The following is a 72,089-nucleotide window of genomic DNA, read 5'->3' as shown; positions in this document are numbered from 1 at the left end:
ACATCCAAAGCAATTCTGCACATTTTGTACAAGGATGCAAAGTGAACTTGTATTGTCTGGTCAAATGGGATCTCGCTGCATATTAGGTTACTTTATGTTCCTATATTGTTGAGCTTCTCATTAATATTTCTGTAAGATGGCATGGAAATCCTCTGCATTGTTTAAGGAAGCCCCTTGATACACAGGGGTCTGCTACTTAATTATAAATGCAAAAAATACATGCAGCAGTCTCTATGTCTTGGTCTCATTCTGGTTCTCTATGCATCTCTATCTGTATCTGTGTACCTACATGTGTCCTCTTGTTCTTGTTTATCGCTCTTTGTCTCTGGCCGAATCTGACTGTGTCTTGCCTTTCTGTCCGTATGTCTGTGTACGTTTGTGTGTCTGCATGTCTGTGTCCTATCCTGGTCTGTCCCAGTCTTGTCTGTGCGTAATTGTGCCTCAGCTGAGCTCAATGCTCTGACCCAGTCCCTTAAAAATAAGACTGATTAACAGATACACTGACTGCTTGTGTCTTTTCCTATACCTGGACCGGACCAGCCTAAAGCCTTCGATGATATACCCGACAGAAGGTGGATGTAGACTTCAATCACACTCTCCAGGCCCTCTTCCACTTGGTAATAACCATGAGCTATAGGTCCACTGTCTTTAGCCCAAGTATCCCATCCTGACACAGCCTCCTCCTCGGCTGCAGCGTGTCATAGATTCCCTCTCAAGTGGGATTTAGATTTCGCTGCTGCTCCCAAATCCTGGTCTCCCTTTCCGTCTCTCTCCTTCTGTCGGGTGAAAATGTATCCGGGGGGGCTTACTCAGGCGAGGGGATCACGGGGGCCTGGAGGCAGGAGCATGGTGCCTGGGGTAGAAATAATAACTAAATGATCTAGTAAAAGCTATTAATATAAAAACTATTTTCCCCCTTACTGTAAACAAATACACTGTATTTGCTCCGCATGCACACAGCCACTGACACACTACAGGTTACTTTCAAGACAATACAGTTTATGGTAAATCGATCATTTAAATACTCTTGCTATCCTGAATTTTATTCCTGCTATAACACTGACAATTTACTCAATGGTGATAGTTAAACTACACTATCTTTGGGTTACCATATAGCCAGTATTTAACAGACTTTTCAGTCCTTTAATCTCCGTCCAGCTGGATCTAAAAATGTCTGAGATTTGCCTTGATCTTTTTCCAACACTACAGTTCCCGGGTGCCTGTTTAACCCTTCCACTCCTGCAACGCTACCATTCCATCATGTATGAATGATGATGTTTAAGGTGATAGTGTTCACTGATGTCATGGTTTTATGAACAACTATTGGTTATTAATAAATGACTTACGTCTGTAAAGACTTCAACAACCAATAAGGAACGTTTTATTTAGCTGGGGTGTTAACAGTTTACAAAAGGAAAAGATAGGTTGAGATGAGATGAGATTTTTTGAGGTCATAACACTTAGCTCCAGCCCCCCCACTGCCACTCCCACCTTTTGAAGTGTCCTCTTTATTGGAAGTTCAGGTTTGGTAACCCTAGCAAGCTCTGGTTTTCTCAACTAATTGTCAGTGAAGCAGAAACTTTAGCTAATGGGTTAAAATGGGCTTCTTAAAGATGCATTCCAGTGATTTTGGGGGGGTTGTGTACCCATTCTGTCCAATGAGGCATATTCTTTATTTTTGCACATTAAGGGGACCCTATTTTGTTCACTAATACCATTCCCTCTTGCACTGAACAAATGCTCAGGGATGGACTCATTTCCCCCTTATGGCCCCCGCAATTTTCAAAATTCTCGAATTGCCCCTGGTGAGATGCCTGCTGCAGAACGTGCTTAATGTATAGACCCTCCAAGGACGGTAGCTGTTTGGGCCAGGCAAAACCCGGACTGGCACCACGCTGACTGACCAGGAATCACAAGGAAATCGAAGTAGGTAATGTCCCTTGACAGAAGTAGTTATTATTGTGCAAATTGAAATAATAATGTCTCATCCTATATTATTATTATTATTATTATTATTATTATTATTATTATTATTATTATTTCTTGGCAGACGCCCTTATCCAGGGCGACTTACAAAATGTATCTTTTCAGGTTGCGTATCTGGGAGTGGCCACCAGAAGGAAAACCCCAACAATCAATAATTAAATAATCAAGTGATTAAGGCCAGTCATGCCCTGCTCGTGACACTACCTCCCGTGGCACATATTCACAGACTATTTTAATTGTAAAGCACAACCATCTGTGTACCTCCTGTCTCACTCACTCACTTATATGCCGTGTCTTGCAAACGTGTTTAGACCGTTCCTATGCTGTCCCATTTTGTGAAGTTACAAAATTCATAAACATTATTGTATCCAACACTTTAATGCTCAAACTGAAGACATAAGAGTAAGATAAGGCCTACAATACAGGCTAGTTTTTGTGAAGTGTTCTGGATATTGTTGACTGATTCACATTTTTTTCATTTATCTCAGCCATTGAACTCTGTAGTTCTTTCAAAGCTGTCTTTACCCTCAAAGTTACATCCCTCACCAGTTTCCTCCTTGCCCAGCTGCTCAGTTTAAAGGGATGGTCTGATCTAGACAGTGGCTAGGTGGTACAATGCACCTTCCATTTCTTGATGATTTAAAATTATTTTATCCCTGACTTGCCTTGCCTTTATGGTTGAGACTTAAAATTTACTTCCTGACTGAGGAACCTCACAGAGACAGGGGTTTGTATTCTGACATCATGAGAACTACAATTTGCACACAGACAGATGCCAATAACTAATTATGTGGCTTCTTATGGCCATCTAAATTAATTTAGAATACTTAGAATAATTAGAATACTTGTGCAATCCTGATTTATTTTTATATGAAGTCTCTACTTATTTCTGTTTTTGCTTTGAATGTGTGGAGAAGACTGTGTATATAACACACATTAATGCCTACTTCATAGTGTTCTGACTGCAAGCTTTAAAGCCACAAAATGTGAATATTGTGAGAGGGTCTGAATACTTTTGTAAGGCAGAGCATAAACTATTAACTAAATGTTTCAAATGAAAGATCTGAGTACGTTTATTTCTCTCTCACCCACTCCCTCTCCCTGAAACACACCCCTCTGCACCTCACTTAGACCTCCCCCACTTTCTCTCTCCCTTCTCCTGTCCGTTGTGGTTTGTGCCATACCATTTTGTATGATAAAGGTATGTCACCGGGTCTACAGCTGGAGATGGCACCCGTGCACTAATGAGCCGACTACGGCACGCCTAGTACTTAATGAGGAGGGACCTCAAACACCATCTAAATGTACGCTCTCCACATGCAGCTTCGACACACTTTACACTTTACCCTGTTGTCTGTGTGCCGGGCATGTGAACAGAATTTATTGATGACAGTATTCACTTTCAGAGGCAAGGCAAGGATACTCTATGAATGGTATAGATATATCCAGGGAGAACCAAATTATGATTCTATTCTAAACAGCCTTAAATTCACTGGGCTCTGAAATTAAATATAAAAACTGTTCCTAAAAGATCAAAGTTATGGCTGCTCTATCTAATCCTAAAAACTACAAAAGCATCCCCCTAATCCTAATACAAACTCCCCCTCCTAAATTCTCAAAAGAACAGAAAAATAAAATAATAGCACTGTCCTGAACAGAATTTGCTTATCTCCCAGAAGCTGCGCTCCGTGGTCTTCCTCCTCTTTACCAGCATGGCCTCCAGGGCCGGTCGCTGGATACAGCCAGGCACAGGCAAGGCAGTGTCCTTCACTTGTGCTGTCTGCGCCCCTTGCCTTGACTGACTGTATTCTCCTCAGGGGAGCCACTGCACCACTGGACCCACACCACCACATAAGGGAAGGCTGGAAGACAAACCACACCAGGTAGGTGTATAGAATGTGCCTTTGTTGGAATATAGTATAATATTATAATGTCTTTATAAGAGGAGAGATGGGGTTGCTATGCTGGGGAGAAGATACCAGAGACCTCAGCAACAGACTGGAAATGTATAAAAAGTTATGTTTTGCTACATTTCACATCATCTCAGTTCTCATTTCTTGTTTTTATCACAGGTCTATGTAAACAAGAGTGATTGCCAAATAAGCCAGTATAATCAACTTTCCACAGTCTTCTGTTCTAGGGATCCTTCCAATGCAATTATGCCATTTCAGTCCTTCAAAGAACTCCCGTGCTCAGGTCCAGCGTCCCCTCTCTGGAGCTAGTGCTTGTGCTCGTGCTCGGGCTTGTGCTTGCAATCAGAGGTCAAATCTCCTTTGTCCTGCTCCAGCCCTCTTTTTATAGGGCTAAACCTCTCTCGGAGTGTCGGGGAGCAGGTGCGTTAACAGGCAGAGCGTGGGGAGCAGGTGATGTTCAAAGGAAAATATACAAGTGAACAATTAAATAATTATTGAAACACAGAGTAAAATAAAATGCACACCTTAATGATAATCGGCAATAATGATACAAATGAAAATAACACAAGTGAATGAGCCAAAAAGAATAGCAATGAATAGTCAATACAAGCAATTAAGTAAAAAAGTGATTAAGTGAGCCTCACTGTTCATTGTTTCATAAATTAGCCTGATAAGACAGAACTCAAATAAAGTCCTCTCTGTAGGTCTTTCACTCTATCTCTCTGTATGTTTATCTGTTCACTCCTCTCTCTGGAGCTCTATTTGTTTTTCTCTCTATCGCACTCCTTTCTATCTATTCAGCTCCATCTCTCTGTCTGGCACATGCAAAGCAATTTTACTTATTTAATGCAAGGGTCCAAAGAGATCAAGTATTGTCTGGTCAAATGGGATCTTTCTGCATATTAAGCTACTTTATTAATGTATGTAAATAATGTGATATATTGTTGCCCTGGATAAGAAATATAATAATATTAATAATAAAAGAGAGTGAGACAGAGAGAGGGAGTGAGAGAGACCATAAAAGGGAGAGAGTGAGATTTGGAGTGGAGTGGGAATAACTAAGGACAGGAACATGCACAGGAGGCAATATTAATACCCTCGCCCGTGAGTGAGACCCACAGAGAGAGACAGATGGAAGGAGGGAGGGGCTGTCAAACAGAGAGAGAGGCAGGACAAGTCTTTTCTTCCCTCTGACTCCACTATAATAACCCTGTGTTGGTTCCCACTCTACAGAATACTGACACCAGATACAGCCGTACGGCCAGATACAGACCCGAAGACAACACAGCAATGGTGAGTATTGACAGAGCCACTGAATCAACAAGCCATCTGGTTATAACACTATTAGTAGTCTTGATATTATTATTGTTATCATCATTAGTATTGGTAGTATTGTAATAGTATTAGTAATGATAATATTGTATCATTAATATTAAGAAAATACAAATATACACACATACATGTGTAATATCAAAATAACTATTAAAACTATTCTGGGGCTACATGCAAGACTTTATCAAGATTTAATTATTGTTGGATTATGTGGTTGGCTACAAACCAATTAAACAATTATGTAAACTTAAATAAAGCTCAGTTTATTACACACATATACAGTACATAATAATAAGCAGATGAATTCTATTAGAAACTCAAAGCTACAGCTATACCGTTTTCTTGCATATCAGATACACTAATTAAAATTGAAATCTGTAAAAATAATGTTAAAGTGTATGAATGTGTGAATGTTTCATTTTATCAACACTTAATAAAATACATACACCGATCAGCCATAACATTATGACCACTGACAGGTGAAGTGAATAACACTGATAATCTCGTTATCATGGCACCTGTCAGTTGGTGGGATATATTAGGCAGCAAGTGAACATTTTGTCCTCAAAGTTGATGTGTTAGTAGCAGGAAAAATGGGCAATCGTAAGGATCTGAGCAACTTTGACGAGGTCCAAATTGTGTTGGCTACACGACTGGGTCAGAGCATCTCCAAAACTGCAGCTCTTTTGGGGTGTTTCCCAAATCCAATCGAGCATCTGTGAGATGTGCTGGACAAACAAGTCCGATCCATGGAGGCCCCACCTCGCAGCTTACAGGATCTGCTGCTAACGTCTTGGTGCCAGATACCACAGCACACCTTCAGAGGTCTAGTGGAGTCCATGCCTCGATGGGTCAGGGCTCTTTTGGCAGCAAAAGGGGGACCTACACAATATTAGGCAGGTGGTCATAATGTTATGGCTGATTGGTGTAAATATAAACGAATCACTTCGCTTAGAAGGCAAGAATCCTGTACCAATATTTATTGTCTTGAATGTTTTACATTGAGCGCAATGGTAGTGACTGAATTAAGCTTGTACAGTTTAACGTGTGATTAGTATTTCATTATGACGCAACAAATCGGCTAAATCCTGTAATGCAATACCCAAGTATTTTGGGAATTTTAATGTATGTAATGGTTTGTATTAATTAATTAAAGCTTTTTGCACTCTCATTGTGTCTGCTTTTTATCAATTACTAAAAATATTCATATCGATTTCAAGATCAATATAGTGCTGGAGTCCAATCCATATGATTAAAAAAACAGAATAGATTCCAGAATTGATTATTCTGAGATGAATTACTGGCATGAATTTCAATGTATATATGACCCCATTCAGCACAGAGTTGTCAGGGGTTCTCTCTCATACAAAGGGGGGTCCCCGGGTCTATGAAAGAGAACCATTGTTCTAAGGTAAATATTAACACATTTCAGAGAGGTTTATTTGCATTTGTCAGGAATTACTTTCACTTAAAACATACTTTTTCTTCTGTAATATATATAAAAAGCAAATATTTTTACCATATATTACATTAATTTTTTGGTTGCATATTGGTGTAATTGTATTATTTTTTCTATAATTGTCCATTCTCTCACCTCCAGAGATTTGCTTTGTGTGTTGTTTTGCTGTGCCTGGGGGGGCGGAGCTTTGCGCAGGATGATCAGGCGCCAGAGGATGTGGCTGAGAAAGAGGAGGATCAGGACAAGGCAGATGGAGGAGAGGTTACTGAAGCAGGGGCGGGGGATGGAGTGGACCCCACTGCCCTTTCTAAAATTGTTGCTCAGTTGAGAAGGTGAGTGGGGGATGGAGAGGGAGAGAGAAACTAAAAGCGAGGGAGGGATAGAAAGAGACAGTGTGTGACAGGAGTGGCAATGTGAGGAACGTAAGAGGAAGGGAGGGGGAGAGAGGAGAAGAGAAGCAGAGGGAGAAATGGAGGGAGTGGGGGAGAGAGGGCAAAATAGAAAGCTAAAAGAATAGGTCACCATCCCTGATCCCATCTCCCCATGGATTGTTGTTCACCTTCACCTTAATCATCCCATTTCAGCCATCTTTCTACACACCCAGTTACACCTGCCCTTGCCATCATTATATATTCCTATCCTTTCCCAGACATCCTTGCAAAGTCTTGATTACTCCTTTGTATCAAATCCAAGCTTCATCAACTCGTGGCTGCGCTCTGTCTGACATCACTTGCACCTCATTGAAAAATGTCTTCCTAAAACCCTGCAAAGATTTCTGTGGGTGGGGCTTTGTGATGTCACGGAGCAGCACTCGAAGAACGAACATCTCTGAATTTCTGTGCAGAACTGTGCTGCGGAAATCTGTGCTACACAAACGCGACCGTTGTGTATTATGGAAGCAAGAGATTCCTTATTTTTGTCGTGATTTTTTCTGCACTCTGTGTGCTGAGGTGTGCTCATATGACTTATGTTTATTCCATGTTGCGAACGGGTCTACTGATTATAATCCTCAGACTTGGATTGTTTTGTGTATAGTAGGCTAATCTGGTAAATTGTTGTGGGGAAGAATTGCTGCGGGAACGAATTGTTGCAGTAGTGAATTGTCATGGGGACCAAATGTCGGCGGGTCAAATTGATGGGGATGTATTGATGTAACTTGAAATGGTTTTATGTTCTGTCTCCCGCTCCCATGTATCACAGCAAGCTGCCAAAAACTGCCAAGAGCAAGAACATTGCAAAGTGAGTATTTTATGTTTGATTATGTTTATTTTCTCGAAAGCAAAGGGGAAATTGCAGTAGCACAGCTAATTTGATTTTGTCTTGAACGAACGAGGGAGTGAAATGGAGTGAGAAGGAAAACAAAAAATAGAAAAGGGAAAGGAGAGAAAAACAGAAGCTCAGAGATTACTAGAGTGAAAGACACAGGGTTTGAGAGAAAGCATGAGAGAGAGAGGAAGGGAGAGACAAATGGGAACAAATAAGGAGAGACAAAAAGAAAGGAGGGAGAGAGAGAAGGAGGGTGTGGCAGACAGAGAGAGAGAGAGAGAGAGAGAGAGATAGAGAGAGAGAGAGAGATGCAAATAGAGAGAGGCGACGAGAGAGCCAGACCCTAACTCAGTTTATGAATGTCAAGGTGCGCTTCAGACACTCACAGACATGGCTGACGTTCACACCCCAATTCTCATCTCTGTTTCCATGATGCCAGGCCCAAAGATCAGCTGTTCGCCATTGCTGTGGTGGTTTCGGTGGGCGTGTGCAAGGGATCTGAGGAGCTCCAGAATCAGACTCCCCTGATGACCGCACTCTCTGCAATGACCCAGGTGCTGAAGAAGAAGTCCCTGTATGAGAGCAAGGAGCTGGTGGCGGCTGTGCCCGAGAGATCAAAGTACTTCAAGAAGACTTTGGAGTCCCCTGAGCATCAGCTGCTCCACAGCCGAGTACTGGAGAAGCTCATGATGGCTCAAGCGGACAAGAGCCAGTGTCTTGTCTTCTTGACCCTCAGTCCATTCTGTGACAAGGACTGTCTTGAAAACTCCAATCAGAGCCTCCTGTCTGACTTGGACGTGTTCCAGCAGTGGACCGGACCCAAAGCCTTTGTGTTCAACAAGCTGTATAGTGGGAATTCCCTGAAGATCTTCAGGAAGAAAGACAATGAGAAAATTGCCAAGAAACGACGCAAGGCCTTCCAGCACTTCGAGCACAAGGTGGAGCTCTTCCGCTGTCAGACGGACGTGTGTCATCAGTGTGGGGCAGGGGCGATTCAAGAAGTGTGTGTGTATTGATGCAGGGTGGGGGGTGGAGGCAGGAAAGGGGGCAAAGAGGTAGAAGTTTCACATATCCCCATTTCCCCATATAGAAGAAACCACAATTTTTAATGTATGTTACAAATTGTGACCCTTCTGTATTCCCTCTGCCTAAACAGGAGTCTTTCAATGTCTCTTTATTACATGGAGTGTTTTTGAGTAGCTTTGTATTTCCGTTTATGACATTCATTTGCTGATATTTGCTAAAACTCCAGGATGTTGCCAAATACATTGTGTATGACTATGAAATGTACACAGAAGGGTCACTTTGGGGCATATCTAAGGATCACATTTCTACCAGATATTAAAAATGTGTGTTTGAACTGTTTGGGCAATTTCAGCAAAAGTGTGATTTAGACTGAGTGAGGTAAAGCCAGCTAGAGTGGGATGTCACTCGGGGGGATGACGACTGAAAGTCAGGCAATGATGATAAAGAAGGTGACAAAGATGTTGACATGGAAGGTGTGTTAGTTTTGCATCACTGTCTTGGCCATTACCATGCCTCACACTGCAAAAATAATCGTAAAATTAGCAATAATAATAATAATAATAATAATAATAATAATAATAATAATAATAATAATAATAATAATAATAAAGTCATTCTGCAATACTCTGTGAATGTGTGTTGTGGACTTCTGTGTGTGTGATGTGTGAGATCCCCCCCTAAATATTGAGAGAGTGGCAATCATTTGCACATTTAGGGTGGTGCATATCCTTACACCTAACTTCAAAAATACATTAATTCATTGTCATTATTCACGACTGAATTAACGCCTCCACTCTATGACATCCCTCACCCCCCCACCCCATCCCTCAACGGAATGAAAATGCATTTCCCCTTCATTTCTGAAATGAAACCTACGCCACTGGTTGCATAGCCTGTGCTATTAATATTGAAAAAACATATAATTAACAAATTTAAGTGCAAACATTTTGCAGACATGAAACTTTGTTGGTCCAACTTTGGTTTATGGTTGGCTTGATTAGCAAGTGGACGGTAGGCACATATTAACCAGTCACTTATTTACATATAAATGTAAAGTCTCTGAAAGGTGGGGCTCAGCAAAACAGCATGTATTTTGGTGAATTTGTGGCAATTTATTATTCCCGGTGTTCAAAATAAACAGACAGTCAAAAAACATACAACAAACCCTTACTCCTCGTTGAGCCTAATTACACATATAGCACAGGTCCCTCTCTAAACACATCACTAATCATAAGCACAAACACAAAGCAACCAAGAAAGCCCCTAATCTGCTTCCATTATCCAAAGTTCAAGGCCATATCGTTATCATTCTTTAAATCCTGCTCTTCTTAGTAATTGCTCTGTTCTCGCACCTCTGTAGGGAGGTGTAAGGCAGTTTGCCATCACAGTCTAAAATATAAAATAAAATATTAATTCCACATTTTTATTTTTGGCAAGTCCAATTTGATGCAGTCAAATATATATTCAAAAACAGTGAGTTTAGTTTTGTTGGATGAGTATAAGATATAATTTAAATATTACTCATATATAAATATTAGTATCTCACCCAGATCCATGACTGGATAGGTGCTGTCCCACAACACAAAACAAAAGGTACAATGGATTGGATAAGAATTCAAGCACTTTTGGACATTTTGTAGTGTTACAATCTGGAACTAAAATATATTTCAATGGGATTTTCTGTCAGTGATCAAAACAAAGTATTACATAATGTTGATGTTGGAATTATATTTTTTAATTAACTACAGATAAAAAAATGAAATGTCTTCCTTGCATAAGTATTCACACCCTTTGCTATGACACACTTAAATAAGCTGTGGAGCAGCCAATTACCTCCAGAAGTCATATCATTATTTGAATAGATTCCAACTGTATGCAATTAGTGTCACATGATCTCAGATTGAATACACCAGTTTCTAGAAGGCCCCAGCTTATGTCAGTGAGCATATACAAGCAACCACCATAACATGAAGACCAAGGACCTTTCAAAACTAGCCAGAGAGAAAGTTTTGTGATAGCAGCAGTCAGGGTTGGGCTATACAAACATATCCCAAACTTAGAACATCCCCCTGGAGCAGAGTTAAATCCATTACAATGAAAGAATATGGCACATCCACAAGCCTGTCAAGAGCAGACTGTCTGCTGAAACTAATTGACTGGGTACAGAGGTCAGTCATCAGAGATGCCAGCAAGAGGCCCATGTTAAGTCTGTGGAGCTGCAGAGTTTCACTGACAGAATGGGGTAAACTGACAAATATTACCCTGGTGCTCAACAATGCTGGGCTATATGGAAGAGTGGCACGGAGAAAGCCATTGCTGAAGATCAGTCACATCAAATTTGCCATATGGCATGTGGAAGACACAGCAAAGATGTGGCAAAGAGTTCTCTGGTCAAATGAGACCAAAATTGAATTTTTTGACCTAAATGCAAAACGCTATGTGTGGCACGAAGACAACACTACTCATCTCCTTGAGCTTTTTATCGGCAGGGACTGAAACTTGTCAGGATTGAGGGCATGATGGATGGACCCAAATATAGAAAAATCCTTGAGGAAAACCTGCTTCAGTCTGCAAGAGACCTTGGATTTGGGTGAAGGTTCACTTTTCAGCCATACAATTGTGGAAAACACACAACCTAGGCTACACTGGAGTGGTTTAAAAAGAAGAAGCTGAGTGTCTTAGAACGGCCCAGTCAAAGCCAAGACGTCAATCCAGTTGAGAATATGTAGCAAGACTTGAAAGTTGCTCTTAACCAACAGTGCCCATCCAACTTGAGAGAGCTTGAGCAATTTTGCCAAGAAGAATGAGCAACAATTGCAGAGCTGTTAGAGACAAAAAGACCAAAAATGGAAATGGCTGCCTTAATCTGGTGGTCTACCCCTGCAAAACTTGCTTGAATAAATCCATGCAGGAGCTTTTCACAGTTGGGGCTGCTTTCCCACAACTCAGACAGCTGTATAGTATACTCCAAGTGAAGTATAGAATATAGGACAAGAGAAAGACTGCAGAGTACAATTATAGTATATAAGGATATAGAAGGGATATGAATGGATATGGAAAATAACTTGGTAAAGGTAGAAAAGCACATGGAATACAACAGCAGAAAAAGAAGGAAGAAATAAAGTGTTGGGCTGAAGCATTCAGACCATCCACATACAAACAACCCAACAAACACACTGTTACGTTCCTGGTCTCTTGTGAATCTGTGTGTTGCCGTTTGTCTTTGATTTTGTCTGTAGTTCTCTTTTAGGTGCAATTTGCTGATGAAGAGCTCTCTTTTGGTTGTGGGCATTTGTTGCTGAAGAGGGGGTGCTTTACCTGTCCTCATTGGTTCCCCCATCTATTGTTGCCGGCCAATCACAGCAGGACCCATCACCTATATATACCTGTGCTGTTTAGTGTGTGGAGAGAGAGCGGTATGGCGGTGTTTTAGTTTTGTGTTGCCCGGCTCCGGCTCCTGTCAGTATGGAGAAGGGCTAGGTAAGAAACCCATGGGTAAACTCTGCATCACATAGCTTTTTGTTATATACACTAGGTTAGGAACGAATGGATGTCACCATCTTTCTGTAGCAGGTAGGTTAGATTCAGGGCTTAGTATTGTTATAGGTAGAGATAGAGGTGTAGGGAAGTCAGGGCCTTTTTGTTACTTTGTTGATTTCACAGACCATTCGCACGGTCCTTCTCCTACCCTTTGTCAGTTAACCACCACCCCTTTATTTACCTTATCTGTCTATTGTTATTTGTAAAACCTGACTATTGTTATATTGTGTAACCCTGTTCCATGTTCTATATATTTAAACCTGTTTGTTATTAACTTTCATTAACTTGGTTAACAAGTAGTTCTTTGCTTGTTAAAAAGGAAATAAAATCCCTCTTTTGGGAGACTTGTTTTGTTTCCGGGTACATTTGGTAGTGCACTTGCCTTTACATTTGTTCTTCCTACCCCAGTGTGTGTGTGCATGGGCGGTTATGTTCCCCTTCACTGAGGAGCGTAACACACCCTATAGAAAAGAATTAGGACACTTGGAATGGGGTAAATGAGATTGAAATGGATGCACAATTGAAAACAGGCTGAAGAAAAGTAACAAAGTAAAGGCAAAATGAACTGTTCTGCAAAGTAACAAAAGAATAAACAATGTGTTGACGAGAATGATCATGAAAAACAAGCCAATGTCAAAAGAATGGAGTGAGCTCACCTAGCAGAAGTCCAGTGTAAACAGCAATGAATGTGGAGGAGATTGATTGGAAAAAATTGAGAGCATTGCAATGGTCTTGGTGAATAATCCAGGTGGGGGAGGAGTGGAGTTGAATGCAGCAGTTGTGAGGAAAGTCTAAAACAGGCCAAGACACGGACTATAAAACAACACTTCCACACTAGACAAAACAATAAACAACTGATAGAATCATAAAATACTGATAAAATAGTGAAAATACTGTTTATTTGGTTTAGTTTTTTACATTACAAATTAAAACAATACAAATTTTAATGCTCATGATTAAAATTCTTAAAATTCAGTTCAACAATAATGGCAAACAAAACAGCTTGACTATTGCATTGCTGGTCCGTGAGAAGGTAGACCCGACTCTATCCGCGTACGACTGGGGGCAGTTCTTATAAACATGGCCCTCACAGCCCCAGAGGTTTCAGAGTATCTTTTCTCTGCAGGCATGTGTCAGATGACTTCCCTTACACTTGCCACAGACCACCGCTGTGCACTGGGCAACACCGAGGTCTTGACCCTGACACCGCCTGCAGAGTTTTGGCATCCCATCATAGTAGACCAGCCCCCTAGCTTCTCCTATCTATATGATATTGTGGAGGTGGCAGACCTTCTCTGGGTTCTTCACACTCCGCCTCAACGGGAACTGGCACTACCACAGTCCCCACCACACACCGTCCCCATCCAACACCTTAACTATTTTGTAGAGAGTTCACTAAACTAAAGTTCACGTTCTTGTCAGAGACGTCTCGCAGAAAAACTACACAGTAACTATTCTATAGCGAATGTCGGACAGGATTAAAATGTAAAAAAATACATATTTTAGCATGGGGAGATTGGGGTGGCAAGTCTTTCTTACTGGGGTGGAAGCTGTTACCCCTTACCAACCCTTGGATCCGCCAGTGCTTACAATTCAATTGCAATTAAAACTACCAACACAAACAGAGACACATACACCCACGGATACACAGACACAGACAGATAGAGAGATAGACAGACACACACACACACACACACACAGACAAACCAACACATATATATGATAGATCTTCGGTGGGGCTTTCCCAGTTGGTCATTGTTGTGCAGTGCAGCAAACACATCAAACTACCTTCTGGCCCGACCCTTGGCATCACCTCATCCTTCTTAAGTACACTTCTAGTAAGACTTAACACACACCAATGTATACCTTTATTTACACAATACATATACACATCCAAATTTATTGTTGTCCTCGTCGCTCCACACAGGCCGAGGCTCCTTCTTCAAGACGGACGGGGAGGGAGAGCGGGGATTTGGCTTCCAGGGGGACTGCAAACGTCTGCTCAAATCTTATTCAAGGTTCACTCATTCCTTGCTTTCAATACATTGCTAATATAGCTCTGCATTTGTCCACTGCTAGCTGCTGTGGACTAATGACATGCATTTCGTTGTGTTTTCAACTAAAGAGTGAAGAGGACACATGGAGCCAGACCACAGACACAGTGAAGAGGACACACTGTGAAGAAGACACACGGAGCAAGGCCACAGACACAGTGAAAAGGACACACTGTGAAGAGGACACACGGAGCCAGGCCACAGACACAGTGAAGAGGACACAGACACTGTGAAGAGGACACACTCAGCCAGGCCACAGACACAGTGAAAAGGACACACTGTGAAGAGGACACATGGAGCCAGGCCACAGACACAGTGAAGAGGACACACAGTGAAGAGGACACACAGAGCCAGGCCACAGACACAGTGAAGAGGACACACAGAGCCAGGCCACAGACACAGTGAAGAGGACACCTAGAGCCAGGCCACAGACACAGTGAAGGGTACACACGGAGCCAGGCCACAGACACAGTGAAGAGGACACACGGAGCCAGGCCACAGACACAGTGAAGAGGACACACGGAGCCAGGCCACAGACACAGTGAAGAGGACACACGGAGCCAGGCCACAGACACAGTGAAGAGGACACACGGAGCCAGGCCACAGACACCAGTGTGGTGGACAGGCTGGAGAGGGCAGTAGCTGTGCAGAGTGGTGGCGCTGCAGCCTGAGCAGGGAGGCACACTAACACTGACACACAGAGAACACTACTGGTGACACCCCCCAGTGTCCAGTGTCCCAGTTTCCACACCAGGCGGGAACGGGCTCCAGTCAGTCAGGTGGGTGAGCAACACAATCGAGAGACCCAGAGCAGCTGTCAGACTGTCTTAGATTGATGTGACGCTGTGTCATGAATCTGTATCAGATGAGTGTCTTTCAATTTGATGAATCACACTGATTCAACCTCAGAGAGAAATAAACAACTGATTCCACTTTGTGATAATGCACTCATTGGACCGGGGGGAAGGATGTGTCAATCAATATTATACTTTTCAACCCCAGGGTCAGTTTAAAACGTCGTAAATGAGTTCATATGGAAATATTGCCCCATTAAATGAGGTGGATTGTATTTTAATGAGGAGATCTATGATTTTCAGAATTGGGCTTCATACCTAATTTCAAGGCTTGCTATGAAATATAGCTGTAGGTGTTTAATCCTATGACACAAATAATGTAGTTCTTATGACAAATTAATAAAAAAAAGTTTGTTCCATACAATACAAATATTAAAATTAATCCAGAGACAATATGTGTATATATATATATATATATATATATATATATATATATATATATATATATATATATATATATATATATATTCCTTTTTTTTATTTTTTTATTTGACATTGAGTAACTTACAACCAGGGGCGGATCTAGACATTTTCACCTGGGGTGGCAAGCGGGTGGCAGGAGATAGTTGTAGGGTGGCATGGAGGCGTGGAAGAATCCCCACACAATCCAAATCAAATTGACGTTAGTGTCTTCTGATGGGAGATGAACCAAAAACAGATCAGCCAGCCTCAATGTTAATCACTATATATACTTGAAAATAGATTTGCCACATATAGTTAGACTGGATCGATGCCTCGTGCAGCTACAATATCTGCTGGAGAACGGACGATGTGCACTAAAGGACACACAAGTATGACAATGACGGTGATTAAGTAAGATTAAAACAATGACTGCCTGGATGTTGCTCATTTCCCTATTTACATTTTTTGGGGAGACAAGAAAGCACAGTATAATAAAGTTCATTTGAAATAGACCGGTATGTAGAATGCATGGAAGAGTAGCATACTCTTTAATCTCATTAAATCACAGAGATTTTGTAGACATGAAAATATTTACATACAGGAGCCTGTTTTCTTCAAACATAAGATAGCCTTTTTTGATGACGTAAGTCAAGGAAGGTCTAATTACTAGTAAAGCAACACTTTGCTGTAAATAATTCAGTCAACTAAGGCAGATATCTCAGCCTAATTGTTATCTAGACCACAAACAACAAACATAGCATGTGGTTCAGCTGCACTTGGGGCAGGCATGTCAATCTGTCTCTGTCTCCCTTCACTTTCCACCTGTGGGTTCCTGTCTCTCTCTTTATCGCTCTCACTTTCTTTATCCATCTCTGTCTTGATCGTTGCCTGTCTCAGAATCTCTTTCTTCTCTGACGCTGCTCATTCCATCTCCATGTCTCTTGTCTTTATTTCTGTAGCTCAGTTCACCATCTCTCTCCTGTCTCTCGCTCTGCTCTCCTTCTTTCTCCAACTCTCCCTCCTTGTGCCCCCTACACTGTTTTAGGGGAAGGAAGAAGCGGGAAATGTCCCCACTTTTAAATTTCCTTTTCATTTTTTCCCTACACTATTCAAGATGCAAGAAATAGATTTAGGTTCATCTCCGTCATACATGTTTACAGCATGATTCATCATTCATATGTTGCTGTATTGTGAAATAATCATACAAGAAAAATGTAGCTAGCAGTGTGAAAACACCTTGACGAACACTACACACAAATGTATGAAATAAAAACAAATGACAATTACACCAAAAAACGTTATTGTCAAAATAATGGATTTAGTCATTGGGGACTCCGGTCCTGGCTGAGTGCCAGAAGGTAGAGAGCAGCCTTGAGTATGCCTGGGGGGGTGCGGTCTCCCTGCTCCTGCACTGAGCACAGCAGTGACACCACTGCCTGGAACAGAGCCGCCCCGGGACCAGCCTGCAGAGAGAGAGAGCGAGAGGGACATTTATTAATGTACTGAATTATATTATAATACAATGAGAGAAATGCCCTACTGTGTGTGTTCAGTGTGCACTGTATAATGTACAGTGTGCAGTATTCGGTGTGGTGTGCACTGTTTGTGTAGCGTGTGGTGTATGATGTGTAGCGTAAGTATTCAGTGTACAGTGCGCAGTGTGTGTGCAGTATTCAGTGTACAGTGCGCAGTGTGTGTGCAGTATTCAGTGTACAGTGCGCAGTGTGTGTGCAGTATTCAGTGTACAGTGCGCAGTGTGTGTGCAGTATTCAGTGTACAGTGTGTGTGCAGTATTCAGTGTATAGTGCGCAGTGTGTGCAGTATTCAATGTACAGTTTGTATGCAGTATTCAGTGTACAGTGCGTAGTGTGTGTGCAGCATTCAGTGTACAGTGTGTGTGCAGCATTCAGTGTAATTCACTGCAATATTGGCTGATCACATGTTCACATATGCATTTAAAATCTGGTTGTGTGCCTTTAAGGCAAATACCATTGAATTTATGAATGTACATTATATTGCTAATGATTAACTATGATATTGTGGTATATGTTGTGTTGGACTTACAATTATTACAGTATATCACATTATTTTACATGTTTTACACATTTAAACAGCTGGGCTGTACTTGCATATAATTTGGTACCCAAACAGGGACTTGAACCCTGGAACCTCAGATCTTACACTTGTATTGTATTATTGCATTGTCTTTGTATTTGTATGTCTTTGTAGTGTATCAGTGTATCAGGGCATGTGGTTTTGAGGAGGATGTGTATTATCCACAGGCCATGGATGAGTCTGGAGTTAAAGAGGAGGGTGACCTCCATCTCCAGTGACTCCTACATTGGGTAATATGGATGAGCAATGCATTTGCAACATTTCTGGGAAACAACCTGATTGCTGCCTTGTAACGTTGGCCGTGCACCAGCTCTGGAGCCCGGAGCCATCTCCAGGACCTGGAGCTGGATCGGAGCTGGACAGATTTTGTAAGTTGTGCTCTGGAGCCGGAGCGGAGCTGGAGCTGGACTCAGGCTCTTCAGAGCGCTCCAGAGCCTGGAGCCAGAGCTGAGGCCATGGAGCTGCTTCACTCTCTCCCCTCCATTAAATCTCCCACATATTAAGTCATGTTTTCTTGAATTAGCAAAATATGTAATGTCATAGGTATTGTTGTGAGCTGGGGGTTATAAAATAAGATCAGTTCTCACTCCAGCTATTATATCATATATGTAATACATTTTTAATTACCTGTAACTCTATGATACGTTACTTTCTCAGTTGAAGCAGTGATTCTATCATCTCAGGGCACATCTATTGTAAACTACTTGCAAGTTACAGTTTGAATTATCTCCAAATGATTTCATTATAACCAAATTCTCCATCAAGATGAGAAGACAAAATGAAACCTCCCTAATACTTGGCACACAAGTAGCAGAGAGCCTGACCTTTCCATTACATTTGTGTGAGGTTTTGGATGTCCTCCTAATACATGTTTAGCCAGTTTTGGGATTTGCCATAATAACACAGACCAACTTTTGGAAGATTTGTGATCACACAAATGTACAGTTATTGTTAATATCCTGAGTTTAACCTGAATCTTACTATAGCTCCCAACCCTCCCTGCACAACTAAAATATAGTCTTAAAAATGACTGTGTCTGTGTTTCTCTCAGCTCTAGGCTGTTCATGACCGCTGCTGCCCTCCCCTCAGAGGTCACACTGATGCTGGTGCATAGGATGATGCAATGCATGCTGGGACAGAGGCTGTGAAAAGGTGAGACTGCACACATGAGCCCCTGTAAGACAGGACTAGGACACAGTGTGATGATGACTGGCAATTTGTGGACAGACTAATCGTTGCAGGTTTAGGAACAACTGTCTTATCTTAAGTCAAATATTGCTCCTTCTAAAGCTGCCTAGGAATCTGCAGTTACAACTTGACAAGCTGTCTGCTTATTGCAAGGATTGTTGATCCTTCTGCCAGTGAGTGACTTTAGTCCCAGGGTGAGTCTGGTGTACAGCCCCTCCTGGTGGTAGCAGTGTGTAACGGCACAGTGTATTTGTGGAGGTATGGCGGAGCAGAGCCAGGGGACAGGACCATGGTAAGAGCTTCAAAACAGCAGATGTACGGTGTGTCTGACCCCACTCCCTGGGCAGCTCTGGGGCTGTGGGTGCTGGACCTGTACACAAAGAGCTCTGCTGAGGTTTCCTTGGCTACACGTGTCCTGAGTCTGTCTGCACACTGATATTGTTCAGTGTGGCCCCCTGTTCTTACCCTCACACTCTCCTCAGAGTGCCCTGCTCCTCTTGCTGCCTCTTGCAGGCCTGCTGTGAGAAGTGGAGCACTGCTTTCTCTCTCTGTAACCAGCACTGTGGCTCAGTGTAGTTGCTGTACTCTGTGTGTATCAGTGTTAAAGCCCTTATCCCTGTGTGTAAGTATATGAACCCCTTCTCTGTATCAGTGTATTCACCCCTCTATTCTTTCTTCACTTGTCTGCACAGCTGGGTGCCCTGGGCTCTGCAGTGGAGGAGTTGAGCAAACTGTCTTCAGTGCCGAACGATGGAGAGATTGCAGTGCTGCAATGTGCTGTGGATGTACATGGGTAGCACCATCTCAAGGCACTTGATAAAATGAGGCTGTGAAAGGGCCATTAAAGAGCCACTAAAGCAAAACCAAGTGACACATTTGCTTAGTGACTCAACACAATGCAATTCAAATCAATGTGATAGTGTTACTCAGTGTAACAAGGATTATCAGCCATTTATATACTTTGTTCAGACCAGCAAGGGGTGCTGTTTGGAAATCCATCCGTCAACTTCCACACTGCACACTCACAAGGGAATGAATCCATGTAAGCCAATCACTGTCCTCAATCAGCGGGGGCTGTGCTGGGGAAATGCGTCTGGCCTGTAGCTTGTGCCCGTGTGAACAGCGAGTTTATTCCTGGTTCAAAATGAAAGCATTCCTGACTCACTCTGGAGTGATCATTACTGTGCCGCTGTGTGTGTCTCTGTATTTGCATGTGCACGATTGTGAGTGTGAGTGGCCTTATTCAGCCGTGCTGCTCTCGTACTGATTTTACAAACCCTTCAACACTGGACTTGCACATAAAGCCAAATGATGACAGTGAAACATACATAGTGATGACATTATTATTACTCTTTTTCATTTTCATCAGATTTCTTGGATTAAATGGAAAGCAACTATGAATAAATGCATGATAGTCAGCTGAACTCTATGATTTGACTAAGCAGTGGGCACTGAAGTACAATGCTAATTACTGCTTTAAACAATGATGAGCAGTGCTTACTACAGCAAGACATGTTAGCAGACCTATCTGTTTATTGTGTTATGTCACCACAAATCAATAGTAAACCATATAAAATCAGATAAGCTGGAATTTGTGGAAAAGCTGGGCACAAGCTCTGAGACTATTAGCAAATGTGTCCAATGTTTATTGTGTCTCTTTAGAATGGTATAGTGTTCTCATTGCATTGACCCCCACCTGGGACCCCCAAGTGGCACTGCATTACACAAGAGCCATTCAGTGGGATTTAAGTAGGGGCAACGCAGACTGTCAAGAGTACAATCTATAAACCAATGTCAAACACACGCTATGACAGTCTGATAAATCAATAGGAAGGGTGCTGCTGTGCAAAATGGGTCACTGGACTGTTGTGAAATGACATTATGCAATTTGTGTAGTTTCAACTAATTAGAGAAGTCAACACCCCAGTCAGATATCTTTTTAAACCCCTACTGAGTGTGAATCGACGTGCCAGTCCACAGCACGAGAGACACCTCTTCCATGACTCGATACGTCAACATCCGTCCACAGACGACTGTGAGTGGACCCCACTCCTGACAGCGTCTCAGCAGCCCATGTCCAGCTCCTTATCATCTCATTCACTTTAAGCACATCTCTTTCATCTTATCTGCACTAACTAGCGTTGTTTGGGCTCTATGAGCTATACATGCATAGCTATATACATGCATGCATATACATGCATATACCTGCTAATTCACATCAGGTCTAGGTGGTCTGATCGAATCAGGCCTCACTCTGGTGGTCACACTACGAGCTGCAGATGGCGGTCTCGGTCTAGGACCTAGCAGGACACCATGGTCCTCAGACGTGAGTCGTGGGAGTCCACGCTTGTTCTGGGTGGCTGGTGGTGCCCACTGCCCCAGCTGCATCTCTGGCCATTAAGGTTGCTAATGCGCTCTCGAAACAGACAGGGATTGTTTTCCGGGCCACGGCTCACTGGGGTCAACAATGGTGTTGTTGCAGTCACTGGCCCACGGGCCAAACTGTTTACATATATATGGTGAGCGCTGCTCATTGTGATTGGATGCATTGAGTGCATCTGTCTTTGGTACTACTGATTCAAACCTAGAAACTCATGCGTATTCAAGGAGCGCTGCTTATCTGTCAGAACAAATAAAAACCACGAGCAACAAGAGTGTCACCATTGGGCTCCAACCCTTCTCCAGCCGTAGAATATTTGCATGCTGGTTCACAGTTTCCGCTTGCAAATACATGATTCAATCTCTGAAGGGTGCCATGCAGGCGTTCATACGAGGGCTTCAGGGAAGACGTGGACTTGGGCATTCAAATATCCCAAGACTTTGGAAGGGCATAAACACATTCCCTTGCTCGCCTTACCTGTAGTCAAACTTCTATATGTTCAAGGCCTTTGTCACTGGACTCATGATGGTAAGACAAACTGATGTACAGCAAAAACACAACTTTCAAAAACGGTTGAAGCTCTGTTGTTGTTGCTGGCTTTCAGGGACACTATTTTTCTACTGTAGTAATCAATGCCACCTTGAATTTTTATCCTCCAACTATAGGCCATACAATGCAATATTAACACAGTACAAATATTAGCTTTTTTGTACAGTTCCTACTGTGCCTGTGTATCCTGGATTTAAGATGTGTTATAATAATTATTTTATTGTCATTATTATATCTTGACACTCTTTTATACTATTAGGTCATCAGTACAATTGGATCCAGGGAAGTGGCTATTGGTATTGGAATTTAGCCAGGAGACTGGCTTGATACCGCTACTCTTTTTTTACATGTGCCTTGGGATCTATTAAATCCAGGCATAAGGTTTAACATCTCAGCTAAAAGACTGCATGGAACATAGTTTGGAAATTTACCACAAACTATAAAAATACATTTTACAAATAGTAATATTTCCATACTTGGACAGTATGCTTTTAACAGTATCCACTGGGTTGAAAAAGACCTGTATGTCTGTGTACACATACACATGCCTAATGGAAAATCAGACTGGGAAAAAATGACAATGAAGGTCAGCCATCATTCAATATATCCAAGGAACAGGTTGAATATCTCTTAGAACAGGACTTCACCATTCCTGAAATATCATGTGTGTTGTCTGCAAGTGTGAGACCCATCCGGAGGAAAATGATACGCGATGGACAGTTTGTAAAGGAAACATAACAGAGACAGCTCCGATGATGGACTTCGACGTCTGGTCATGGACATCAGTGCAGAATATGCAGATTCGAGATATAACAAGGTGAATGGAGTGTGGCAGACAGGTAGGGTATTTCTTACACATACACATGCCTCATGGAAAGTCAGATTGGGAAAAATAAAGGCATTTAGGTCCTGAATCATTTGCGCTAGTGGTTATAAAAATAAATAATGAAATATTTGCTATCCATACTATAGTTACAGTCGGTTACAATGCAACTTGAGTATTGTTTGTCTGGTGTCCACTATAAAGAAGATTTACATGTCAATGAAAGTCTGAAATGCCAACGTGAATCAGAAAGCAAAACCTGATATAATAATAATAACAAATCCACTTCACTCATATTAACTTTGAATGATTTGGGATTTGACATGTCAAAAGCGCTCTGTGGCTCCCTGCGAAGGACGCTAAACAAATACAAATGTATTGATTGATAGATTTCTGATAGTCTAGTAAATTAAGTTTAAAGTAAAGGTATATTTTTGACCAAGCAAAAATAAATATTGCTCGTTTCCACAGCAGTATGTATGGACTGGTTATTTCATGACTTGGGAACACTGATACAAGTGCAAACATCACCTTAAAATCTAGTAGGATTTCACTGTATTTTTATTGCCTTCAGAGTGAGTTTGAGCTCACAATCTGAGTGCACTACAGGTTTCCATTCTTCATTTCGGTAATGTATCAATGTATTTTAAACGTCATGTTTTTACCACTGGATAGAAATAGACTTACCATGGCAATACACATCATTCCCACTAGATGGAGAAGAAGTATGAATTTCATTTTAAACCTGTAAGACTTACACTTCTGCACCATCAGGCGGATATTATGTGAACTGCACTGGAATGTTTTTGATTTTGTATTCATCTTGGAAAGGCTTACAGTTGATGAAAAACAAAAGCAATCGGATCTTTATAGGTTATAATGCCAGTGCACTTTATGATTCATACTGCTACTTCATTCCGTACTATCACCGTGGGATACGGTGCATTGTGTCATCACGCAGTTGTGACGTCACAATGGTTCAAGAGTTCTAGATCGCTCTACTTATGCCATCGTATTCAGTTCCAGAGCAAACCCACAAGAGAGCGGACATCCCTTGAGTTTGTGGAAACGTCATAGCGAAAGCGGTGTTGTCAGTGTTTTTAGAGTTTGACATCGCTTGACTACAGCATAACGACAGTTGTGTTGTGTCTGTTTTTATTGGTTCGTGTGGAGGAGTGAGCCGGAGACAGACAGACAGACAGACAGACAGACGGACGGGTGTGCGTTGTTTCTGCATCGGCCCCTCTACTATTGACAAGACTACTGCGAAGCGTGAGTATGACAACTCCTATCGGGATGATAACTAACTGCACAGGGGAGTTTTCTAACGGAGACCAACACGACTTTTGCGTCCTGTATCAGGAACTGAAAACGTGTGCTTGTATGTTGTTGTCGGTCGTTGGTGCACATCTGAAACCCAAAGCTGGCCGCTGTGCCCCGGTGGGTTTGGGTGCTGTGGGATGTCACAGGAGTAAGATGTGTGGATGTGAAAGTGTCGCCGCTGACACTGCAACTCATTGGCTCATTTTAGAGGTTACTATTGTAAATGCAGCAGCTGTGTGTGCTGCTGTATGACATGGTGGGCAACTTGATCAGCAAATATACACGGACCCCTCCGTTATCATTACCGAAGGTCCGTTTGGCGCAGATGTCCGCAGTTCGGTGCAGGTCTGCAGAATCCCAGCGCTCCCATTGGTGGAGCCGCGCAGATCCGCGCAGAGCAGCGGAAATCTGCGCTACACGGACGCGTCCTCTGAACATATGAAACGCGCTGTACTGTGCGTTGATGGGTTGTAACTTTAGAAATGTCAGTCTTGTGCATTGTGTTACTCTTTTATTAAATACAAATGTCTAATTGTTAAATGTTTATCATCCAATCAATGCCCCATGTGTCTCTACACTTTTTGACACCTGTTTTACAAAGGATGTAACTGTAGCATCAAATTGCTCAGACTTCTGCATCCTTTGCTTGGCTATATAAGTTCTAAAGACTGCAGAAACACTGGCAGAACTTAGTTTCTGATTTGATCTACATCAGAATAAAACCAGTTACTTTCCATGATTGGAATCATAAATGTCAAAATGCAAACTATCCCCATTGCCCTGAGCCATGAGGTTCTGAAAGGTCAGTCCCTTTAAACTGTTCACGGGAGCTTTATTTGAAACTGTGTAAGTCATTTTATATACAATTTAAGTGATGCTCTGTCACGTGTCATGATGAATTGAATACAAAGTCGGGCTGTGCATTGAGCAGAATGACACCTTTTCTGTTGAATCATTGATCGTTTCCTTACCTAGCCTTAGAGAGCCGAACAGGTGGTAATATGTTGAGTGTTTGATCAGGATGCCAACTTGCCATTGCCATGCAGTATGTAGTGACATGTATATTAGGTTTGGTGGCATTAAATGCTATGCTTTAAAATGCTATTGATTGGCTTTGCACAAATGCTGGCTGCCCACAGGGTGAGCTGTAGGAAGAGGGTTCCAGACACTGTGCTTAAATCTTTTGAGGAGGAAACAGAGATGGAGAACTGAAGTGTGTTTGACAGTTTGATGGAGCCCATTGGAGCAGGATGTCTGTTTGATGTATCTAATCTCCTCTTGCTTTTGCTAACTGCTAGGGTCCAGAGAAGATGGGGTTCAAGTCATTCTTGAGGCTGTCCTACACATTGCCTACAGTGCTGGGGCTCATTTGCTGGCGGTGGTGCACGTCTTGCTGGAAAGAGCGCGGCACCAGTCACCAGGCAGAGGAAGGTGCTGGAGTGGGGCTGCCTGAGGCACACAGCCTCGCTCCCTCTTCCAGCCACGGCATCGAGGAGAAGAGCAGCAGGGGGCAAATGCAAGTGCATTCTGGTCTCGAGGACTTTGAATGTCTTGCTGTTCTGGGCAGAGGGGCGTTTGGAAAGGTAAATCCCAGTAATCAAAGTCATCATGGTTATTATGTGGGGCAGTTCCAACAATCAGTAGTTCAATAGAACATGTGGAGAAGAGATATCTGCTGGACACCAGTTTTCCTAAAACATATATTTGTGGACAATTAAGAAATTCATTTTTAACCTTTAACAAAACCTTTGTGTGTGACTTATTAAAGTACAGCATTAGTGAGGATGTGTTACTAAATGCTTGTGTTGTGAATGTAGATCCTGGGGTTGGGAGTGGAGTTTGACCATCTTGATTCTGTGTTGCTTTGATAGGTGCTGCTGGCTGAACACAAGAAGAGCAGAGAAATGGTGGCCATCAAAGCGCTAAAAAAAGTAGACATTGTGGCCCGTGATAAGGTTGACAGGTGAGGCTTCATTTTTATTTTATTTTGTAAGCAGAACAAATATCAATAAACCTAGTCATGTTTTAATGCTACACACTAATGCACTGCATTAGCAAAGTCTTCATTGACTTTGTACTTTCTTACTCTGCAGGAAAGCTGCCATTTTGTTGCTTCTGCACCTGAGCTCTTTCTAAATATATACTCACATGCTGTCTGTCTTTTGTCTCACCTCAGGCTCAGGTGTGAAAAGAGGATTTTGGAGACTGTCAGCAGTGTGCGGCACCCCTTTCTGGTGAACCTCCTGTCTTGCTTTCAGACGCCACAGCATGTCTGCTTTGTGATGGAGTATGCGGCGGGAGGAGAACTCTTTGTGCACATTCAGACAGCCAGGTTTTCGGAGCCCCGGGCCGTGTAAGTGCAGAATTGTCCATCTCGGTAGAAAAGCTCGCTCTGCGAACAGTGATGATGTCACCTGAGGGGCATTTCAGCACTGTGCAAATTATTATTCCTAACCATTGGCCTCACCTCCACATAACAAAGCAAAGTACAACTAAATAGGCTAATATGATCATGATCACAAAAGGAATGCAGATGTCGTTTTTGGTGTCTGTTTGTAGTGTCTTTCAGATCCGATGACATGGATTGCTGGAGTTCCTGCATGGACAGGAAATTGGCTGGTTTGGCTCATTTACGTTTGAGTGCAATCAGCTTAAAAACCAGTGAGGACAAATATTTGAACTGTGCTTTTGTCGTTGGTCTCTTTTCTTGAACAGATTTTATGCGGCTTGCGTGGTGCTCGGCTTACAGTTCCTGCATGAGCGCAAAATAGTGTACAGGTAAGTTATCAGACATCAGCAATTCTTACCATATATGAAGATGAGAAAATCTACAGTCTCACAGAGATCAAGCACAGCCTAAACTATTCACCGATATAATTTAATTCCTCTTATGTTTTGATTGTTATGTTATGATTTATTGCGACGCTCACAATAGAATGTCCTAAAATCAGTGTGGACATGTACGTGATTGCAAAACGTTTGAGAATTGTGTTTCTGACAAGTTCTCTCTATATTCTGCAATCCAAGTGGTTATACTGTGTTTTTATTGCAGGGATTTAAAGCCTGAAAATTTGGTGCTGGACTCAGAGGGCTATCTGAAAATCACAGACTTTGGTCTGTGCAAGGAAGGTACGTTATAAATCAATTGTATTGTTTTCCTAGTTTGACTTTTTGTATAATTTCCTTTTGTACTACTAAGTGTTTTTTCCCAACTTTTTCTTGCTAGGCATGGGTTTCGGAGCTCGAACTCATTCAACTTGCGGCACTGCAGAGTACATTGCTCCAGAAGTCGTGGCAGAGAGGCCTTACACCCGGGCAGTGGATTGGTGGGCATTGGGTGTGCTCATTTTTCAGATGCTGGTTGGTGAGGTGGGTATTCTAAATAGAACTTCATTTTTTACCAGTTGATTTAGAAAATTACAAATATCCAACTTGACTCACCTAGGAATTTCAGAATACTATACATATCCTCTAAAATACTAATGCCACCTAGGCAAAGTTAAATCTATACCATGAGAGCCAGTTGGGTTATAATTCAAGCTTCGATTACGTAATTAGAGTATTTGAAAATTGAGTCAGGTTAGCTTCTTGGTGGGATTTCAGTTATTGCAGCGATGAACTGTGTGTTCGATCATTTATCTGCTTTAATAAGTCATGTCTAAGGTGTGCACTGACCATTGTGTTGTGCAGTAGACAATATTTGTGTCTGTGTGGCTCTTGCATTCCCATGCTCTGAATGTGAATAATCAAAGGTTTGGCCTGAAGTAAGCCTTTAATGTGCTGTCCTCTCTCTCATTGTGCCTGTAGCGTCCTTTCCAAGGTGTCTTCAGAAGAGAGGTGTTTCACAGAATTGCTAAGGCTAAAGTGAAATATCCTCGGTTCCTCTCCTCAACAGCCACCTCCATCATGAAAAAGGTCTGTATGCCAGGGTTATTCTTTCTTGTGACAAATTTTTGCCTCCAGCTTGTCCCTCTGTATCCTGCTTATAACCGTAATGAATGGATGTCACTGTTATTGAAATGTTGTGGAATTGCAAAAAGACACAGTGATTGTAGCAGTGGAGTGAGATTCACAATAACAACGCAATTCCAACATATGCTCATCTGTACTTCCAACTACAGGAACTTATTTTTAACATCATGTTTCAATTTTAAGTACATTGATGGAAAATAACGTGCTCTCCTTCTTGTTCTGAATCATCTGCAGCTTCTGAATAAAAGTCCCGGAAAGCGCCTTGGGGCAGGGAAGAGAGATGCCGAGGAGGTGAAGAAGCATCCCTTCTTCAGAGTACGTTGGCGCACACATCCGCTCTACAGCCGCTCTTTCACATGAAGGTGGCACCGCCTTACCCTGACCGTCTTTTTATTCGTCTCTCATTGCAGAGTATGGATTGGCCAGGGCTTCTGGAAAAGAAGGTGAAGCCTCCTTTCATTCCTAACATCCAAGGCCGGGAGGATGTCAGCAATTTCAACAAGCACTTCACCTCAAAAGCCCCAGTCCTGACTCCATCTCACCAGCACCGGGTCCTCACCGAGCAGGAGGATGAGAAGTTCCAGGACTTTGGCTTCACAGCAGATTGACTGCTTGCAAATTACGTTTTTTTTTTAATATGAAACGGCGGCAGTTAACCCGCAACCCGGATGCTGCTCACCCCAGCTGCTCACCAGTCTGCCCTGGAGGTCTCACCCGCGTGGGGGGCTTCTCTGCCAGCTTCCTCTGCACTACAGCCCACACAAGTGTCTCAAGTTTGGAGTTCTGACCAGTGCCCACGCCAGCTGGCGCTGACCACATGTGCGCCTCAATTCATCCCCAACAATTAATCCTGTTACAATTCGTTGTCTTAACATCAATTAATGTTTTTAATTGATACATTAATTTGAGACTATAACCCCAATAATTAAGTTTTATGGAATTAGTCAGAACAGCCGGCAGCGAGGCTGCAGACTACTTAAAGCAGGTTTCATGTTAAAGTTGTAGAGCAGTTGGTACAGTGGCTAGAGAACAGCACTGTGAATTTGGTGATCTGGGTTTGATTCCTGATTTGTATTTTTTTTTTAAATTAATTTCCTTGAGTTAAACGGTATCAGAGTAAAACGAATAATTACAAGGTGATTAATACAGATTTTAAATTCTCCTAATTAGAATTTTGTTTCAATAACATGGTTCAGGTAACATGAACTAGTAGCAAATCAGACAGCAAGGCAAATTCACTCATTAATATCCAGTTAGACTGGATCATTATTCGAATTTAACCAAGCAATGTAAGAAATCAATATTATTATTATTAATAATAATAATAATAATAATAATAATAATAATAATAATAATAAGGAATCCACATATGCACTGAATTTAACGTGTAAGTGAAAAAATAAACAAATTAATAAATTATATTTGTCAGAAGGACTGACCCTCCATATGTAGCACTGTATTTTCAAAAGCCTTGTATTTGTTCGTTCTACTCTGATAACATTTAACTCCAGGAAATTAACAAGTACTGATCAGGAATCAAACCCAGATCACCAAGTTCACAATGCTGTTCTCCAACCACTGTAGCAACTGCTATACAACTTTAATGTGAAACCTGCTTTAAGTAGCCTGCAGCCTTTGCTGACAGCTGTTCTGACTAATTCTATAAAACTTAATTATTGGGGTTATAGTCTCAAATTAATGTATCAATTAAAAACACATTATAATAAATAATACAAAATAGTTGTGTGTCTGTGTGTATATATTTATTTATATATATATATATATATATATATATATATATATTGTGACAAAGAGGCTCCCTCAGGTGCTTCTTACACACTCTTGAGCAGGAAGGATACTGTAGAAGCCTCTAGAAGCATCTCAAAGATTAAATGAGAAACAACTAAAATAGAACTAAGACCACCCTTAACCCCCTTCTCTCTCTCTCTGCCTCTGTTGTAAACATATTGAAATGAGTCAGCTTCCTTCCCGTTTAAGGGGGGGCTCTGCAAAGCTGTGAAGACAAGATGTACTAGATATATGTTTGTTTGTGCCATAGATTATTTGCCTTGATATCATTCTCTTATTCGGTGGGCTGGCACCCAAAATATACGGGTGTAGTCCCCTACCATTGGTTAGAGACACAGGACTGTGTGTGTATAAAACTGTATGCTCTCTGAACTCTTTAAGGAAGTTGAGACAAATACCTGCGTGTCACCAGTCGATCTTCCTTCCGAGCGCTCGTAAATAAAGACTCTGTTTAATTGAAACATCTTGAGTCTGATTTCTGAAAATAACTTAGGGGATTCTTCAGAAACTGTCTGTTCAAAGCGGTTTCTGGGTTACCTGGGTCAATGTCTATAATTTCTGCCTTATAAAGCACAAGTCTCATATTCCAATAGCCAGTCCAAAGTTCAGTACACCAAAATAAGTTCCTCCTCCAAACAATATATATCACGCCAGAAAGAAAGTCCCAACAAGCAAGGGTCATACGCAGTAAGGTCTATCCTTTTGTCTTCCAAACAACACACAAACTCTCACACACAGTGTCCTCCTACTACCACACCTTTCCAGGAGCAGAGATCACTTTATATAGGCATTGCATTAGCCCTTAATGCCTGACAGGTGAGTCTGCTGCCCTTTGGAAACAAAGGACCTGGATGCTTCTTGGGGAATGTAGTTTTTTTAGCAGCTATGATTTTGTAGTTTGTAGCTCCTATAATAGCGCCCATCCACTACATGGCCATGCACTTTGCTACAATATATATATATATATATATATATATATATATATATATATATATTTATATAGCCTGCCTAGTATATATACACATATATGTGTTCTATGGCTCTACAATAATTTGGTTACAAATGATCAAGTGGAGAACATGTAATGATGGGGGCAAATTGACAGGGACAAATTGTCACGGGATGAATTGTCATGGACCCGCTGTCCACCCTCAGGCAACTGGGCTCCTGCCTGCGTCCCAAGGTGCACACACAGCAGACCCCAGTCAGGGAGAGGGCACGCTCTTGCGGCACATGGTTCCACATGCGGCCACCTCACCCTGCCCCCGGAGGATGGCCACGCCTCCTGCACCACACGCCTGGGGCCAGACCACCTGTGCAGGGCACTGGAGGACCCCTCCTGTGTGAACAGACACCACTGCTTGGAGTGCATCTCTGGGCGGCCCTCCTCAGCACATTTTCGTAATGCCAGATTGTGCCAAATAAAGACTTGATGCTTTTAAAACAAACACTGAAGTGTGATATCAAGTTAAAAGTCAACAACTTTCTTGACTACTTTTGAATCTCTAAATTAACCAGAAAGGTGCATTTTATTCAATGACTGATTTTTTCCCCCCTGTTCTTGTATTAAGAACACTAGTAGGGGACCTCAGGAAATAGATACAGGAACAGGGAGTCAAGTCTATTACCAATTGCTGCAGCTTGCGCCGTTCCCCCTGCAGCGCTCTTCTGCGTCTCGACTGGCTCTTGCGCTCAGCTTCTCACAGACTGCGGACCCAGTGTGTCTCCTTTCCGTCTGACTCCATTCCCCTTTTCACTGGTCAGCTCCCTCTCACAGGGCCAGAGAACAGGTGAGAGCAGTCCAGCTTTGGGGGGCACCTGTGATCAGGGACAGGTGCTTGGCGAAGGGCAGAGGACCATGGTTAGTGATAAAACACACAGCACTCAATAATTCGATTACATCAAGAAACACACGTAAATAATAAACAGTGGTAAAGGAAAGGAACAGTCAATAAAACAGCCAGACTTATTCCAGGTCTGAAGGGAATGTCCTACTGAGAGACTGAGGGAACTGAACCTTTTCACCATCAAACCAGAGGAGCTTTTCCTCATCAGCAGGGACACACGGACAGAAAACAGGAGACACTTCTTCACACAGAGAGGCGTCACAATCTGGAAAAAACTCCCCAGCGATGTGATTGATCCTGGCCATAATCCTGTCCAGAATATTTTTTTTGCCTAATAACAAACTACAATTCAGTCACATTGAATATGTTATGTAAGTATTTAGTATTTAGGAAGTACTTATGTACTGATGCCTTGTTTGTAAAGCCACATTCAGACAACCCTCCTACAACACCCTGCTTCCTTGGATTCACAGATAAAAATCTTGACAGAATCTTGTCGGATCCTTTACAATCCTTTAGGATCCTCACTTGATGTATTGTCTGTACTGTTACCTATAAGTGGGTTAATGGAAGAAAGTCAAATACATACAGTATAATATTAATATGGTTTAATGTAACATTTATTGTAATACAAATATACTGTAATAATACCTAATAAGTTTAATTGAATTCTCAAATCATGAATAATTCATATTTTACATGACAATGATCAAGATCCTACACAACTGTAATTTGACAGTTCAGATCATCTTATTTTGATAGTTCGACTAGTTTATTGCCAGTCTGACAGTTGGGTATAAACATTAAGATTCTAAAAAGTTAGCCTCCTCACACATTCTTGGTCAAAGGTGGCTTAACCTGTTTTTGTTGTGGGCAAAACACGAAACCGTGCCCACGATGTGGCAGCGAGAGTCGAGTGCTACAGGTGCATGAGGAAGAATAAGCTACCTCACTCACACCAGATCACAGAAACTAGGGAGTTCAACTGATGATCAATATGATATATTCTTTTAAGTTGTTCCCTAATTGGGAAATCGGGAAATCACAGATAGATCTGTTTTAATTTAGTATTACACCTGGCTACATTACAACAGCTCTTACTTTGTGTCTCTGCCATGATGGATCCATGTCAATACAGACGCTGGAATTAAAGATACCCTGCTTCCCAAACATCTGGTTTTGATATCCAAGAAGTGTGAAAAGGCTAAAATTCAGAGGGGGTCATTACCCTGGAAATTGGGTTTAACAAACCATTTAAACAAGAGCAATACATACTTGGAGTTGTAGTCTAGTTACAAAAACATGTTGAGCTTGAAGAGGCCCCAAATTCCTCGTCCGTACATGAGGTTACCAAAGAGCAAACCAGCTTCTACCGTTTTGTACCAGATGCATCTCTCTGCAGACTCACAATACAAATTTAGTACAGAACATATGTTCTAGTAAAACCACAAGAAGATGGGGAAATGGGCACACGACCCCCCTTTGCCTATCTAGACATGCGTTAGATATGTGTGGAATATAAATAACAAAATGGCTACATATGTCTCCATATTTGGGCATAAACTAGAAAACATTGTTTTAAGCTTAATCAGGAAGATAGTGAGGATATCATAAGATAGGGAGTTGTCTCCCCCTCATTGGTTCAAACTCACCCTGTCCAGGATAGCGCAGTATGTATATAACATCATACAAGCTCTATGATTTTAGGGAAGTAAGGACAGAGAACTGTGTGTGTGTGTGTTTTACTTTCTCCAAGCAGCTTGACTAAAGACTGTGTTTGATTCAATCTACTCTACAGTCTGATTTCTGTTACAAGTAATTAAAAAGGGGATTCTTCACGCTGAATAATGTTGATATATAGATATCAAATTTACAAATTTACATTTCATATGATATATCGAGATTCATCAGACCAGGCCACCTTCTTCCATTGCTCCGTGGTCCAGTTCTGATGCTCACATGCCCATTGTAGGCGCTTTCAGCAGTGGACAGGGGTCAGCATGGGCACCCTGACTTGTCTGCGGCTACGCAGCCCCATACGCAACAAACTGCGATGCGCTGTGTGTTCTGACACCTTTCTATCAGAATCAGCATTAACTTTTTCAGCAATTTGAGCTACAGTAACTCGTCTGTTGGATCGGACCACATGGGCCAGCCTTTGCTCCCCAAGTGCATCAATGAACCTTGGCCGCCCATTTCGTCGGTTCACCGCTTTTCCTTCCTTGGACCACTTTTGATAGGTACTGACCACCGCAGACCGGGAACACCCCACAAGAGCTGCAGTTTTGGAGATGCTCTAAATCATACCATTTGACAATGTATGTGTTGTTTCATACAAATCGATACAAATGCATCAACTATCCCATCCAAATGTTAGACAAGAGTCTTGTACTATGATAAATGTGGTCGTTATTTATACGTTTACTTTTAGTACATTTTAAAACGTCTTTTTAATTACACTAGGTTAAGAAATTCCAAGATGGCGAATTTGTTAAAGAATTACATGTTTTTGGTGCATAAAAAGTCAACGTTTAGTTTTTTTGGTATTGCACATATCTAAGTTAAGGCATAATCTAACCATTAAACTGTATAACAGCTTTAATAATTATTTTTCATACTTGTCCTCATCGCTCCACAGAGGCCGAGGCTCCTTCTTCAAGTCGGACGGGGAGGCAGAGCAGGGATTGCGCTTCCAGGGCGACTGCAAACGTCTGCTCAAATCTTATTCAAGGTTCACTCATTCCTTGCTTTCAATACATTCTGCATTTGTCCACTGCTAGCTGCTGTGGATTAATGACATGCATTTCTTTGTGTTTTGAACTAAAGAGTGAAGAGGACACACTGAGCTAGGCCACAGACACTGTGAATAGGACACACTGTGAAGAGGACACACTGAGCCAGGCCACAGACACTGTGAAGAGGTCACACAGAGCCAGGCCACAGACACTGTGAATAGGACACACTGTGAAGAGGACACACTGAGCCAGGCCACAGACACTGTGAAGAGGACACACTGAGCCAGGCCACAGACACAGTGAAGAGGACACACTGTGAAGAGGACACACTGATCCAGGCCACAGACACTGTGAAGAGGACACATGGAGCCAGGCCATTATGCTGATGGGATTGTGTGCCAGCTTATCAAAGGGGGAAATGGCTCTCTGTGAGTTTACTACTTCACACCCTGGGCTTGTTGGTCCTCTGACCACTCACAGTATATAAAGCTCTGCCCTGACCCTTCCTGCCCCATCCGCAGTTCTGTGATTTTTTTTATTCAGTTTTTACTGGGCTGCTTTTGCTTTTTACTTTGGAGAGAGTCTCCACTCAGTGGATCAGTGACCACTAGATTCACTGACCACATCACGAAAACAGAGTCGGACAATTTGATGCCCCGACGATGCACTAAAACGCAGCTCAAATTGTACAGTTTACTGAAATACCGCCCTCACTGCTGTGAGAGGCTGACCTGCACCAGATGGGCAGGACTGTATGTGCATGCTAGCTATATATTTAATTTGCTAAAAAAATTATCAAATGATAAATATATATTCTTTAAGAATTGAGATTTAGCATTTATTTAAGTTTTTATAAAATAATATATATATATGCTTAAACTACCGATTCTCTAAAACAATGTGTTTAATTGGAGAGTAATAGTTCATGACCTCTTCCTGTTTCTAAATTCCATCCTTTTCAGCCTGCCAGCAAAATATCATTAAAGAAAAATAACAACTTGCTTATTAATGTAAATGTTTATTCGAGTGCTATAAAACAATGTTTACCATATTAACATGACATTGTAAGATAGGTGAAGTGTGTATACAGTGTCTTCATGTCTTTATACACGAATGGGCTCATCTGAGATGGGGGTCTATGATGAATACAACCAGCAAATGCCATTTTACATATCAAAAGAGAAGCAACAAGGTATTTTTAAACTATTTTAGTTAAAGCTTCAATACATTATAGTTTAATGTACTGTATGTATACATAATAATGATTGTGTTTATATATATATTAATGAAACATACACATTTGTATTACAGTATTACACTTTAATTACACTACATTCCTATTCATCATAATATTGCAATAGTTATATAAGTCTATAGCTGTCATGGTCCCCTAGCACTCCCCCTCTATCCCCACTAGGGGCCGCCATTTCCCTGCCTTCTCCCTGCTCTCGTCACTCTGTCTATTAACATTGCGGTCACCCATGTGCACTCCTGTTCTATCCCGCTGTTCCCATTCGCCCTGCACATCCCAAGCCTGGTTCCTGCTTCCCTTATAATCCCCTCACTTCCCTCCGTCGGGGCGAAGTGTTGTCAGTTCCAACTGCAATCCCTAGCCTTGTCCCAGTGCCTGTTCCAGTCTTGGTCACGTATCCCTGTCCTCTTTGTGCCTTGGATTTCCCATGTTCCCTTGACTTCCTGCCTGTCTTCCCGACCACGACTCCGTCTTGCCTTTGCCTGTCTGTACGCCTGATCCCACGACCAACGCCTGTTACCACAACCTCGTCTTCGCTCAGCCCTTGTTTGCCTTGCTTTGCTGGTACCCAACCCACGCCTGTCCGACCATCCCGCGATCCAGCACTGCACTGGGATCCCCTGTTCCCGTGCCCCCAAGGGTAATCGTGACAATAACCAATATAGTAAGTAATTTGATACTCAAAACATGACTAACTTATAATTGATTTGCTTTCGATATGGTTTTGCTCTTAATTATTATGGTATTCATATAAATTACCATTTAAAATATGAAATTCATATTTAAAAATTGCACATTTTTTCAGGTGTTTCAAAGATCTCAAAAGCACCATAGGTGTCCCCTGTGGCAATTCTGTGCGGCAGTGCTCCATTGACCCAGCTACTGGTTACCCAATGCAACCTGCCAGTTTTTCCCAGAAAATAATCAAGAGCCTGCCTGCTGTAAGTAGTAAAACTAAGTTTTAAATGTTCTCATACCAATCTACATGTGTGATATTTGACAAGTCCTCAAGAAACAAAATATCTGTCCAATATCATTCCTTGTTTTCAATTAACATTTATTACTTCCTCTTTGGGTAGTATAGCTCAGTGTTCTCTATCATTCCCAGTCAGTCGAGTAGAGATGCCCAACAACTAACGAATTGGACAACTTTCAAAGCTGTATGCTCCGGTGTACAATTTGAAATTTTAGCACAGACGTGAATAGAAATTGCAGGTACACTAATGCTTGTATTTTATAGATAACTGGATTCTGTAATGACAAAAGACATAACACGGAAGCCCAGAACATGCAGAACAGAATGTGCAACTACAGAAGTGTATGGAGTGTGATTGGCAGCTCTGAGGACTTCAGGAACTCTGGTGTTTTGGTCACCCCTCCTCCTGCACCCCAGTTCACAGTGTTACAGAAGGGACAGAGAGAAATGTGCTTGGTGCTGGATGTGTCAGGAAGCATGATTGTAAGTCCTTAAAGCATTATTGTAATATTGAAATCAATTAACACTGAGACGGATGTATCTATATCTAAATCATAAGTGGAGGATAATAAGATGTACCTAGGAGATTACAAAACACCCTACATAGAATATATAACTCCTGCAAGGGCAATGGACAAAGTCTTAAACAGAACATAGTAAACACTAGCCATAAGATTAGCATATATATCCAACATACTACTAAGCTACTACCATGGTTTTTTGTTTGTTTGTTTTTTTCACAGACATTATCACACTTACGTATTTCTCCGATAAAGCTACAGAGATGCTAAAACAGCCCTGATCCAGCTAATTGTACAGGTCACTCTAAATCACGAATGTCTAAACACTAGAATAAATGTAGTTTGTAATAAGTTAGTTATTAATCAATTTAGCAAGTGATATGACAGTGGAAGCTCTGGTCCCTGGGAGCTGAAAAGTGTTTAGATGTTTATACCAAATTACCTTTAAATTACATAATTCACCAACACAACTGCTAAATAAATCTTTACAAATTGATAATTTTAAGGTGACAAATAAAATCCTTTGGAAAGAGGGGACCAGTGTTGAAAACAATTGCACTTAAATCCTGGCCAGCTGGGTAAACAAATGTCCTGTAAATTAAATCATTGCCAATTTGAATGTATTAATATATGGGTAATCATCTCTAGCACATTAATATTCAAAAGCTACACTTGTTGTTATGTGTATGAAACTACATCCAGTAATCTATTTCACATACATGTTGCCTGTGCATGTTTCCCCCTGTTAATCAATTTTTTTAAATAAATTATAACAATTAAAAAAAGAACATACATTTATTAACACATTTTCTGTTTTATTTATGTATTTTGTGTGTGTGCATGTGTACTGATCTGCAAGGTTGTATGAGTCATGTAACGCTGTATTATTATTTCCATGTTTTCCATTGAGCTACAGTATAACAGAATAACTCGGCTGAGACAGGCTGCTTCACTCTTCCTGAGAGAGGTTGTTGAAGAGCAGTCCATGGATGGGATAGTTCAATTCCATAGTGTTGGTAGCATAATCAAACATTTAACTCTGGTTCATGATGATGCATCTTGGGAAGAACTGGTCAAAGCCCTGCCCACAAGAGCTAGTGGAGGTACAAGAATATTAAATCTGGTTTTGAAGTAAGATGATTATCTAATCAACCTACCACTTAATAGCTGTTGGGGTAAAATTGCCCCCTATGTACTGTATATACCCACTGTATAACTGTTAGAAAATATAAGAAACTTTCCAGAAAGGTACTAGTTAAAACTTATTTTTATTAGGATTTCTCTGCTCACATTATGATTTCTCTGCTCAGACTTATCTGTGTGGCAGACAGAAACAATTTCTGCTGACGTGGAAATTCCTTGGGTAACGAACCAAAATTATGTATTAATACGTTCTTATTAGTACAGTGTGTCCTTGGTACCAGCGCTTCCATAACTGAACTAATTACAAAGAAAACCTTACGAAATTTTGTTTCCTGTGTCATTGATATCAACGCCTCCCTGCTTAAACTAATTATAAAGAATACCTTATTAATTATCGCTTCCCATGTCTCGGAACTGCCCCGGACATATGCCAAGAAGATATCCAGTTTCGGGAGTGCCCCCAAACTCCTTTGAAATACTGCTTGTAAATGTATAAAAGGCTGTGTGAAACTTTCAATAAACGAAGATAAACAAACAGACTTCAGTGTCTGTGAAGTTTTCCTTCCCGAGCGCTCGTCTCCTGCAGAAAGGTCTCATCCGTTACTGGAAGCATTCACTGGGGTGCCTGATACACTGCACCTTAACAATAGCAATCATGAGTTTAAAACAATGAATGGTTATTATAAATTATATATATATATATATATATATATATATATATATATATATATATATATATATATGTGTGTGTGTGTGTGTGTTGTGTGTGTGTATTTATATATACTGCATGTTACGAAGAGTATAACAGCATTACAAAATTCTAATTAGTTTCAAGTGTGTTTGAAGTGATTATAGAGATCAGACAATATACATGACACTGTGAATTGACCATTACATTGGCCAATAACTATGTATGTATCTATTTATGTATTTTATTTTGAAATAATATTCATCAGTAATATCCCTAGGGAACTGAACTTTTCTAGGGCCACAGTTTTGTTGTTCCTCCTCTCAACATGAAAGTGCTCAATTTGCAGGATGAAACTCTTTGGATTATTGAATTAAGTGAATTGTCATTTATTTTTGCAACTGACTATTCTCCCCCCTCTCTCTTCTGCAGGGGGCAGCGGCTTCTGGGTTCTGGTGTCAAGGACTATAAATCTTTTGCCGTGCTGGGGCATGGCACTTTTGGGAAGGTAAATCCCAGTAATCAGAGTTATCATGGATATAATGTGGGGCAGAACCAACGATCAGTAATTTAATAGGAAATGTGGAGAATAAATATTTACACGACAATGCTTGTGTTGTGAATTTAGATCTTGGGGTTGAGAGTGGAGTTTGACCATCTTGATTCTGTGTTGCTCTAATAGGTGCTGCTGGCTGAGGACAAAGACAGATCCGAAAATGTGGCCAACAAGGCGCTGAAAAAAGGAGATATCGTAATCCTTGGTGATGTAGAGAGATTTGTAAGCAGAGCAAAGATGGATAAATCTAGTCATGTGTTTTTATGGAATACACCAATGCACTGCATTAGCAAGGTCTTCTTTGACTTTTTTACTTCCTTACTCTGCAGTAAAGTTGGCACTTTGTTGCAGCTGCAGAATTATTGACCAGTGCTGTTTCTAAATGTATATTCACACGCTGTCTGTCTTTTGTCTCGCCTCAGCGTCATGTATGAAAAGAGGATTGCCAATTAATTCCTACAAGTGCCTCGAAAAATACAAGGTAATGCAGTATTAAAGTGAGAGCAGAGGGCCACTGTAATCCTCTCGTGGATCCATTACGGTTAAAACCATTTCATTGAATGTCACCAAAGCAAAGTTAAATCTATACCACCGAGGGCCAGTTAGGATTCATAAGCCTTGATGACTTAATTAGACTATTTGAAATCAGATCTTATAGTTCCAAAAATAGATCTCTCCTGCATACAGAACCGGAAGCACATGCCTTTATTGCCAGGTTACGATGGCAACCCCTTCAGGACATTTTGTTAACCAGGTTAGGTTCTCGGTAGGATTCCGGTTATTGCAGCGATGAATAAGACATGTCTAAGGTGTGAATTTACCATTTTGTTGCGCAGTATACAATATTTGTGTCTGTATGGTTTTTGCATTCCTGGGCTCAGAATGTGAATATTCAAAGGTCTGGTCTGGAGTATCCCTTTAATGTGCTCTCATCCCTCTCTCCTTGTGCCCGTAGCCTCCTTTCCGCGGTGACGACACAGTGATATTTTGAAATGTAACTATTTCCAATGAGAAAACGGGCGAATTTGTGTCTTTTCGTTCACATAAAGTCAGAAAATAACAACATGAATCCAAACTAACATTTATTCATACTAAAGCAAGACAAAAATGACTACAAAAGATGTAGAAGTCAGTCGTTTTTCGAGATTTACGATTATACTGTAAAGACATAAATTCACCCGTTTTCTCAAAGTTTGATATATTGAAATGTAACAATTTCCAATGAGAAAATGGGCGAACAGGGTCTTTACAGTATAATCCTAAATCTCGAAAAATGACTGACTTTTTCTTTTGTAGTCATTTTTGTATTTCTTTAGTATAAATACGTTAGTTTGGATTCATATGGTTTTTTTGGACAGTGCATCAGATAGTAATTCTATTTAAGTGACTCTTCAGTGGCAGAATTTCATTCACTAGTTGCTTGAAGAGTCTTATAAAGAAAAACACCAGATGGTGCTATTGGTACAGTTTTATTCACCAGAGACAGATGCCAGTCCTGCTCATTTTTTCATAATTGATAATACTGAATACTCTTGGAAAACCCAGAGGCATATTTATTTGTGTGCATGACAGGAAGGCTATGACACATCATGTCAGGTAGTCAGCATAAAGTTAGCACAACAGTCTGGTTGAGGCAAGTTGTCACATGACATTTGGGACTGGTTGTCACATGTCGAGATTGCAGATGTAGAGGACATACAGGGAAGAACGGCATAATTTGGATACATTAAGAATAGACAGATCTTTCCTTTTGAGATGGAGAGGCAACTAGTGGAATACATATCCAAGGTGTCTGATATTTATTTTGGTATTTTTCCAAATGAAGTACAGAAACTTGCCTTCCAGTTATCTGCGCCTCACACCCAGTCAAGTAATAAAACAGTTACAACAAAGGATATATATTCAATAAATGTTCAATTAATGAATATCAATAGTGTTAAGAATATATATTGTTGTGTTATTGTTTGTTAAAAAGGCAACAAATATAACTGTGACAACCAAACTCATATTATGTGAAAACCAACCCCCTGGCATGTTGAAGTGAAGAATGAAGATCTAAACAATGTCCATTTGCGTACAATATATTATAATTTCATGTAGAATTGAAAATAGTGGTATATTATGTACATGGCCAGAGAAATATAAGATTGAGTAAAAAGTATGACAACCAGCTCTGGTCTCCCCTGCATACACATTTCACTCCTTATACATCCTTATAGGTGTTGAGCTTTTCTAAAACATTATCTGGGAACAAGGGAACTGTGTATTCCCCACGTTTCCTGTGGTGCATAATGAGTGAACAAGACCTAAAATTAAACACACACCTAAAGTCACAGCACTCACAGCTATTCCAACAGCCATTGGATTAGCAGGATGGTTTTCCCTACTGATGCTGATAACACCTGCTTGAGGTGGGATAGGGACTTCTGTTATTACTACCTGAGCGATGTTGGACATTTCTGACTTCAGTCCAGAATCATCCAGAGCACAGATGGCCATGTACACAATGGTGTTGATCATTGTATCCATGTCTTCCAGTGGAAATGCCAGTTCTTCCCTGGTTCCAGCTGGTGACGGGGTGAAATGTGACGTATTCAGTTGGGTCACATTCTCAAATCCATCTCTCAGTTCAAATATGGTTTTAGCCTTTTTTATTTCATACTCTGCAGCTGCAAGCAAAAAATGAATCAATACATTAACTGTGTTCTAGATTCCTGCACCTCGTTTGCTCAATTGTGCACCATGTTGTATTCCATGTTTTCTTGGTGAAACCACACTACAACATGTAACCTAACCTCCTCACTATACATCTGTATAGTTCCTTCTTCAATGTGCTTTGCCTTAGGAGGCACCAGAGAAGCTTCAGTAAAGGAACTTTCATATTGACTTGCAATGCTTTCAACACAAATATTGTAGATCATTGTCTGTAAAACTCACAAGCGCTTGTTGGTTTGTATTATGATCAGTGAGGCCGAATGATTAAACTAAGTGAACATGTTCAGTAAATCATTGTGTCTGTGGATGACTTCAGTGTCCTTATGCCATTCAGTGTTGAAATATACATAAAATACGAGCATTTACAACAAATGGGCTACCCTTCTCATTATTGAAGCGCAATGTCAGATCTCCAAAATATAAGTATACGTGTGATCAGATCAAACAGGAATTGACTACCTGTGCCTATATCAAGGTCATCTCCTGGTGCTGTCCAAGTCAGTCTTATTGTACGCTTTTCAAAAACTGTAGCCAGATCATTAATTTTGCAAGAAGGGAGAAAATCTGTGTTTGTTGGTGGTTTAGTAACTGCGAATGTCTGCCCAATTTTGGTCCTGCTGAAATCCTCCACAGAGACCCTCAGATCAGGCCTGAATGAAGGCTTGGGTGGGTTCATGTGCACTGTGCCTGCATTCAGAGGAGTTGACATGTTAACACAATCACAGCAACAAGTCAGTGGAACAGCATTGTCCACATACCTCACATACTTTACTACTGCAAATGGAAGATTTCCATGAGATTTGAAAAGCTCATCCAACTTGTTGTTCAGTTTAACACAGAAAGAAGTTGATCAGAAAAAATAATAAACAGTGTTAAATATTGGTTCATCATTCTCTTTTCTCTACATTTTAAAGTAATATGGATGTGCGAGGGAAAAGCTGTTTTAAAGCTCAAAGTTTTTTTTCAAATTTATTTATTTGCTCATCTATTATATATATATATATATATAAATTTATAAATCTTTTATTTCTAGCAGGGACCTAAATATTCATATACATATATATATATATATATATATATAAAATAAAACCAGCTTTTATTGTAGTGAGGCAAATTAATTTGCTTCTTCAAGAAAAATTCCCTTACCATTTACAAGATACCCTTTGACATACAGGGATTTTTCTCCAGCCGGTGCCCCTACATTGGTTGTCTTGTTAGTGCCCCTGACACTCAATCTGTAGGTGTATTTTCCAATTCCTGCTTTGGGTTGAATGTAACACGAGTACACCCCATCATTTCCCACAATGTCAGCACCTTCAAAACAAGGAAATGGAAGAAAAAATAAAAATACATCCTGGATTAGGAATGTTATTACTGCCTAAGTAAACAAGAATACTCGAATATGAATAGTCACAATAGCTTCTTGTTGCCTGTGTATCTTTTTTCCTAGATTGGTTAGTCTTGCTTTTCCTAATAGGTGTGAAATTGTGAGTCCTAGACCAAATTAGAAACTGATAAAGTGACTTCTGCCAATACATGAATCCCATGATTGAGTACATGTTTCTAATTTAGAGTTTGATTTGGTCATGGACTTAATATTTGTCTTAAATCTTTAAATATGTATTTTTCATATGAAAAATAATGCATGCAGTTTTACACTGAGTTCTGTTTTTGACCTTGGCAAGGGTTATTGTTTCCTGTCTGATACATTAGTGATCATGCAGGTTCAAAGTTTCTAAGTAGGTAAGATTTTTAAATCTGGTCATACTTCTTGAAAACTATGCAAACTTACCTACTCCATTATCAAAGCTCTAGTTCATGTGTTTTTCCATTTGACTCCACAGTGGCTTTGACTGTAGCATTCAAAACTGGTGAACCGTTTTTAAAGATCTCTGCAACAATCATCCATGTGTGCCGTAACTTGGTCATTTCTTTTATATATGTGTTCACTGTCAAAGGTCTTGCTTCTGAATCAACAGCTTTTGATGTTACTGTAAAAGTCTGCCCCTTAGTGGCCCTATTTTCAACTAAGTACTTCCACTTGCCAGCCTTCATAAAAATAAAATAATTCAATTAAAAACACAATTAATTGCTAAGAGTTTTGTACGGCATGTTTCTAAACAAGTTCTAAATCCTATATTGTTAAAAATATGCTTAAATCTAAATTCTCATATGATACAACAAAATAACTGAATATTTGTCTGTTTCAATTTAGTAACAGACACAAGTAATTCAAAATATATATATATGTGTTTACATTAACTTTCAGTGTGGGCCTCTGCTAGTGCTGAAAGACTGGATTTAAAGCAGTCTCCAGTGAATTCAAACCTTCAGCGATTGACCTAGTGCTAAAGAAAAATGATGTTACAATACCTTTGCTTCTCCTGGAATGTGCAGCCAAGCATACTGTAAATTATAATTTATTTCAAAATCAGTCCTTTGATACTCGTTGGTATTATTAGGACCATGTATGCCAATCTCAGGTAGGGAGTCCATCTTCCAAGTAACAAAGATGGCTGTATCCCTGCCAATGGTGCTGTCAATATGAAACTCTCCTTCAACTCTTTCATACTGATCCAAGCTTCCCCCATTGGTTGTGATCTAGGAAAATTGGATTAATCAGACCATGTTTCATTATTGCTTCATAGTCAGAACTGATGAAGATTGATAATTTGGGGGAAATGAATAATGCTGCTGACTTAAATAGAACATTATGTAATGATCATTCATTTCATTCAGCAAAATTAACCTTTGAGTCGTATATAGTTGTCTAAACTGTTTTTCAGATTGTTCTACAGTAAATTGTTTCCCAATTCTTTATATCCTACACAGTTATTAAGTTGGCTATTCTTATTAGTACTGACTTTCCAAGCTGCTTTTTAATGTTTAAATGTCCTATTCTTGCTCCCTGTGCACCTTTTACACATTGAATCAAAACAATTTGACTTAAAATATGGAAACAGTGATACTGAACTGGAATAAGGGGCAGTCCTAATACATTCCCATAAACTCAACAGAGTCTTGTGTGTTTTGTTTTATCACAGTTTCTCCCTAGTTACAATAATTCTTTTACATTTCTGACTGTTATGAAGCCCCTTGGAGTGCTTAAAGATGAATGTGGGACAGTATTTGGCAGCCCAGCTGCAAACAAAATATTTTTATATATGTGATCTGAAGTAAAATCCTACTAATGGCCTTCAATTGGTTTTAAGAAACAATATCAAGAAAATGGATATTGCAATACTCATGTGTGCCAGCATTTAGAATTAATCATCTCCAATTATAATAAGAGCCCTTTTTCCCTTTCTATGTGAAATAATGAATCAACACCAGCAAAGCATTTCATTTTTTTTGTTTTTTTTTTGTTGCCAGTAAAGCTTTAACATGATGAGGCTTATTCAAGCTTTAGGATGTTCCCCTCCAGTACCTGACAATCATAACCGACATTCATAAAACACACTTTAATGAATGATAGTAACTGATTTGGCCAAACCTCAAGAGATTCACCAGCTATTTCCAAAAAAGCTTTCTGTAGTCCATTGGACTGAAAGTCATCTGAGGAATGATACATTTGTCCACCTAGAAAATGGCATTTCATCAGAAGCAGAGAAATTAGTTGCTAAGTTGTTCATATATAATCTAATTACATTCTAAATACATTTTTTCATATGAACAGATCATTTTAATGCTTAGAAGTGTGTCATTCTGATCTGTATTTATTTTTGTGTTAATTTAGGCAACTGTTTTGTAATCTATATATCAATCACTAATCTAATATCATTAAGTATTGTACCCTTAAAAAAGTGCATTGGAATGATTGTTAATCTATATTTTTTAACATAATAGTCCAGAATAGGAAAGAATTAAGGTACCTTGTATCCTTCATCCAGTCCAGTGCAGATGTTTGTCCCACCTTGTGCTGCATCAGGTAAATCATGAATGATGCTTAACCGTGTGGCTTTACTATCTACTCTTGTCAATGGTCGTCTTTTTATTGGACTTTTATTGAAGACAACAATGCCAATATAGGAGCCTTCTTCTATTTCATTTATGAATGTAGTTGCTGCTTGTATGAGTCTTTCAAGCCTATGTTGCTAAAAGACAAAAACAAACAACCAAACAATCAGACAATATTTGTGTATTTCTATTTACAGCACCTATTGGAAGAATTCACCCCCCGTGCTTTCAAAGCAACTCTGGGATAAAGTTGTGACAAGGTACAGATCAGGGGAGGGTATAAAAAGGTTTCAAAGGCATTGAATATCCCTTGTAGCATTGATGAACATTAAGTGGAATTCCATGGCTGTGATGGGAGAAAATGTCCCTGTGTCAACAATAGCTCAGGTACTGGTCTGTATGGAAGAGGGACAAGAAGTAAGACAGTTTTGTCTTTGAAGACAGCTTGCTTCAGTCTGGGAAAGACCTGAGTCTGAGATGGAGATTTATATTTCAACAGGACAATGATCCCAAGCACAAAGCCAAAGCATCCCTGGAGTAGCTTAAAATAAGAAAGTGAATGTCCTAGAGTGGCCCAGTCAAAGCCCATACTTGAATCGGAGTGAAAATCTGTTGCAAGACTTGAAGATTCCTGTCCTTCTGCCAAGAAGAATGGGTGAATATTGGGTGAATTTCCATATGTCTACACCTGGTAGAGACTTACCCCAATAGACTCACAGCTGTAATTGCTGCCATAGGTGGTTCTAACAAGTAGCCAATTGACTCAGGGGGTGAATACTTATTTAACCACTTTTTTTCTCTCTCTCATTAACTGTTGTCTCACTATGAAGATTATCCCTCCTCTTCAAAGTGTTGGGTAGGTTGTGAAAATCAAATGTGGACAAAAATAAAAATGTAAATGCATCCAAATGGCAGGGTGCAATGTGAAAATGTGAAAAAGTGAATAATACTTCCTCTAGGCACTGTAAATATTTTGTAAATTTGATTCTCAAAGATTAGAGTATTTCTAGAATACATTCAACCTGAATGCTTCTTGGTTTGGAAAATATGTTTTGTGGAAGATATACATAGGTTTTTAACTTGATCTTCTACGTGCTCTATGTGAATGTGTTTGTGCTTAGATTTACAATACTGTTACAAATCAAACTTTTGAAAACTAAACCCACTGGAATATCCATTTATTGTATAAATATACACACACACCTTTAAAACTTTGCCTTTTATTGTTTAAAAACACACAAACAAAAGTGTAACTTACCACCGTCATGCTTCCAGACACGTCCAAAACCAAACAGAGGACTCTGTGCTTAGTTTGCAGTAATGTAAACGTGGGCTTCGTTGAATTTGGTTACCGTGGGAGGTTTGCATTGTTGAAGTCCTTGGATTTGCTGATGATCTCCCAAGTGCTTCTATAGTTACACATTTTATTGTGCTTATTCGGTGCGGCAGTATTATGATTGCTGCTGTTACAAAACCTGTGGACCTGGGGATACACAACTCCAACATCACTGTGGTTTCACACATTGTTACTGCAGTCATCACTTAAATAATACTAATTAAATGAAATACAGTGTACAATTCACAATCCTTGGTGAACACCTGTCAATACCACATTTACTGATGGCAAAGCCTGCATATACATTATGGAGGATGGAATGGGAATGGCTGTTTCTGGAAGAAATGTACAGGTCACATCCTCACTGCAGTTTATGCACTTCCCTTTTATGTCCGAAGGGCACCTGAGAGAAGAATGAAGCATGATGGGGTAACGTGTGTTTACAAATAGTGCAAAACTAGTGATACAATTACCACCATAAATACTTTGGTTCATAAGCCATGACCTATCAAACCAGTTATTATCATCAATGAAATGCTGTGGCAGTTTTTCCTACAGCATTCTGAGTTTGGAGCAGGGCCACCGATTTGTTCTAGGGGGGTTCCTAGAACAGCTTTCAGAAGGTCACCTCTGGTGAATTTTTGACACATATGGAAGCCAGTTTAGCTTTATTTTTTCTTTAGTGTCACAACACATCAAGAGTAGAATGTTTAGTTTGTGAGCAATTATGAAATGTGTCTTCTAGCTTATCTATTTGGTCTGAATTTTGATAGAAAGGGAAATCTAGGCAACAAATAGATAGTAAGACCTGTTTGATTTAATACATGATAAATATTTTAATACAAAAACAGTAGTAACTAGAAAAATAACTCATTCTTACTATCCAAAGTAGGGATGAGACTGAATAATCGAATATTCCACTATCGACAAGTAAATCTAACATTCAATAGTTAAAAAAAAAAGAAAAAGTATAAGTTGATTTTATTTTAAAGTCTGTCCTGTTGATTGGCACTCTGGGTAGCTGTAATGAAGATTGATGGGAGGGTGGGATTTGTTATTTCTTGTCTGTGATTGACTAACAATGGTTGCGTTCATGTAGCGGGATCATGGAATTTTACAGGTCTATGCATATATGCGGAAATCTGCACTACAAGAACTTGAACACTGTGAAACTAGATATGACAGAAAAGGAAAGAGGACTGCAAGAAAACAAATTATTATTATTAAGCTATTGCAGTTTATTTTGTATTGACTGGAACTCAAACGTAAAGGTATGTTTCTGAATGCAGACCGGCAGTCTGTGTAGTGCAGTTTGAAAAAGGGGAAAAATAAATAGTTTAATTAAGTAGATCATATAAATGAGATAGTCTAATACGTTTTGTATTTCGCTGTTATGACCGGAAACCAATGCCATAAGGACGCTAACGTTCAGGCAGTTTTGTTGCAGCTCACATTGCTAAACTATTATTGAATGGAAATTAAATTAATAAGAATTGAATTAAAAAAAAAAACATTTTGGTCAGTCAGTTACATAAGAACATAAGAAAGTTTACAAATTATAAGCCATTCGACCCATCGTGCTCATTTGGTGTCCATTAATAACTAAGTGATCCAAGGATCCTATCCAGTCTATTTTTAAATGTTCCCAAATTTTCAGGTTCATCGCTGGGGAGTTTGTTCCAGATTGTGACGACTCTCTGTGTGAAGAAGTGTCTCCTGTTTTCTGTTACATCATTTACAGATGTAATTGTAAAATATTGACTTCATAAACAAATAGTCAAAACCTGTATAGTTAATTTGAAATTGTGGTAAAAAAAAGTTGTTGGGAAACACTAATACAAGAGTCTGACATGCGTGAGAGTTGGCAGGTGCTCATTGCTGCTGTTATTATGCAATTTCCATCTTCTGATATGGACTTATTTTTATATAGTGGCTAGCCTAATGTTTATTTAACAAAGTTGTTGTGTTAGATAAGTATTTAAAAATTAATTTCACAACTTTTTGCAATTGCAAAATTTGTCACATTGCATTAGTTCACATTTAATGTCTGTCGCATTTTGAATGGATGGCATGGGGGGTCGGCGACTATTCGAATAGTTGAGGACAACAGCTGTGGAGTTACGATAGTCAAAATATTTGTCATACACATCCCTAATCCAAAGCCACTATCCACAGCAAACATATCTGTAAAATTGGGTCACGTTAGATACCGGCAGCTATTAGGTTACTTGTGCCTTTCATTACCTTTAAAACAAGGAAAACAATATGGATGAATTCATGTTTCAATCATAACATAGAGTATAGAAAGTGTTTTCAAGCTAAATCCTACAGTAGGTGGAGAGCTGCCTTGTTCCTTTTCGCCTGGGCTTGCTAGCTGGTAACGACTGATACTGCGGATTGAAGTGGCCCGAGTCACTCTTGTTCATCCATAGTAGTAGCTCGCGCTCTAGCCTGGTAGTAGGATGGTGGGGCGGCTCCCCTGCTCACACACAATGTTGACACAAGATTGTAGCAACGTAATATAACGTGATTTATATTGCTACAACGTTATGTGTTTTCAGGTTTTCATGCACATCGAGCCTGGATTGCCTAGATTCCCCACATGTTTGTAAAGGAAATGCTGACGTACCGGCGTACTGCTGCTCCAGAATGGATGTGCCAAAGTTATAATTACTTGACACTAGAAAACTGTATCCTACCTTGTTGCTTCATATCCTGATGTTGAATTGTAGAATGGGTTGTGATCATCATATTCATCAAACACTCCCCACCGACGATGAGCCCATTAATGAACAAACACCTTTCCTGAGAAGACAGACTTCTGTCAATTAAATGCTGTGTATTTATAAAGATGAGAGATGCCAACATAGTCACCCTTTACAAGAACAACTGTAATAACTTTCGTGGCATCTCCCTCCTCATCATTGTTGGCAAGCTCTTCACCAGAGTCTGCCCAGCATCACAGTGTGGATTCAGGGACCAATCGACATGGTCTTTTCAATAAGGCAGCGACAGGAAAAATGCAGGGAGCAGGGGAAGCCACTCTGTGTTGCCTTCATTGTCCTGACCAAGGCAGAGCAGAGATGGCCTCTTTAAGATTGATTCTCCTCCTACCTTCTTCAGCATTGTCAAATCCTTTCATGATGACATGAAGGGAACAGTCGTGTACGATGGCTCCATGTCTGACTTTTTTGACATCCTCAGCGTCGTGAAGCAGGGATGTATCCTCCCCCCACCACTGTTCAGAATCCACAGAAGGCATCTATCTCCGAACTAGGGCAGATGGGAACCTCTTCAAGCTCTCCAGACTCAGGGCTAAGACCAGAGTACAGGAGAAATCCATCCGTGACCTCCTGTTTGCAGATGAGGATGCAGGCAAACACTTTGGGCTTACCATTAGCCTGAAGAAAACACAGGTCATGGGCCAAGATGTCAAGGAACCACCATCCCTCTGCATTCAGGACTACAGACTGGAGGTCATTCATGAGTTTGTGTAGATGGGGTCTACCATCACAGACAACCTGAATTGGGAAGTCTCCCACGACAAAGGCGCCTGCACTGGCTAGGGCATGTGACCTGCATGGAAGATGGCCGCATCCCCAAGGACCTCCTGTACAGTGAGCTTGTGACAGGGAAAAGACCAATTGGATGGCCCCAGCTACGGTACAAAGACACATTCAAGCGAGACCTTAAATTGCATGGAATCAGCACAGACTCCTGGGAAAAGGCTGCCGCAGACAGGGATGCCTGGAGACTCGAGGTGCAAAGAGGGCTGGCATAGTTCTGGTTGCTCTTGGTGACTGAACACAAAACACTTTATGTTGGTTTTCCTTTAATTTGTCACCCATCTGTAGATACCTAACTATTGAATATACACCTGACATTAGAACACAAACTTGATATACAAGTGTAACAGGTATGATAATGTATTTGTGTATTTACATCAAAATTCTGACCCAGTCATTTGTACAGTGTTTTCCATGTCTGGTTTTCTGGGAGATTCTACAGCCTGCAGTTTGTTTTGGGTTAATAGTGTCTTTGTTTTGGTGTCTTTTGATCACGTCACCACTTTGCTTCCCTCAGTCTGTTTTTCCTTTGGCTGAGAGGAGGTAAGCGCAGCTCCGTGCTGCTAATAATATATTTAATTTAAATTGTTAAGACTCTCTAACCATTGCTAAAATGTGACATGACATACACAGTACTATAAAAACAGGGAAATAGTTTGAACCTTTTATATTTTACTATTTTCCTTTCTGCCGAATGCAATTTTATTGGTTAAAATGGAGGGGCCATATAGCTATCTTAAATGTATGTTTTACTTTGCATTGATATGGTACCTATTGTGTGTGTTTTTGATTGATTGCTGGTGCTCAAGTGTGATGCTTCTAAATCAATATAACAACAATGGCACATTACAAAATAATAAACATATCACATATAGTTACCTCTAGGTCCATAGCCGGAGAGAAGGCTATCATTTAGTAAGAAATTGGGGGTGAAATGAATGTACCGGCCCTCCTGCCCACATTCACTTTAATGAAGTGTGTATGGATCATCCCCCTTTAAGTAGTTTCCATCTACTATAATGATATTCGCCTAACAAAAAGAAGAGTGAAATCAATGCTCTGCTACACCATAATAAGGCTTTGCAAAACATATATGAAACACTTAAAAAAATGTATTTCTCTGGGTTGAATGAACTGTTTACTTAATTTAATTTTGTAATATTTATGTAACTATTTTAATTCAGACTGATTCATAAAATGATTTAAACAAGTATTTAAACATGTATTATACAGTATAAAATATCCAGTGTGTTTTAAAATGGGATAGTGCTGTCACTTGATTGAAATCCAATTTACATCGATAAATGGGTTGTGAAGGTAGACAATGCACATTAGCATTTAGGTGATCTAAGATTTCTAAAAAGATGTTCACAAAGCATGTCTTCAGCATGTGCACTACGCTGCCATTCAGTACATATTTCCCTATGCTTGTATAAATATGTTAACATATTAATTAATCTTTCCTTCATTACCATTAGGTGCACTCAATAATAAACTTACTTGGCTGTAGGACTCTGTTGTAGGTCTTTTATATAATCTAGAGTTGGCATTCCAGCTGGTGGGTATTAAAATCTTCACATCTCTGAAAAAAGCTCTGTTTTCTTTGGCAAGGTACAAAAATTCAGAGGCATCTGTAACCATGTCCTAAAACAAACAAAAACCCATTAAAAAAAAAACATTTTTTATTTCCTTTTCAGGCATTGTAAATCAATACCAATGTCAAAACTGGGGAATTCAAATTCATATCATGCCCTGTGGATAGGTTTCAAGAAGGATTAAATTGTAGTGTACAAATAGAAGAAAGAAATGCAATATGTGATGTACAATATATTTAATTGATTGGTAATCTAAAGTATAGTGTAGAATAGTGTACTTTATTACCTGCAAAACAGTGCAACCAGCACTCCATCATAGAGAGTAAGACTTATCACTGGCAGCTTTGCCGAATGTTTATGAAGCATTCCAATTAACACCAGCACACCAGCACCAGCTGCGTGTCACTCCAACAGTCATAACCATTCTCTTAAAGACATTGCCATCATTGCAGTAGTCAGTACTACAGAACTAACTTCAGACTTTAGACAATATCAGCTTTATTGGACTGTTTTTTCACAAAGCACAGTAAGGTCTTCCATCATTTATAAAACAGCTTCAAAGTTTTTAATATCCCAGGAGCACTGTTTTATTACATTAAATACTAATATTGAAATAAAATGCACTCATTATTACACATTGTTGTGAATAGAAGCACACTGTTATAAAGTAAAATGTAAAATTTCATTGAATGGTTAAAACAGGCTTACCTTGATTTTCTCAATAAGTCTCACATTTTCTGGTACCTTGTCATGTATTGCAACAACAACATCAATATATCCATTGTTGACAAGCTCAACTGTAGAGCTGATCCCAATAGACGTAAAGAGCATAAAGATGATCAAAGTGAGAGACATTGTGATGTGGTCTTCTTTTTCCTTCTGCTGGTGAAGCACATTGGATCTTCTTGATCTTTATGATTTATTGAATCATAGCTCCTCCCTTGGAATACCCTAGAATCTTTTCAAAACACTTCTGTTTACAACTGCATTTGAAGAATCTCTAATCCTGTTGAACTACTGTTGCTTACAATCAGCATGAAAAACACACTGGAAAACTCACATGATGTGTGTATACATTAGCATTCAACATGGGCTATACTGCTACTATGATGCTGGATTTCCAATAAATGTAAACCGTCATCACTTAATTAACTTCTAATGTGAAGTTATGTTACAATATGGAATTTGCAGTAGAGCATAATATAAATTATCTTACATGATAAAATCATGTAATCACACTCCGTATAATCAGGACCATATATTTCACTGACAGGTAAGGAGTCTGTCTTTCAAATTACAAAGGTGGCTGTATCCTTGTCAATGGTGGTGTCCAAATAAAGCTCCATCCTTCCCACGTTAGTTGTGATCTAGGAAAACTGGATTAGACCAGACAATGTTTCTTCACAGTCAGAATTGATAAGGCAGAAACTTGGTAAACTCTGGATACTATATGAACTGCATTAAGTTCATGCAATCAGGTGTCGGCACAAGGATTCACTTAAGAATTATGATGCAATTTTCAATTAAGTGCTTCATCACACTTCTGTAGCCTACATAGATCAAGTTGGCTAATCTTTCAAGTACAGTTTCTTGAAAAGTTGGTTTCAAGTGGTTGTGGGATGCTTGTTCACACCCTTTTCAATGGTTAAATGGTAAACAAAAAAGGGAAAAAAGGCCCTACTGTACTGGTAAGGCAACTGCTGCCTGGGCACAAATGGGTACTGTGGTACCGATACGTGTTTGATCTTGAATTATAAAGGCTGTACAATTATTATTTTTTTATATACGGATGTACACACGGATGTATCTCTCTGGGTTGAGATATAAAATGTTTAGAGGAACTCAGCAGATATACAAGATGTTCAATGAGCAACACATAAGAACTGACATGTTGTTCAATGAGTACCTTATTACAGGAGCTCATTTTTATTTTGTTTTGTCTCGCTGTTTGTCAGTGCTGAATAGTATAGCTCACAATTTTTCAAAATGTGGGGCAAATGCGTGAGATTTTAATGACAATGCGCGTGGCCAAGAGATGGACCCTCAATGGGTGAGACTCGAGAGCTATGGAATAACACTGTGATGGGATCAGTCTCTCTCTCTCCAAAAAAAATAGAGTAATATGATAAATGATACAGCCAGACCTCAAACGATGCACCAGCTATGCCCACAGAAAGTCAGCTGAGGAATGATATATTTCTCACAAATGGTGAAATGAGAATCTTCAACTTTTACTGAATTGTTTTGCCGTTTGTGCTATACCAACTTTGGGAAATTTGAATAATTTGAAGATGGTATCTGTTTTGGCAAAAGCTGTGAGATATAGATTATCTTGAGGAGTTTTATGGATGGGCTGCAGAAACAGGCATAAAGCATATTTTGCCATTTGTTAAATTTGCCTTTTTTCTCTGCTGGTATTTTCCAATACATTTTGATTATATTGAAATGCATTTATTTTTAATTGCACATTGTATTATACACAGCACATATACAATAAAATCTGTCCACCTTTAAAGAAAAGCAAGACCAAAAAAACACACCAAATGCAGATAATTTGTATTTAATTTATTAAGACATTTAGTTACCAAAGTGTTATTTCAGCATGGCCCTTATAAATTTTACTTGTCACATCTACATTTTGGAAAGAGTAACATTGTACAGAAATGGAATGTAAAACTGGGTGGGGGGGTTGTATTGAATCAAGCGTATATAGCTGGTGTTCGTTTCTTAACACACATGACTGTACTGGCAATGATGCAAGCAGCGGCTACCACGCCTGTGACCGATAGCACAAGAACCAGAACATTCACGCCTTTGGGTGGGTCTGCTGGAGGTAAGATCAGAGCTGCCTGGGCAATATTAGACACCTCTGAATTTTGTGACTCTTTGTCTTTGGCTCGTGCTGCGAAGTAAATGATTGTTCCATTTTTAATTGCAATTTCATCGAGAAAAAAATGATGTTCTTCTCCGGAGCCAGACTCTTTTGGTGTGAGGCCAGAAGAGTTCACAAGCTGCGTATAAGTGAAATTCCTTCTGAGCAACTCAAAGTCTTGACTCATCCGGATTTCATAGGATTCAGCTAAAAGGACAAAAGGACAAAACAAGACATAAGTTACTTACATGACATGCCGCTCCCAGTGATAACACTGAGACTCTTAGGTGCCCAGTAAGCTAAAGAGGTCACCGTTGGGCACCAAGCCAAGGAAAAGCTATATAAAATGCAGCAGAACTCAGCCAGTCAGTCTAGCGAGGTAACAATTTATAAAACGGATCAATTAACTAAAAATAATTAATATATTAGTTAACATGAACAAGTCCATAACTAATGCATCAACAAAGCATGAAATGTATTTGTTAATGTTAACTAATTAAATAACTACTGCATGAATTCATGTTTTTTTTTTTGTCTTTCAAATTACTTAACATGAAAAAAACATTACTCATTTCAAGGATGACATATTTAGATGTGTCTTAATGTTAAGAGTTTTCAAAATATTCACCATCTTTTCCATGGCGAATTTAATGATCTTATGAAATAACATTAAATAGCTCAGTTAACATATATATATATATATATAGGCCGTGGCATTTAAACGATGCCCAATTGGCACTAAGGGGCCTAAAGTGTGCCAAGAAAACATCCCCCACACCATTACACCACCACCACCAGCCTGCACAGTGGTAACAAGGCATGATGGATCCATGTTCTCATTCTGTTTACGCCAAATTCTGACTCTACCATCTGAATGTCTCAACAGAAATCGAGACTCATCAGACCAGGCAACATTTTTCCAGTCTTCAACTGTCCAATTTTGGTGAGCTTGTGCAAATTGTAGCCTCTTTTTCCTATTTGTAGTGGAGATGAGTGGTACCCGGTGGGGTCTTCTGCTGTTGTAGCCCATCCGCCTCAAGGTTGTAGGTGTTGTGGCTTCACAAATGCTTTGCTGCATACCTCGGTTGTAACGAGTGGTTATTTCAGTCAAAGTTGCTCTTCTATCAGCTTGAATCAGTCGGCCCATTCTCCTCTGACCTCTAGCATCAACAAGGCATTTTCGCCCACAGGACTGCCGCATACTGGATGTTTTTCCCTTTTCACACCATTCTTTGTAAACCCTAGAAATGGTTGTGCGTGAAAATCCCAGTAACTGAGCAGATTGTGAAATACTCAGACCGGCCCGTCTGGCACCAACAACCATGCCACGCTCAAAATTGCTTAAATCACCTTTCTTTCCCATTCAGACATTCAGTTTGGAGTTCAGGAGATTGTCTTGACCAGGACCACACCCCTAAATGCATTGAAGCAACTGCCATGTGATTGGTTGGTTAGATAATTGCATTAATGAGAAATTGAACAGGTGTTCCTAATAATCCTTTAGGTGAGTATATATATATATATATATATATTATGTTAACTGAGTTATTTCATGTTAACTAAATCATATGGAGCACAAGTAATAATCAATAATCTTTATCTTTGTTAACTAAAGTATTTCATGTTATTTCATGGAAAATACTTTTTGCATTAACAAACATGTAACCATGTCGTCCTTGAAATTAGTTATGTTTATTCATGTTAACAAAGTAATTTGTTCGAATTAGTTACTGTGTCTGAATATTCAGACATGTAGAAAGACAAGCCAAAACATGAATTCATACAGTAGTTAATTAGTTAGTATTAAGACATACTTTTCATGCCTTGTTGATGCATTAATTACTGACTTGTTCATGTTAACTAACTTGTTAGTTAATGTTAGTTAATAAACACTTATTGTAAAGTGTTACCAAAAAATATTAATCAACCACCTTAACTTATTAAATTAACGTTTTCACTCCACAAATAAAGAGATGCCTAAAGAATAAGGCATACCAGCTCCCTGATCAAAGTCCTCTCCAGGCGCAGTCCACGTGAGAAGCACCCTGTCCTCTTCTAATCTCGCACTCAGGTCTGTGATTTTACAGGGGGGGAATGCTGGGAGGGGGGATCCAGGCACCAAGCTGACAGTAAAGGCCCCTCCTGAGGCCGTCCTGCTAAAGTTGCCCACGTCAGCCTGCTGGTCACCATCGGCCACTGAGGGCTTCTGTGGGTTCAGATGCACTTGCCCTGAGAAAGCACACAAACCAACAATTAAAGGCCCGGTCTATAAACTATAGGAGTACTATTGACAAAAAATTAAGTGTTGTGGGATAGCTCAAATAAATCTTAATGCTTAAAAGTTCTATATTATATTATTGATTTTATATGATTTTCTTTTCAGTGCTATGAATATAACTGAATACGAGTACAGGTGGAGGCTATAGGCAATTACTATGTGTCACATTCATGCCTATAAAAAGAGACAATTTATGTGCTATATCAGGCACGACAGGTTGATACTCTTTGTAAACATGCACTGAATAAATCAGACATAGGAAACTAATATATATATATATCCTTTCTTCTAATGAAGTATATTTTGTGTTGCTCATGTTTTTTAAAAACATGTATAATAGTTATTTGTAGCTTTGTTTCAGCAGTGTTTTTTTGAAATAATGAAGAGGTTTAGAATACTAGTAAATGTTCACCATTTTCCACATATCCTGGTATATACAGTGCCCGGCTGTGTCGTCTGACAGCCAGTCTAGCTGTGTCTCCTTGTCCTTGTACTCTCACTTTCAAACTGTAGACTCCATTATTTTCAAGACTGGTGAAATATCTAGAATAGATGCCATCGTGTCTGAATACATCAGCACCTGCATAATGAGGTAGAACAGAAATACAGGTCCTAGGGTTCAGTTTCCTGCAAAGATTAAACCACAACCCAAATTCAAACCCAGATTGAAGAATGTTCTTAGAGATTTCATTTTCCCATTCTTGTGTGCAATCCTTAACAGTCCTTATGTTTTTGGTTTCATATAACACAATTCTTTCTGTTCTTTGATCTTATTCACTATAGTGGATCTGACAATGTTAACAGTCTCTTTGGGCGTTGCCTAATCAAACATTTCACCTGATCACAAATAACAAGACCTGTTGTGATTTGAGAGCAGAAAGTGGCTTCTGACAACAGATTTGGCTATGCTGCTACGGATGTCTTGCTGTCTCTTCAGTACCTGCTCCGTTATCCAGAAGCTGTAGCTCATGCTTAATGGTTCCTGTACTTGACTCGATCGTGGCTCTCACATCAGCCAGGATTACAGGAAGACCGTCTTGGCTGACTTCTGCAAACACCAGCATGGGCCTGCTTCCATTGCTGGACTCCTGGTTCATGTGGGCTTTAACGATCAGAGGAGGCACACTGGCATTGGCAGCTCGAGACGTCACTGTTATTGTTAGTGACTGAGACGTGGAGAGTGTGTTGAGGAGGCTGTAGGTCCAGTCTCCTGTCTGAAAGGTTTATAAAAATAAGCCAACAGATTAAAACCTATTAATAATGTTGATAGGATAATGTTTTTCTCACTGCCTTTTAAAATGTCAAACATTGTGGCAGCTTAAAACATTTTCTCAAAGGTGTTTTAAATAAGAATGTTGAAAGTTTTAGAACACCTCAATTTTTCCAGTTTTTATTGAAATTTACGAAGTTTAATGTCTCAATGTACTCTGAAATTAAAGCACAGAACAAATAAACAATTGGAGATAAAAAATAAATCATGGAATCATTTTGTTTAACAAACCCCTCTGGTACCCTAGGCACCAAATGGCACCAAATCCATGTGCTTCTCTTTAATCCCATGTGTACTCTTCACTGTTTTGTTGTTTGCCAAGTGTTTGGTATCCCATAAAAGCTGAGACTCAGATTTCTAATGATGTGAAGGATTCTTTGATATGAAAATTGTGTTTTTTATACCCCACCGTATTTACGCCCATTCTGAAATGGGTGGTCTGGGTAGGAATTCAAAATCTCCGAAAATATTGACAATTATTACATATTCTGGAACCAGACAGTCTACTGATCAAAACAAAAACATCCATGCTTTTGTAGAAACAACACACACCTCAAAATGTCAAGATGGAAAACTCTGTTTACAGCGTACTAATACACAACGATTACCCCCCGGGCTCTGAATGATGGCGAGTGACACGGAAAGTGTAAATCGGATGTGTTTGAGAATTAAATGCGCTGGCAGCCAAGAGAATAAGCTTTCAAATGATGTGCGCATTGTAAGGATATAGTCTAAGTTCTATGCACAGGACCTGCGTGTAACACTGCCAAATAATGCTTAAGAGGGTTTAGTAACAGTATATAACTCTGAAATGTACATTATTTTTCAGTTTATGGTAATCTTTTTTTTTTTTTTTTTTTACCTCTGGCAGTTTACCGCTTACCTTTGTACCATTTCAGGTTATTCACTGGACTTGAACTGCTTAAACTTCAATCAAAACTGGAAAAATGGGGGTGTTCTAAAACTTTTGACCAGTAGTGTACCTCTAAATATGAGCAAAATCTTTGAGCCATACCTCTGCAATTCCATTGATGCCTAAAACAGATGTTTTTATTTGAGTGTCATGAACAAATGCTGCATTGCCGTAGACTTTCCCACTTGGGCTTCTTACAGTAATTTCAGGCACTGTTGTTTCCCAGATGATTAAAAAACTTGTGTCTTTTCCAACTGTTTTGTCAACAGAAACAGTCCCATTAAACCAGTCCTTGCTGTTCACTTTCAGACCTGAACTCTCCAGCTGTTGGGAGAAATAAGATTGTGGTGGTATAGTTGGTCCTTACACAGCGGGAATACTTTAAATGAGAATCAAAGATATCAGCCTTACCTGAATGGACTGTTGAATGAGATCCCCGTCTGAAGATTTAATAGCATTAAAGGCATCAACAAGTCCATTGGAATCCACTTTATCATTTGCCAGGACCAATATTCCTCCTGTGAATGTTGAATTAAATATTTTAATTAATCTTACATGAAGGTTGTCCATGTTCCAGTTTGACAAATGCAAAACCTCATTGTGCAGGTTTTTTTCATTATGTACACTACAGTGTAGGCCTCAAAATAATTATCAGAAAAACAATCCATTATATAAACTGTGTCCTATGTATCTAAAATAATGTTTTTTGTAGATTCAAAATGGCATTTTGATTTTACATGTTATTATATTGTTTTATATTGAAACAATATAGAGATCTCAGTAATAATAAAATACTATTCTACTGCCATGACCACTGTTTTTGTACAGAAGGTCTAAAACATTATCTGAACAAAGTAGATTACCTGTCCAATCTACCATGGTCTGAATTTCTGGAGCATAATTAGGTCCAAGAGCAATTGCATGAAAAGTAACTCCACTGCTGTTCACTTGAGGCAAACAGTCCACTGGTGATTCTCCATCAGATAAGAGCAGAATTTCATTTCCATCTGTATTCTGATCATCTTTACGAAGTACCTGGAGCAAAGAAGTTAAGATTGTGGGACCTTGGACATAATGAAACAATGTAACATGCATTATCATTATTTTCACATTATAGCAGAAACTATGCATATATAGTGAGCCACAATATACCTTTTTATATATATTTTATGACAGTTGTGAAATCTGTAGGATGTTTGGCTTAGGAAGGTCATGTGAAATTTATTATGAAGAGACAGAATAAATGTAGTTGTTTCCAGCAGTTAAAACTGCTTCCCAAGCCATGTTTCATACATGTTTCAAAGCCAAAACATGATAATCAGTAGTTATATCAATTTGTGAAGTCTACTAAATTAGCTGCTGTATCTTCAATTATAATAATACATGAATACCATATTCTTGGACTTGTACAAAGAGGCTGAAATGCATGCTGGAAGTTCATTACTATAACCATAGACACATTTTAAATTTGTGAATGAATGGCAAAACATTGACAATATCAGAACTGTGTTATGTAATTCAATCAGACAGGACTGTTGCCATTAAAAATATTTATAAAAACTTTATTTTTTATCATGATTGCTATTAAATTTTAGCCACTACACATTAGAAAATGATCTTACTTCAAAACCATATTTAATTCCTTCGCATATTCTTGTACCTCCACTAGCACTTGTGGGCAGGACTTTGACCAGTTCTTCCCGAGATGCATCATCATGAACCAGAGTTAAATGTTTGATTATGCTACCAACACTATGGAATTGAACTATCCCAACCATGGACTGCTCTTCAACAACCTCTCTCAGGAAGAGTGAAGCAGCCTGTCTCAGCCGAGTTATTCTTTCATAACCCTATGGAAAACATGGAAATAATAACACGGCATTAAATTATTCATACGACCTTGCAGATCAGTACACACACATGCACACACACACACACTAAATTAGTAAAATAGAAAATGTGTTAATAAATTCATGTATATTTTAAAATGTAAATTATGTATTTAAAAAATAGATTAATATGGGAAAACATACACCAGGTAACATGGTAAATTGGACCACATGAAGAAACACGGATCTAAATAGAAAAATATTATATATGTAGAGTATATTCTGTATTTGGAAGCAATAACTGGATGTAGTTTCAAATACATAACAACATGTATAGCTTTTGAATTTGAATGTGTTAGAGATTACTCATATATGAATACACTCAAATTGGCAATTATTTTATTTACAGGACATTTGTTTACCCAGTTGACCGGGATTTTAGTGCAATGGTCTTCAACACTAGACCTCCCATTCTAGAAGACTTTATTAGTCACATTTAAATGATCAATTTGTTAAGATTAATTAAGCAGTTCTGTTGTTAAATTATGTAATTTAAAGATAATTTGGTACACACATCTAAACACTTTTCAGCTCCCAGGGACCAGAGCTTCCATTGTCAGGTCACTTGCTTAATTGATTAATAACTGATTACAATCTACATTTCTAGTGTTTAGACATTGGTGATTTAGAGTGACCTATAAAACAAACTGGACTGGGGCTCTCCTGGATAAGGGCTGTTATGTCTCTGTAACTTAAACTTAGATAAAGAAATATGGGTGTGTTAGTGTCTGTGAGAAAACAAACCAATAAATAAAGCTTATTGTATCCCCTATGTTGGATATATACCTAGTCTTATAGCTAGTGCTTACTATGTTCTGTATAAGTCTTTATTCAGGAGTTATATATTCTATGTAGGAATCCCTATCTCCTATGTTTTTTAATCTCCTAGGTACAGTTTATTATCCTACTGTAGGGAATACAACTGAAGCTGGGAAAATTCAACCCTATTAATATTCCACAGTTTAAAGTCTTCTCATCAAAAGTTCTGGGGTATTGTCCTAATTCACAGGAGTTAAACGCAAATGGCTGAGGGATAACTAAAGGGTGGTGAGGAAACAGTTACCAGTCTTGTATCAATAGCATATCAAAAGCTATTGATACAGGTGAGCAAGGAGGTCTAGCATGCAGTTGGGAGTTAATCAGCTCTGAGAGAGGCAAGGGTGAGAGGAATCAGTCGCTACCCTGGAATGTGGGAGAGCGGGGTGAGGGCTCCATTGTCACATTGTATGTTAATATGCAGCTGCCATTGGATACTGTGGTGTGTGGGGTGGTCACTCTGGAAGGTGGAGTTGGACAGGGGTTCAACTCATAAAAGCTGACTTGTCCATAAAGTCTTGGTATCAGTTTTGCATTTGCTGTACCTGGTATACTTGTATGCTGTGATCTATATTCTGAACTCTGTAATAAATCACATTGAACCTGAACTGTCTTAGTTCCAGTCACTTCTACAGGAGGATCCCTTTTCTTACACTCCATTCCAATAATGCTTTAAGGACTTACACTCATGCTTCCTGACACATCCAGCACCAAGCAGATTTCTCTCCTTCCCTTCTGTAACACTGTGAACTGGGGTGCAGGAGGAGGGGTGACCATAAGATTTGAGTTCTTGAAGTCCTCAGAGCTGCCAATCACACTCCATACACTTCTGTAGTTGCACATTCTGTTCTGCATGTTCTGGGCTTCCGTGTTATGGCTTTTGTCATTACAGAATCCAGTTATCTATAAAATACAAGCATTAGTGTACCTGCAATTTCTATTCACGTCTGTGCTAAAATTTCAAATTGTACACTGGAGCAAACAGCTTTGAAAGTTGTCCAGTTCGTTAGTTGTTGGGCATCTCTACTGGACTGACTGGGAATGATAATTAGATCAAACTTAAAAATAAATTGGTGTTATTCCTCATTAATTAATATATGAATGCCACAGGATTAACACATGAGTATATCATGCACTTCATATGAGTTCTGATGTTAATCACATGTATAACAGGATTAGGTTTTAGGGTTAGGGTTCATATATGAATTAATGAGGAATCATACCACCTTATTTTAAAGTGTTACCGATAATCATAAGAATGATACTGGACAGATATTTAGTTTCTTGAGGATTTGTCAAATATCACACATGTAGACTGGTATGAGAACATTTAAAACTTTTACTACTTACAGCAGGCAGGCTCTGAACATACATGTAGGACACATGTGTATTTTGATTCTTTTCTGGGAAAAACTGGCAGGTTTCAGTGGGTAACCCAGTAGTTGGGTCAATGGAGCACGGCTGAACAGAATTGCCAGAGGGGACACCTCTGGTGCCTTTGATATCTTTGGAACACCTGAAAAATGTATAATTTTTTACATATTAAGTTCAGTTTTTAAATGGTAATTTATATTAATACTATAATGATTATAATCAGCAAACCATATCGAAAGCAAATAAATGAATCCTGTCCTTAATATTTATTTTAGATATATCAAATTACTTCTTACTATATTCGTTATAGATTTGTATAATAATTTAAATGTTATGATCAACAGGAATTTAAAATAATGTAATAAAAATGTATGTTTCATGAATATATATAAAAACAAACATTATTATGTATACATACAGTACATTAAACTATAATTTATTGAAGCTTCAACTAAAATAGTTTAAAATTACCTTGTTGCCTCAATACGTTTCTCTTTTGATATGTAAAATGGCGTTTGGTGGTTGTATTCATCATAGACCCCCCATCTCAGATGAGCCCATTCGTGTACAAACACTTTGCCTGGAAAGAAATTAAGACACTGTATAACACTGGCTTTTCACACTTTCACACATTTGACAATCTGGTAGACAAAAGAGTAGACAGTTTAATGTTAATATGGTTAATGTTTTTCTTTGATATTTAACTCACAGTCTGAAAAGGGTGGCATTTAGTAATAGGAATTAGTGAAGTTAAAATCAGAAGAGGTCATGAACTATTAGTCTCCAATTAAACACATTGCTTCAGGAAATCTGTAGTGTAATCAAGACTGCCAGAGCTTCAGAAGTCTTATAAGGAGGTTAGTCCTGTTCTTGTCTCTGGGCCCATATTAGCAAATCAGTTACCCAGTAAGAAAGTGGGTGTTTGTCTCTCACCTCGAGGTCCATAAGCCTCAATGAGATTATCATTTAACAAGAAGTTGGGGGTTAGATGAATGTATCTGCCTGGTTTGCCACATTCATCATATTGCAGAGTATACGGGTCATCTCCATACACTGCATTTGGTTCCACAACAACAACATTTGCCTTGGGAAAAAAAAGGGAAGAATCTATGTAAAATAAACATATGTGATTGTTATATTCACAATACACAATCTCCAGAGTAGTATTTTTACTATTTTTAATTCTGATTATATAAAACAGATCTCAGTCTCAGACTACACAATACTATTTTAGGTATGGTAGTCTAAGACTAATCCAGTGCTAATCAAGGTCTCTGAAACCAGTTGATAGTGTTCAAGATATAATTGTATATTTTAATGTCTACTGAAACACCAATATACACCAACATTTTATTTTGTTTGGTAAATATGAAAGGTTATTATTTAGGATACTATAGGTTGACATTAATGTAATATCGAAGACTGTTATATTTAATGTGGAACTCAATTTCAAAGGTGTGCTGGACAAATGTTTGATTGTTGTAAAGATGACGGCCATATATTGTTGGATTGATTTCAATATGAGGGTTATATAATGTATTTATTTTACCTTTTCATACGATTCGGTTTTTCCTGCTGTAAAGTTATTTGGAGTCCAGTTAGGGGGGACCAGAATTTTAATCCGTTTGAAGTAGAACATCCTGTCAGTAGCGGTGAAGAGATCATCGGAAGCATTGGTGACCATGTCCTGGTATCAATGGGGAGAAAGACTCACACTGTCAATGGTCATGTTCTGAAACACATCACTGGAAAATAACTTCACTGGAAACACAAACACGCTTTTATGCCACTGGTCCTCAAACCTGTCCTTTGTCAGCTTTTATATGTGAATCAAAACATTGTTAAAGATCATGTTAATCTTGACTTATTAAGCCAATAATGTTATTCAGTGCTACATGTTTCTGGCATACTTTGATGATGGTGTTTTCCTGTATGATTCCTTTCTCAGAAATATAATAATAATTTTAATAATGAATCCATTTTACCTTAATTTGGTCAATGAGAGCTGGGTTTTCTGGGACTGCTGGGTTGATAGCAATCACTATGTCTGTGAATCCATTCCCCTCCAGCTTGATGGAGGCTCCGCCTGACAGGTACAACATCAGCAGCAACACAACTGCTCCCCTGGAGTCCATGGCCACAATCCTCGAACGAATTGGCAGAAAGTGTGAACTCATGTTATATATATTCTGTTTTATGAGGGGGTGGTAACAATATAGGATCATAAATGTTACATATTTATTAAATTCATTATAAAGGTTAGTTAGTTTTTTCTAATTTGACGTAGTACAGCAATAAACTTTGTGCGTCATGATTATTTATTCCCTTCAATCCCTTTTCATCCATGATTTTCTTCAGTTTTTGTCCTCTGCCTCCTGTACTATTCCATCTTTGCACTTGGACAACACAAGGAGAGGAATTAAACCACTTAAATTTACAACTTACAAAGTTACAACTTCTATAAAGTAGACAGTATGGAAGTCTAAATTGTATTGAGTGTTTAACATTCAAAAGCTTTGCAGACACACCCCTCTATGAGTGCAAACTCACATGTTAAAAGTGATCAAATTTAGGTCATAAATTTGAATGAGATTGGAATGGAACAGAATGCAACAATGTTATTATTACTAATAATAATACAAGACATGTTACTTGAGATTGAAACAGTTATGTGTGATGATTTGTATAGGAATAACTCCTGCTGCTTATTCTTTAAAAAGTTTAAGCCACACATTTTTTGAAAACATAAATATAATTAAAGTAATCCAAGTGAAAAACATGCTGTGGGTGAAGAGATAGCATACTGCTTTGTCTTTTGAAGGTAAGATTGAAGCTGCCTGGGCAATATTAGACAACTCTGAATTAAGTGAATATTTGTCTTTGGCTCGTGCTGCAATGTAAATGATTGTTCCTTTTATTATCACAATTTTACTGTGAATACAATAATATTCTTAGTTGAAAGCAAGCCTCTGTTGGAGAAGTAGGGTTTACAAGCTGTGCAATACAAACATTTGTTCTCAGCAACTCAAAGTCTTGATTAATTCGCATCTCATAGAATTTAGCTGATTTAGCTTATTATTTATATAGATTGAGTTTTGTTCAAGTGGAATTACCACATTGGGAATTTAATTAATCTGATATGTGAATTGAAAATGTAGTTACATTTTCTACACACAAGACACGGTTTCCACCAGACAAGTTCATAAACCAACAAAATCGATTACCAATTAGGTAAAATAAGAGCTGCATGTCTGTGGTGTTGATGCAACAAGTTTAATGGAATTAAAAGTTTGATGGTTTTCTCCCCATCATTTTGTTACAGTCCAAGAGTATCCTGTTCAAGGTAGACATATCTCTTTAATGGTTTCCTTATTAGGATACTGTAAACTTATCTTTCAGATAATCAACCAACTAGAGGTGAAAACACTCAGTAATCTATATAGAGAAGGAAAAGGGGGCATGTGATTTCAGGATTTATTTTGCACTGCCATTCAGTTCTTTATGTAAGGGTAGACCACTACTGTAGTGCCTTTAATTTCAGTATAGTCTTGATCTTGGACAGGACCAATCAGCCACTGAGCCGCACTGATTGTTTCTTCAGTTTTGGGGGTTTTCTTTTTAAATTGAACCACTGTGTTTTCAGCATGCTGCCCAAAACTCCTAAAGGGCCAGTTATTGCTGCCTTGAATGGTTCTTTGTAATGTTTGGTGCAATATGACCTTTTATAGCAGACCCCATCTGTCACAGATATTAATATCAGGATCAAATGTGACTCAAGCAGTATGCCCTTTATGTATTTGTCTACATTTCTATTTTGTTGAATTAATTTATGCATATCTGGTTTGTTTATTGTCAAGTCAATCCCTATCCTCCCCTTTAAAAACAATAAACTGTGGTTACAAGGATGGAGTTGACAGATGAAAAGCTGATAGTGAACAGGGAAGAATTCAAAATAAAGTGTTACAGATTGACTCAAGGACTAAAGTCTTGTAGAGTATGTACAACATGTCAGATAAAGCATACTGACAAGGTCAAAATCCTATTCCCAACATCATAAAGAGCTGCTGTAGATTTTGGGTTAAAGGTCAGTGGAGTTCCTTAATGTACTGTTGCTGCTCATTCTGAATCTATTATTATTCTTATTGCTCTGGTATGCCTATTTGGTTTGAAATCAACAGTGTGCTTAAAAATTATAAACAGAACCAAACAAGTATCAAGTATAATCTTAATACTTTAACTCTTCACTTATGAATTATTAGGAATCATTTTCGTATAGGAATTCTGCTAAGAAAGCCACACACTAGCCATATGTGATTTGCTCTCAAACTGTTTTGTTTGCCATAGTATTCAATACAAGTGTGTGGCATGACTTGAAGATTGCTGTCCTTCTGCACTCCCCGAGGAACTTGACAGAGCTGAAATATTTTTGTAAAAAAAGAATGGTAAAATATTGCCGAATCTAGGTGTACAAAGTTCGTAGAGACCCATCCCAAGAGGCTCACCGCTTTAATCACCGCCAAAGATGCTTCAACAAAGTATTAACTCAGAGGGGCAGAAACTTATCCAATTATGATATGTCAGTTTTGTATTTTTATTATATAACTTTTCAGACTAAGACTTTTGCATTGGTTATAGAGTCTGGTTATGAACATGACACAACTGCATGGTAACTTAATGCATCAGTTTATGCATACCAAAGTCAGTACCTGGTCTCCTGAGCTGATAACAATATACCATATACAACTACAATGCTTCTATAAGTTGTAAAAGCATAAAAAGTCATAACTCGTTTAGTTTATTCCATCATGTTATCTCATAGGCAACACAGCCATTAAAAAACATTTTACGAATGCCCTGCTCTTATGTAAATCAAATTATGGTCTGTATTTTTATAAGATGTCTAAAAAAAAAAATTTTGTGAATTCCAAACAGGTAAGTATGTTTTTCTTATAGGAATTAAACTCACTGCAGATCAAGGGTGAAAATATTCACAGCAATTACTAGAGAAAGGCCATAGATTTTTTTTTTTTTTTTATACCCACTGCCACAGTTCAAGAAACACTTCATAACCGGGCTACCTACAGTGAGGGAAAAAAGTATTTGATCCCCTGCTGATCAGTCTATAATTTTAATGGTAGGTGTATTTTAACAGTGAGAGACAGAATAACAAAAAAAAATCCTGAAAAACACATTTCAAAAAAGTTATAAATTGATTTGCATGTTAATGAGTGAAATAAGTATTTGACCCCTTCGACTTAGTACATGGTGGCAAAACCCTTGTTAATAATCACAGAGGTCAGACGTTTCTTGTAGTTGGCCACCAGGTTTGCACACATCTCGATTTTGGTCTCATCTGACCACAACACTTTCACCCAGTTCTCCTCTGAATCATTCAGCTGTTCATTGGCAAACTTCAGACGGGCCTGTACATGTGCTTTCTTGAACAGGGGGACCTTGCGTGCGCTGCAGGATTTCAGTCCTTCAAGGCGTAGTGTGTTACCAATTGTTTTTTTGGTGACTATGGTCCCAGCTGCCTTGAGATCATTAACAAGATCCTCCCGTGTAGTTCTGGGCTGATTCTTCACCGTTCTCATGATCATTGAAACTCCACGAGGTGAGATCTTGCATGAAGCCCCAGACCGAGGGAGACTGACAGTTATTTTGTGTTTCTTCCATTTGTGAATAATCGCACCAACTGTTGTCACCTTCTCACCAAGCTGCTTGGCGATGGTCTTGTAGCCCATTCCAGCCTTGTGTGGGTCTACAATCTTGTCCCTGACATCCTTGGACAGCTCTTTGGTCTTGGCCATGGTGGAGAGTTTGGAATCTGATTGAATGATTGCTTCTGTGGACAGGTGTCTTTAAGAGAGTGCTCCTAATCTCAGCTCGTTACCTGTATAAAAGACACCTGGGAGCTAGAAATCTTGCTGATTGATAGGGGATCAAGTACTTATTTCCCTCATTAACATGCAAATCAATTTATAACTTTTTTGAAATGTGTTTTTCTGGATTTTTTTTGTTGTTATTCTGTCTCTCACTTTTAAAATACACCTACCATTAAAATTATAGACTGATCATTTGTCAGTGGGCAAACGTAAAAAATCAGCAGGGGATCAAATACTTTTTTCCCTCACTGTACCTTTGATCTGTATTTCTGGAGTCAGTACCTGCATTTCTAGCCATTTTAGCCTTTTCAGTCCATATCGATTTAAATAAACACAGATTATATGACAAAACATGGCATTATTAACAATTGCTTCTTGTTTACATTGGCCATCAAGGTGACGTGAAGTAGTAAGTCGGTCAGTAAATATGCTAAGAGTAATTACATTTGATTGCAGTTTAAATAGCTTAATTTAAAAAGGTGATTATTAATAAATAATTAGTCTTCGCATCACTGTGAGTTAACTGAAATAAGAGATATGGCTTAGCACTAATTACAGCTTTAAAAGTAGGTAATGATGGCAGAAATAAATGGCAAAAGTAGGCAGCCCTATTCTAGGTAGTGATATTTACTTAGAGACCCAAAGGCACATTGAACACTAATTCATGTAATATGAAGCTGTAGGGCATACCGAGCCATGTATTGTACTGAGAGTCAGTACAATGAACGGTGAAGAAATAAGGCATTGGTCCAGACCTTATTAGGGCAAGCTTTTAATGATTTGAATATGATGGCAAATAGAGTTTACCTCACCAAAGATGTAAAGGTACAGGTTTTCAAATGCTTTATTTTAACATTACAAATTCAGCTTCAAAACTACATGCAAAAGCATCAGTGTACTGTAACAGGTTGGGCTGGAGTGTAGGACGTTGGCAGAAATAGTTCAGGAGGAATTTCCCCTTATCAAACTAAATAACACATCAGGCAATATATCTTAAATTGAGGTACCAAAGTGCAGGTATGTGATGTGCTTCCAGACAGTATTTATGTAATTAGATTAATAAAATGATCGATGCACTAGGCAGCATACGATAGAAATACACAAACATAATTTGAAGCAGCTTTCCAAGCAGTAGATGATAATATTCAATATTTTCTAACTTATAAAAAGGGTCAAAATTATGTGACAAACTTTGCACTCTATGCCTTTTACAAAGAAAGGGAGAATACACATCATAATTAACTTCCTTGTTTTAACATTCTAGTATCTTCACATCTTGCTTACATTGCATAGATCAACTGTTTACTTCAATTGTCATATTATACATTTTATAGGTATCATTTCCCCAGGTGTTTATACTCAAGAAGTGCAATGTCCACTCAAGCATTTGCATACACTATTTGAAAGAACAAGAGAGTGCATTGTATTTCAACGTTTAGCAAACAATATATTTGAGGTTCTCTAATGTTAATAACTTCGAGATTGAAAATGTACAGAAAAGAAGCAACTTATATGCAAGCATTGCACATCCTGATTATCACTAGTTGTACCCAATACTAATTTAAGTTTGTATTGTGATAATAAATATGATCACTTTCTTTGGCTTATCCAGGAGGCCTTAAACAAAGCCTGGGTTCTCAATCTTCATTGCTGCACTAACAAACTTGCCATCTTTAACCAATTTGGGACAAAACACTGGGAACACGGGCCATTTCAAGTCACAATAAAACGTGTAGAGACACTTGAGCACATCGGCATTGTAAAAGGAAAAAATCCCACTGTCTTTGTCCAAAAACAGGCCTATTTTCTCGGGCGCCCTTTCGGTAGTGAACGAGAACACATGCTGGTCGTGCTGCGCGCAGAGCTGCCCTGTGCTATCGCTGTACGACAGAGCCCAGGACTTGTCATCGCTCC

General features: G+C 39.3%; 4 protein-coding genes and 1 pseudogene across 4 annotated transcripts in view; 2 read left to right on the top strand and 3 right to left on the bottom strand.

Annotated features, from left to right (window-relative positions):
- Positions 1–4,977: 4,977 nt before the first annotated feature.
- LOC136714872 (uncharacterized) lies at positions 4,978–9,587 on the top strand. Its single transcript, XM_066692496.1, has 4 exons — positions 4,978–5,192; positions 6,832–7,022; positions 7,891–7,929; positions 8,396–9,587. The coding sequence occupies exons 1-4, from the start codon at positions 5,190–5,192 to the stop codon at positions 8,970–8,972; spliced, it is 810 nt and encodes a 269-aa protein (XP_066548593.1). The 5' UTR covers positions 4,978–5,189; the 3' UTR covers positions 8,973–9,587.
- A 15,927-nt stretch (positions 9,588–25,514) lies between these two features.
- LOC136714906 (serine/threonine-protein kinase N2-like) lies at positions 25,515–28,790 on the top strand. Its single transcript, XM_066692534.1, has 9 exons — positions 25,515–25,793; positions 26,082–26,173; positions 26,387–26,563; positions 26,926–26,988; positions 27,263–27,339; positions 27,437–27,579; positions 28,018–28,125; positions 28,417–28,497; positions 28,593–28,790. The coding sequence occupies exons 1-9, from the start codon at positions 25,521–25,523 to the stop codon at positions 28,788–28,790; spliced, it is 1,212 nt and encodes a 403-aa protein (XP_066548631.1). The 5' UTR covers positions 25,515–25,520.
- Positions 28,791–41,828: 13,038 nt separating this feature from the next.
- On the bottom strand, positions 41,829–53,733 carry LOC136715005 (calcium-activated chloride channel regulator 1-like; annotated as a pseudogene).
- A 1,695-nt stretch (positions 53,734–55,428) lies between these two features.
- LOC136714776 (calcium-activated chloride channel regulator 1) lies at positions 55,429–66,432 on the bottom strand. The gene is made up of 14 exons (XM_066692385.1): positions 66,276–66,432; positions 65,840–65,977; positions 65,224–65,374; positions 64,762–64,870; positions 64,267–64,432; positions 63,601–63,819; positions 61,834–62,061; positions 61,075–61,246; positions 60,623–60,729; positions 60,314–60,535; positions 58,969–59,242; positions 58,441–58,608; positions 57,746–57,979; positions 55,429–55,957 (listed from the first exon to the last, which is right to left on the bottom strand). Exons 1-14 carry the CDS (start codon positions 66,423–66,425, stop codon positions 55,578–55,580), a joined length of 2,718 nt encoding a protein of 905 aa, XP_066548482.1. The 5' UTR covers positions 66,426–66,432; the 3' UTR covers positions 55,429–55,577.
- A 4,491-nt stretch (positions 66,433–70,923) lies between these two features.
- LOC136714423 (E3 ubiquitin-protein ligase TRIM69) overlaps positions 70,924–72,089 on the bottom strand; it is a 4,904-nt gene continuing 3,738 nt past the window's right edge. The window contains exon 6 of the mRNA XM_066691926.1: positions 70,924–72,089. This exon is cut by the window's right edge and continues 261 nt beyond it. Within this exon, the coding sequence (XP_066548023.1) occupies positions 71,794–72,089 (296 nt within the window). The 3' untranslated portion in view covers positions 70,924–71,793.

Source organism: Amia ocellicauda, chromosome 19 (assembly GCF_036373705.1).
Source record: "Amia ocellicauda isolate fAmiCal2 chromosome 19, fAmiCal2.hap1, whole genome shotgun sequence".
NCBI classification, from domain to species: domain Eukaryota; kingdom Metazoa; phylum Chordata; class Actinopteri; order Amiiformes; family Amiidae; genus Amia; species Amia ocellicauda.
The sequence above is the reverse complement of the archived record's forward strand: the minus strand, read 5'-3'. Positions and strand labels throughout refer to the sequence as shown.

Coding starts and splice junctions, on each gene's coding strand:
- LOC136714906 (XM_066692534.1), top strand. CDS start 25,521: ATGGGGTTCAAGTCATTCTTGAGGCTGTCCTACACATTGCCTACAGTG. Junction 27,580..28,017: donor TTCAGATGCTGGTTGGTGAG/GTGGGTATTCTA, acceptor TTGTGCCTGTAG/CGTCCTTTCCAAGGTGTCTT. Junction 28,498..28,592: donor AGAAGCATCCCTTCTTCAGA/GTACGTTGGCGC, acceptor CTCTCATTGCAG/AGTATGGATTGGCCAGGGCT.
- LOC136714872 (XM_066692496.1), top strand. Junction 7,023..7,890: donor ATTGTTGCTCAGTTGAGAAG/GTGAGTGGGGGA, acceptor CATGTATCACAG/CAAGCTGCCAAAAACTGCCA. Junction 7,930..8,395: donor AAGAGCAAGAACATTGCAAA/GTGAGTATTTTA, acceptor CCATGATGCCAG/GCCCAAAGATCAGCTGTTCG.
- LOC136714776 (XM_066692385.1), bottom strand. CDS start 66,425: ATGGACTCCAGGGGAGCAGTTGTGTTGCTGCTGATGTTGTACCTGTCA. Junction 64,433..64,761: donor AAACGTATTGAGGCAACAAG/GTAATTTTAAAC, acceptor TACATTTTTCAG/GTGTTCCAAAGATATCAAAG. Junction 61,247..61,833: donor GAATTAAATATGGTTTTGAA/GTAAGATCATTT, acceptor TCTTTGCTCCAG/GTACTTCGTAAAGATGATCA.